Consider the following 67,227-nt stretch of genomic DNA (forward strand, 5'->3'; position numbering starts at 1 on the left):
CATAATATAGATTGAACATAGAATTATAGAATATTGTTACTGTAATGTTGTTACTGAATAATAACAATACAGATAAAATCCACTTGTTGCCATTATGCTGCTACAATGAATTGAATTATTTTTCAAACATACAGATTCAGCCTGGTAAGACAGAACTTTGAATATATCCCTCTGTATGTCAGCTTTGTGCATATTCGCCTCAGCCTCACTGCTGCAGTTCTTGTTCAACTGGGCATAAAGTTTCTCTAGATCCTGTAAAATAAAGCACATAATAGGCTAAAACTACATGCAACCACTATTATGTCACTTACTAAAAACTTACAAACGTTAGAAAGCCTCAACTTACACTCAGGGCAATTTCAAGGAAATCATTTGCAAGGGCAGGTTTTCCAACATCCACCCAACCTTTTCCAGTCTTCATTAACATCTAGATCATAAAAGACATATGCAAATTTAAAAGAAAACAGAAATATTGGCAAATCTAGAAACTAGATATATTTCATGTAATCTTTTAGAGACTTTTATAATGTGGTTGCTTTAGGCATACTCTTCATCAACAATTATTTGTTAAGGTAAGAATATACATCATGCTATCATATTTCTACATCACTTCTCTGGCTTGCAACAAACCCAAACTACTGTCAATTTCTCTTGGAGACAGAATAAAAATTTGAAATGTATTTGAAAACAATATTCTTCTAACATTCTTGAACCTTATCAGCTCTCTAGCATTTCAGGAAGCAGAAGACAAACATAAATAATATTTGGACACAAACTATATTACCAAAATTTGCCTTCGTATCATCTCCTCATTTGAATCACCTACTTCACAAAACATCATCAGGTTGCAGGCAACATGGCGTACTACAGAAATATGCAAAGACATTAACTATTTCAATTCTCAGTGAAAATATAGATAAGAAAACAAATATTTGTGACATGGAATAAATGCAAAATATCTGTAAACAGTAAGGAGGGCAACACATTTGTTAGTGATACATGCTGTGCTCAGTTCACCATTTCCATTTGTTCCAATTCATTCACTCCAGCATCAACTTCAGAAAAAAACATAACAAAACCTAATGTCAGGTATCTGCCTCTGAGTCCCTTTAGTGCTGACATTAGAAACAAAATATTTTTAAATTGCAAACACTATGATTTAATGGGGCACAAAAAGGTAGAAAACATCTATAGATTTTTCAAGAAGGACATTCATGAGAGGTCATACAAGAAGATAAACATAAAACATTTTACTCATTTTAGTTAATCAAATATTTTTGCTGTGATATATGGCTGCAAATTCAAACTGACATTTAACTCTTTGCATATCGGTGATACCAGGAGCTGTTTTTTTTGCCACAGTCCAATTCCATAAGTTAACTGCACTTTCCTCAACCTGTAGGGGAAAAAAACAAGGACAAAAATTGAAAACCCTTAAAATTCATATAAATCCTTTATATACAAATAAAATAGCCAAAATGTTAAAGCTATGCATTGATTATTTAATTTCATCATAGGACATTTGGAATTCCAGGAAAATGTAGAAAAGAGAAAGAGGAACTAGAGGGACAAAAGAACAGAGGTGGACAGAAGATGGCCTAGCAGGTGCTGGCAGACCACTGCTAATCTGAGATGGATCAACAAGTATCATTTCACAAGAGCAGTTGGACCCTCTCTCTTCACTCTTTGCTCAATTATGCTGCTGTAGTGAGAGAAAGATTTGGGCTAATGCATAGTAAGGTGTTCTACACCTTTGGAGATATGTGGAAGAGCGAATATTAAGTATTTAACTAACACATCAAATGTTTGTAATCAGATTTTTTGATGGGCTACTTCCTTAAATTTTCAACCTGTTACCTTTAATGATCCTTGTTTTTTTTTTCTCTACCTGGGCTTTCTGATTCTCTTTCCACTTTTCTTTATTTATACTTTGTATACTGCCGAACAGCTTCTCAATACTTTCTGATATAGCAAATAATGTCTCTTGGTTCATCAATTCTTGAATTAATCCTGAAAGAAATATTAGAATAAAGTAGAGGCAGCAAATTGTTTTCAAGTCAGACAACTTACATTTTCTTTCTCTTGTCCCAATAGCTAAATAAAATACCAGAGCCCAAGGATGTCAGCTGATGGGATTTAAATAAGAATTCTCCTAAGCAGAGTCTATCTTTAGGATTCGGCATCAGGGGTCATCTTGGCCTTGCTGCAAAAACTGCAGAGTGCAGTTTCCTTCTCTTCTCATCAGAAGCCGCCTGGACAGAAGTGAGTCAAGAGGAAATACAGTGCAGTGGGCAGAGACAGTCAGGAAAGGATAGAGGCCATCCTATCCAAGTCTGATCAAGCCCAACCACAATCCTGAAGCAGGCGATGCCATCTCCTCAAACAGTCAAGTGTCTGCTAGGGAAGTGGCCTTTTCTTGTATTTCCCAGCAGCATTGGGAAAGATTGTAAGAGGCTGTCCTTCTTTTGGAAGTTTAGATCTGTAAAATAATCCTACAACAATCCTTAATATGCTTAATATGGGTGGGATAACGGTGCTGACAAACACTCTGGTTCTGACCAACAAACTCAAATTGTTAAATAGAATCCAGAGCAGAATCAGAAATCTTTTTGAAACAACAGGTTTGAAAGAACCTGCACAGAGAAAAAAAAGTTAAATATTTCATTACTTTATGCAAAAGTTACCTCTTATTTCCAGACTGTCTCTTTCATCTTCCATTTCTGCTATATAGAATAACAGGCCCTTGAAAAGAATTTACAATCTTAATTGTTCTAGTAGTTTATATCTTAACGGATTATCTTTCCTACATTTTTCCTACTTTGGGCATCCTTCAGCCTTTGCTGGGTTGACAGAACTGCAATGAGGACCAGCTTTCTGTTGACCCAGTGAAGTCCATTTGTTGCCCTTTCACAGCCTCTTTCTGGCCAGCCAGCCAGCACTTTGTTTTTACATTGTTAGCCAACCAGTCTTCTTTACAAATGTTACTTAGAAAATCTGTCTTGAGCAAACCCTACGCTGCCCTCTGGAAGGCCCCTGAGCATGTATAGAATGCCTCCTCCTTCTTACTGAAGATTTAATTTCCAATGGCCAAGAGATTGTTAGGTGACCTGAGGGGAAGAAATAAACTAAGACAATGATTAAAGCCCAGGCAAGAGTGCTTCTGAGAATGTACTTCCATAGAAGAAGCTCACCAGCGAACTTTTCTTTGGGGAACAAGCTTTATATCATATTTTTTTAAAAGTGAGAATGAGTCCGATAACAATTTTATATCAGCAGGGGCCTGGGATCACCTTTTCTGAATAGCCAATTTGTTTAAAAGGTGTGGATTTTCATGAGCTGCAGATTAATCTGCACAGATAAAGTGCCTACAAATGTTCACACGTTTTAATCAAATTCTTCCTCATGTTTGGCCACTCTATCCAGTGTTTTTCAATCTTGGCAACTTTAAGAGGAGTGGACTTCAACTCCCAGAATGCCCCAGCTGGAGAGTTCTGGGAGTTGAAGTCCACTCTTGTTAAAGTTGCCCCAGGTGAGAAACACTGCCCTGTACCGCTCTTCTCCGCCAATGCTCTAGGTCGGGCGTGCTTCTGCCGCTGCACCTGCTGAAGCTGAAAGGAGCCTTTTCAATCACGGCTCCCCCCGAAAGGAAGAGCCCCGACTGAAGGGGGCGCCAGCCCGCGCGCCAGAGGCCGAGAAAAGGGCCGCCCAGTTTTCCCTCCCAAACGTCGTCGCTCCGCCTTCTGCGCAAAGCATGCCGGGAATCTCGCCCCGACCACCGAGGCCGAGCCTTTCGGGCGGTGAGGCTCGCCGCGCAGACCACAATTCCCGGCAACCCTAGCGGCCAAGCTGCTAGGAACGCGCTAGGGCGCCCAATGAGGCGGCCTCGGGAAGGGGAGGGCTCTTCTGAGCGACAGGCGTGCGAGCCAATTGCCGATCGGCGGAGTTGAGCGCCTCAGGCCGCCAGGCTCGCCGCTCAAGATGTCGGGGACGGTCGGCGCCACCCTGAAGATGCTCACCCGGGACTTGTACTGCGAGTTCAGCGACTACGTGGAGCAGTTCTACAAGGTACGGGGGCGCTCTCTGGACCCGCTCTGCTCACGGCCGCGGCCCGCGGGCGCTCTGCGCATGCCCAGAAACCCGCGCCCGGCCGGAGCGCCTTCCCGGGACCCAGAGCAGATCTTGGGCGCGTGTGAACGGGCGGGAGATGATGGGTCCCTTTGCCTGTTCTGGGGTTCACGCCTTCGGTTTGCCCGCCCCAGCTCCGGCCTTCGCTGGGCGCCTCGGGTGTCGCTCCGCCACCGGCGCTGCCTGAACAAGCGCGTCCCAGAATTCCCCAGCGGCAGGTGGGAGGGCCGGCCGATCCGGCCGCCGGGCTGATGGGCCCCGCGGGGCTGCTTTGCAGGGCCGGAAGGAGGAGCAGGGGGAAGAGCTGAAGTCCTCCTCCACGCTGTACGTGGGCAACCTCTCCTTCTACACCACGGAGGAGCAGATCCACGAGCTCTTCTCCAAGTGCGGGGACGTCAAGCGCATCATCATGGGCCTGGACAAGCACAAGAAGACGCCCTGCGGCTTCTGCTTCGTGGAGTATCCTTGCACGCGGGGGGGGGGGGGGGACAGGCTGCTCCTCTGGGGGGCCCCATTTGCCTTGCTCTGCCTCGCGGCGTCTCTTCCTGGCAAGGGAGTCTCCCAAATTTTGCTCCGTGGTGCTTTTGCCTGGAGGGGGCTGGACAAGAGAGTTTGCGGCATCTGCATTAAGGGTTTCTGTCCTGGTTGCTGTTCTCCGGGAGAAGCAGGCTGCTCTCTGTGACCTCGGAGCCTGATCCCGCGAATCTTTCCTAAAATAGTACTCCAGATACTACACAAAAGCTGAAGCCGAGCATGCCATGCGTTTCATCAGCGGAACCCGGCTGGATGACCGTGTTATCCGGACAGACTGGGATGTAGGCTTCAGGGAAGGGAGGCAATACGGCCGTGGCAACTCAGGCGGGCAGGTAAAGACGGGTAACTGGGAGGAGACTGCATCGAAGGCCCCACTTCACCGAGGGCTCCCTTCCTCTGGAGACCCCGAGTTGTGGTGCCAGATCTCAGAAGTCCAGAAGCACTGAAGTTTATTTTATGTTTTGCCAGATCCCATAACACTTGAAGGCCGAGCCATCCAAGGGCAGGAACACACATCTCTGGATCTCACTTCTACCACTGTGTAGCTTCCCTCACTCGGTCACCTCTCCCAAATTCCTGTAACTACCCTTTATGGGAGTTTTTGAATGTATCATTCCAGGACCTGGGAAAGATTGCCTTTCAATTGTTGTAAGTCCCTGGCTTGCAAGGATGAAGGCTTCATTCGTACCTGAGCCCTGCCTTGTTTTCCATGCAATGTCCGCGAGCCAAGGGAGGCTGTATCAGGGCTATAGAGCAAGCGGGAAAGGAAAATGTGCCAATTGCAGGCTGCCTCCAGGCTAAGATGCCTTCAGGCCTCTTCCTGAGTGACCGTCCAGGGCTGGCTTGTCTAGTGCCTATCCAGAGTAGCAGGTGGTGGTTATTTGGTAAAGGCTGGCCTCCATCCCAGGATGCAGACAGCCCAATTTCTCTGGTCATCTCGATTTTATCTTGGTTTTTCCCCTCTCTTTCTCTCTCCAGGTAAGAGACGAGTACAGAAGGGATTACGATGAAGGAAGAGGTGGTTTTGGCAAGATTTTCCAGCCACCGTTGGAGAAACAGTAGATGGAAGACAGGAGAGCTAAGCATGGCTCATTATCTTCTTGGACAGCTGAATAGAAGGGAGGGAGAAAAGACTTTTTTTGCAAGGTGTAGCTCAAGACCCTTTTCCACCCCTGTCACTGTTTTTTATGCTTATCCTGGCCTGAGCTGGGATATGGTCCAAGGAACAACTGGGTGCCTGTGGTGGAAAGAAATTGGAAGCTTAAACAGCCATTTCTTGTTTCTTTTCACTTTTCCTGTATGCTGTCATAGTGATTGTAATGTCCTGGGGTGTATAAGCTGTCCTTAATGTTTCAGAGGAGGAATAAGACTGCAATAAAAATGTATTTGGTCTGAAGATACTGTTTTCCTTGATATATTGTTACCTTCTCAGGCAGACCCGTATAGAGGCCCAAGTAGTGTAGAATGGGGCTAGAAAACTACACACCTAAGGATGCCCACAGCAACCCATAGAAACAAATGTCTCCAGCAGGCTTTTCCCTCTGGTTTCCTCTAGATGTGGCTGATTGCAGCTTCTCAACTGGCATAATGAGCAGCAATCCAGGGCAGTTGTCTCGGAGGACTTACAAAGATTTAGGGGGAAAGAAAAGACATCCCAGGAAGAGGGACCCTGCTGTAGTTTATATATGCAAATTTGCTGCTATCACTAAAAAGAAAAATAAACCTTTTATTATTTGTTAGTTACTACACGTCTTTTTGGCAATTCTGGGTCTCTGTAGTAAGATGCCTGCTGGTGCCCTGAGGTTTCTGCCCATTTTTTAGCTGACCTGGCAGAATTGCTCCCACAGCCAAGGAGCTGCCCCTTCCCACCTGTCCTGCTGATGTCTGCGGGCAGTTAAGACTGAATTTGCTGCCAATTTGGCATTTGCGTTTTTGAGGCTGGAGCGTTTTGGGGAAATGTTTTTGTAGATTCGAGGTCTGGCCAGCAAGAGGCGCTACAATAAGGCATAATTTGCTCTCCCAAGTGATCTCCAGCCACTGGCAATTAAAACCCCCCATATCTCAAGATGATTTTCTGGTTTGAAACGGACACGGGACTTTGACAAGACTTGTCCAAGGGAAATGGTGCCTGGGGTTTGGCGCTCTGATTTTTCGGCTTTTGGGCAATTCTGGGAACTCCTGGTTCGGTGTTAAGATCTGGTTTGAACGAAGCAGCGGCAGGACAGAGAATAACGCACCGTCGTCTTAGGAAGGTCGGTCCCAGCGAAAACTCCGGGAGGTTTGCCTAAGAGCAGCGGCCCCGGTTCTCGACATGCGGGCAGTCTGGGCTCGGCAGTCCCGCCTTCCGCTCGGCGTTTGCGCCTCGGCCGGTGCCAGATTTGGAGCCGGGGGAGGCGAGGGCGGCTCCTTTGCAGCCGGAGGGCTCCTCGCCTGAGCTCCCCGCGCAACCGCCTCGCCCCCGTCTGCCCGCCTCCCCTCGAGGCCCCGGGGGAGCCCGCCCGGAGGAGGCGGTCGCTGGCGCTCGGCCCGCCCCTTGCCCGCGCTAGATAGCCCGCGCCCCGCCGGCCGCCTCCTCCCTTCCTCCCTTCCTGCCTCCCTCGCCGGCTGCCGAGGAGCTGCGTGGCCACGGCTGGTGAGAGGGGGGGGCGGCGGGCGGCGGGCGGGAGGGGAACCGTCCAGGTCGCGGGCCCCGGGTTGGGTCCGCGCGTCCGGCGGAGGGTCAACAGGTGCAGCTCCGCCTGCCCGCGCGCCCCCCTGCCGGCTCCGAGCCGCGCTCTCCGCCTCCGCCGGCCAGGGAGTCCCCCGGGCAGGGAGGGGGCGGCCCCGAGTCTTTCTCCGGCGCGAAGGCCCGTCTGTCCCGTCCGGCAAAAGTTTCTGCCTCCCGAGTTGGCCCGCCCTGCCTGGGACCGGGGGTGGGAGGGAGGAAAAGCGCCTCCTGGACCGGGATCCCGGATCCCCCGAGGAGGTTCATTGCAGCCTCGGGAGACGGAGGGGGCACGGCAGCCTCGCCCACGGGCCGGGCCGGGCAGAGCGGGCGGGGCTCCCCCTCTGGGCCGGCTCGACTGCAGCGGTTCCGTGCGGGGAAACTCCTCGCCTGGGAAGTCAAGCTGGGTTTCCCCAGAGCTCCGGGAAAGTCCCGCTCTGCCGGGGGCTTCATCCCTTTCCTAAGTCTGAGCCTTTCCCGGCCGCTGCTCCTCGGAAGGAGTGCGGAAAGCAGGAGGAGAAGCGCCCCTCTCTGAATCCAATCCTGCCGGACGCGTTCAGACGACAGACTCGGCTGCTGGGCGCCCGCTCTGCCTTTCTCTCCTGCGTATTTTGGCGAGGCAGCTTAGGACAGGGAACTACAGCTGGAGAGGGGGCAGAAGGGCCCTTGCGGGAACGTTGCTTGTGGGGTCTCCTGCCTTTCCTGGTGGCTTCTGGTCTCCCTGGAAAAGATCCAGACAGACCCTCCTTTTCCTTGGGGCCGGTTGCCTTCGCCCTGGGTGGGCTTTCTGGGCATTGCTCTCCCTTTCGCAGCCCAGGGCCCAGGGGTGGCAGGGAATGGGGGCCAGCCACGTTCACGCAAGCGCCCACTTCAGACAGGCCGAGCCCTTCTAGCCTTCGGGCCTCGCCAAGAACCGCTCTGGAAACGCATGCATGTTTCTGCCTGGCTGAATGCAAACAGGTGTGTTCCTGCGCGGAAAGTGCGTCATTTACCAGGTGCTAATTGCTGGAGCTGGAAAGGGAGCTGCAGGCAGGATGCTCCTTTGCAGGAAAGGGGGACAAGGAGGGATCTGATCTTCCTGGCGCTCTCTTTCAACAGGTCCTTTGGGGCAGCTGACTTTAAAGTCAGCCTCATTAGTGCTGCCTGACAGGTTGGGCTTCACAGAGCTGCGCCTGGGCTTAGAAGGGTCTCAGAGCCGCTGCAGAGGCAGGAGAAGCAGTTCTCATTAAAGACCCTTCTGAAACGGGGGCTGCTTTGTTTCGTTCTGCGGGAACCCTGAGATATTCAGGCTTGGATCCTTGTCTGGCTGAAATGGAGCACCAGCCTAGTCTTGCCCTTCCCCAGGTAGGATGTTGATTTATTTGCAGTCTGAAGTTCCTGCCCCTGAATTCCGACAAGCTCCAAGCATGTACCGGACATCAGAACAGTTACATAAAACATGCCCAACCAGTAGACCACTGCTGTGGCATCCAGGGCAGGGAACTGGGGAACCAGGATCTGTCTGGTTTCATATTTCATGTTAAGTTATAATTTGCTTACCCATAACATGACAAACTACGTTTGACTGGTTTCATACACTGTACCTGCAAAGCCATCAAAGCGTGCTATTGCGGGCACCCATGAGAGCCTGGTCAGGGGATCTCACCTCTGGAGAGTCACCTGCTGGCCCCGCTTGGGGTTATCCTCCCAGTTTCTCTTTCCTTTGGGTCCTGGCTGCGCTGCCAGCAGCGGGAATGCCAGGCCTCTGCCCTCCTGGGTGGATCTCCTGACCAGTCCCTGAAGAGGGCTCTAGACAAGTGTGCCAGGCTCTGGGGTTAATGGGCAGCCCTTTACCTGATCATCGAGAGGGACCTAGTTGGGCAACTGCATGCCTGGCCATTGCGCGGGGGGGGGGAGAGGAGGCCGGCCGGCCTCTGTCCCGGCTGGCTGATGCAACCAGGGATGCGGCTTCTGCTCGCTGTCCGTCTCTCGGGACCTTTGGCCCCATCAGTTGGCGCTCAGACGGTGATGTCTCGCTTTGCAGCCTTTGCTCGCCAAGAAGCCGCAGCTAAAGCAGCTGCCGGGCGACTCTCTTCTGCCAGAACCGGGGAGGTCTAAATTGGCAGGGTGATGCCCTCGTCTGTCACAGGTGCATGGAGCGGCTCGTTTGCTTTTCCTCACAGTTCCAGCAAACCCCACGGAGTGGAAGGCATTTTTTCTCGATGAGAAGGCACGGGGAATATTTAGCAACCCCTTTGGAAAGGGCTGGCGAAAAGAAAGCCGGGAGCTTGGAAGAGAGAATTAATTGGGTTAGGGATGAAGGTTTTCCCAGAGAGGAGAGGAGGTCCTTGGCCTGCGTTGGGAGGGCCTCGGCGTGTAGGGGGCCCTTGGCTGCCACCTCCGAGCAGGGGCTGAATGGCCACCGATGGCGGGTCAGTGATGCGGTGGTACATTTCCTGCTGCAGGAAAGATTTGGACTGCTCTCTGCGGTCCGATCAGACTTGGAAAATTGTCTGAGCCGGCGAGCGAATAACTGTGAAGAGGCCCCTCTGCCGCACCAGCTCCACTCAAAACAGTCGCACTCGGGGGCTGCTTTTCCTCTTGCAAGTGCCCCCCCTCCCCTCTCCTTCAAAGGTGCGCATCATTTTCTAATAAGTTACGGCTGATGAACAGGAACGCATAAAGAGCCACCTCCCATATCCGCATTTCCCTGTTGGGACTCTTAATGGGTTGGCAGCTGGCAGAGCCCTTCCAGGCGTCTGCTGGGCTGGGCAAAGGGGTGGGGGTGTTTTCCTCTTTGCTAATTTAAGGAAGAGGGAAAAAAAAATCCTAAAAAGAAAAACCCAGGCCAGGCTTTTGCATTTGGAAATGTGTTAAACGTGAAATACATGTGGCAGGTCCTGCACAAAATGATTTCTCTGCCTGCAGAAGCCCATTTTGTCTTGATTTGTTTCTAGAAAACAAAAAAGGTGCGGAAGTGACTTGCCTGCCTCTTCCTGGCTGGGGGGGGGGGAGTTGTCTCTGAGTGCAGCCCCTCCTGCCTTGCAAGGCCTTGAAGATCAGGAGTCTAGTCAGTGGTGGGATTCAGCCAGTTTGCACCACTTTGGCAGAACCGGTAGCTAGTTTTTTTGTTTCCCAGGCCCAGAATGGACTTCCGGAAGCGGCAACCACACAGAGAACCGGTTGTTCACGTATTTGAATCCCACCACTGAGACTAGTAAACCTGAAATCTTTTCTTCCTGGACTGCCAGCCTCTCTTTCCCCTTTGTCAGACTCCAAGCCTGGCCTGCGTCTGTCTTAATTCCTCCAGCTCATTAAATCTCTTTTCCACCTGTCCCCTCATTGCTCCTGTGAGACTTTGCTGGGCGAGGATTCAGCGGGGGGGGGGGGGGGGGGGGGTTCCAACGTATGGAAAGCCCGCGACTGAAGGCTGCTGCAAGGACCAGGGAGGATCCAGGGAGAGCATGCCTGAAATGCTGGTTGCTGGGAGACAGAGAAGCAGAGGGCTTCCCAAACATGCTAGCTGGGCGCCTGCGGACCCAACATTGGCACCGACTATGGATCTGTGTCCTGACCCGGCAGGCTTCTCCAGGTGTCTGACTGCGCTCTCTGGATTTCTGAATGGGCAAAAGCTTTTCTTTAAGGGCCAGCTGGGTTTCTCTCGTCTTCTGGCTCAGCGACATCCTAGCCATTAAACCACAGGGCGGGTTTTCCGGTTGGTGATTCCGGGGCAGGACGCTTGGCTCTCCGGCCACTGAATGCGGCCAGGCGCCCTCTTTGTTGCGTGTGAGGACAGGACCTCCGGCTCTCTGAGGAGCCAGGAATGAACTGGTCCCACAACGGCCACTCTATTCCAAGACCGAGTGCCGTTCCCTGAAATAACATTTGAATTTCCTGCATGTGCAGCCTGGCCTGGATGGGCCTGGGAGGATTCAGCCGCCCGGGTCCTTCTCTTCCAGGCAGAAGGGACAAGCAGCCCAGGGCCTCTTCTCTGCCTTGAGTGCTGCTGGCACAAATTGGCCCAGAGGCTGCCTTCCTCAAGGGTGATGGGGCAGCGATGGCATGCTTTGGCCCCATCAGTCAGTGTCTGCGCCTGCTTGCTTTGGGCTCCCCCTTCCCAGCAGTAACCTTGGCTACGCTGCTGCTGCTGCTGCACAGGCACTGGGGTGGCCTCTCTGCCCAGCTGTGGCCACATAAACTTGACCTTCTGCCTCCCTGTCATCTATTAATAGGCTCGGGTGAGGCTTCCAAACTGCTTCCTGCTCGAATGGCAAACTCTGAGCTCCGTTGCTCTTTTGAGTTGGCACCACTTCATCAGGTGCTTTGCTAACTAGGCGGTCAGTGAGGTGCGGCAGGTCAGGACCCTGGAGGGAGGAGGTGGGCAGCACTGTAAGGTTCGGACACCTTTCCATTTGGGGCTTTTCCCACAATCTGGGATTGGATCGCTCAGGATAGCCGGCTGGTGGACTGCAATTAGCGTCCTGCCCCCGGTATAAGCACTGGGGCAGTCTTACTGGGCTTTGCAAGGGTCTCTGCTGCAAGGAGGGGGCCGCACGGGATGCCAAGTGGGCAGGAGCAGCACCAAGGAGGCTCCCCCTTCTTGTCTGGCTGAATGACCCCCTGGCAGCTGTGCTGTCCTCCTTAGTGGGGAACTGCGTTTTGAAAGCTGCATTCCAAGGAAGCTTTTCCTCCAGTGAGAAGGGGCTTTGTGGAAATTCTCACGTTGTGCCTGGCCACTCATTGACAGAGGGCCAACGTTACAAGCAACCCTGGCACCTGGGCACGATTTTCATTTGCACATATTTACGCCTGCATTTGCCAGCCCTTCTGCCATACGGCTAGCTGAGCCAAGGCAGTCTTTGAACTGCTCCCCTTCCGTGCCTCTCAAATTGTGGTGTATTCCTGCTTCCCCTCTTCAGGGGCCCTGTCTTGCGGAGGTCTCCCCAGGTGCCCTGGCGGCACTGTCTGCTGGGAACGAGCAGGGTGGGACAAGGAAGACCCTCCTCTGGAGATGCTTTGCTGCTCCAGCCCTCCCTTGCTAGCCAGGGAGGGAGTTGTTGGGCTGCCCGTCCTGTATTTTGGGATGGCGGTCTCTGGCACCCCTCTTGGGAGCCGTCTCCTAGCTGATGGGAGTCAGACCGGAAGCGTTGCACTGACTCTGATGACCCGCTTAACCGGTCTGGCCTTTGGAGGAGGCTTATCCGTGATGGCAGGGGATCTTCTCTGGACTCCGATAACCAGCCGGTTCTCCTGCCTTGCAGTCCCCACCAGGGAAAACAAAGTCCCGTTCTTTGAGTTGGGGTGTCTGAAGCTCTGGGCCTGGCCAGAGAGTCAGGCAGGGTCCTCTCATCTGCTCGGGGTTTTCATTTGCACACAAAGGCTCTGGAGTGCTGAGTCCCCCCGCCCCGCCTCCAGCGTCATGCGTTCCTCTCTTCTTCCATGCCAGACACCTTTTCAGCTCCCCCGCAAAAGTAGGCAATGGCAACAGGAGCAGAACCTCCATGAAAGTGGCCGGCAACCCTTCCGAGGGCACTAGACTCCCAAGGCTGGCACACTGGCAGGTTTTGACGCTTAGTTGTGCTCCATCACTCCTGACAGCAGATTGGTGGAAGGATAAATGAACCATCACAGCTGGGCTTTTGCACTGGCTGAAAAACAGCCTGGAAGTGCTGACTGGGAAAGATAAATCAAAGCTTTGTCTGCTGAATTTTTGTAAGGATTTTCTGGTGCACCAGGGTGTGTGATCCCAGAAGCTCACGCTAGACTTGACTGGACAGCTAGTGGGAATGCCTCCCCTCCCCTGCCCGTAGGGGGGGGAGGTGGAGGAGGCTTTTCTCCCTGCACTTATGGGAACCTCTGTCCGAGGCAGTTCAGGCACTTTGCCTCGTGGGAAATGTGGCAGCTGGGGCCAAAAGGTCTGGAGTTTTGCTGGCACAGAGTGGAACCTGGCACTCTGTCCAGCCTGAGAACGCTGCTTCTCCTGGGAGATCTTTCAATTATCTTCCGCTGGGCTGGAGAACAGACCGTTGCGCAGATCCACTGTGGCAGTCTTGTTTTTCCTCTTGGAAGGAACCTGTTGCAAGGTCACAGATCCTGATAGCTTCCAAACTCTGAGATGTAAGGAAAAAAATCTGAGATTTCTGAAGAGTAAATCTGAGCCATGAAATCCCTTGGAAACCCCAGAAAACCCACCCATCTCCCCAGGGATCTTGGTTAAGTTAACTGTCCCCTCTCTGGGAGTCCTAATGGGAAAGAGCAGCTGCGTGTCAGGCCTGGGAAGAAAGGGGCGACTCGGATGGGGCGAGGGCCAGTGTGGAGATGTGTGCAACAGACACAAACCGAGGGATTTTGATTTCGTTCTCCTTAAGGGGGCGAGAAAGAAGAGGAAACTCACTAGGGATAAATTCAATTAGTTTAGGGCAGGCTCTGCAATATTTGATTTTGAAACCGGTTTCTGCATCTTTGAATGGCTGCTGTTTTTCCAGACCTTGCTTATTTGGGGTTTTTTGTTTTTTTTTGCTCACTAAAGAGATCCGACTTGGGTTTTCCCTTCCGCCTGTCCAAGCGTGGCCCCGATTTCTCAGCTCCTGTGGGACGGCTGGAACTGCCTGCCCGCCCGCCCACCCCCAGCCGAGGAAGGGGATAGCCATCAATCTCCACAGACCGTCACTCTGGAGAGAGGCAAGAGGCTGCCTCTGCCGGCTCCCCATTTTGACAGAGCTATCCATCAGCTGATGGATGGGCCAGGCTGATGGCACCGCCGCATTGATCGGAAGCAGAGCAAAAGATGGAGAGCCACAGGCTCTGCCTCCCCGGCCAAATCAGGTTGGGTGCCTATTTTAATAAAGATCCATCTATGCCGCACCAGAAAAGGAGAGTTCCTGGGCATGCAGCTCCCATGCGTGACATTCAAACCAAGATGCGCTTGGACACCCAGAGAGAGCTGCCACTTTCAGGAGAGAATAAACAGCTCCTGCTCCTGCTTTTTGCCTTTGTCTAATCCTGCATGCAAAAGCCACCCTCTTCTTTCTTTGTGGCCAGCCCCTCCCCCCTCCCCCCTCTCCAGCACAGGGGTAGGAGCCGTGCCAAGCCCTGTTTTTTAACTCTGATTAATGAGTAAAGTCCAAGCCAGGTTTGCAAATCGGGCTAAGTTATAAATCGTGTTTTACAAACCGTTGTGGTTGAGTTCACGGAATTTACGAGGCCAAAATCACGCCAGATCCAGTATGTAGTGGGATGAATCGCAGCAGGCCACCGACTTGCTGGCAAGAGTGGGAAGGAAAGGCTCGCACTGGGCAGCAAAATGAGGCAAAATCTGGGGGGGGGGGAGAAGACTCATCCTGCCTGATTCCACCATGAAGCCATGTGCTGTGTCTGATGAGGGTCTTGAGGGTCTTGTCCAGCCTGGCTTGGCTCAAGTTTGTTCTGTTGTCTGTTAATTGAAGTTAGCTTAAATTGGTTAATAACTGAAGGTGCCTTCCTGATGCTTATTCCAACGAGCAGCTTGTGTAAACACAATTAATCCAAGTGGTCTTCCGGGGTCTGTTTTCCTTTGCTAAGTTTTGCAAAGGTCTGCAGTGCACAAAGGTGTAATGTGTAACCACAACTGGCTTCCTCTGCCGCTTTGACTGAGCGTTTTCCTAAGATGGCGGCCCTGTTCCTGGCTCTCTTAAGCCCCGTTTCCTTTACGGTACCCAAACAGGCGGACGGGACGGACGGGCACATGGAGCTCCACTCTGCTAAAGACATCACTTCCAGAGTAATCTTTGGGAGCCTGGTGCTCTGAGTGCGATTCCTGTAGAATCCACTTGTGGATGGTGCAAGAAGGCCTTTCAGCCAATCAGGAGATGTCCACAAACAGAGCTGACCTGAAAGGAGGAAGGGAGGCTCCGGTGGGGTAACTCTCCGGGCAGCCCGGGCACCCACAAGGCTGGCTTGGGTCTGCCGGACCCCTCCCCACTCGGGTCTGGCTGCAGGCCTCCCTCCCCACCGCTGGCTGACAAGCTCTGCTGTTTTCTCTGCTAGGTCCTTTCGGGAGACGGGACGTGGCACCACCATTTGCCAGGATGCTGAAGAGAACCTTGGCCAACTTTGGCAAGAAGCTGATCCGGCAGCGGACCGTGGACCTTGGCTCGCAGGACACTCAGCTGGCCCGCTGCCTCTCCACCGTGGACCTGATTGCTCTAGGCGTAGGCAGCACCCTTGGGGCGGGGGTCTATGTTTTGTCTGGAGAGGTGGCCAAGGATCAGGCTGGCCCTTCCATTGTGCTCTGTTTCTTCATTGCGGCCGTCTCGTCTGTTTTGGCTGGCCTGTGCTACGCAGAGTTTGGCGCCCGGGTGCCCAAGGCTGGTTCTGCCTACCTCTACAGTTATGTCACCGTTGGGGAAATTTGGGCCTTCACTACAGGGTGGAACCTCATTCTCTCCTACATGATAGGTACATAGCTTTCCGCTCGGAGCAAAGACTGCTGAATGAGGACTTGAGAATGTCTTAAGATGGAATACTCAAAGCACAATTGGGATTTGCTTGCAGCATGAAATCAGGGAAACACCAGTTAGCTCATGTTTACCATGGGCTAAGTCAGGGGGTCCCCAGGCCTGGCAACTTTAAGACTTGCAGACTTCAACTATGAGAATTCCTGATGGCTGAGGAATTCTGGGAGTTGAAGTCCACAAGTCTTAAAGTTGCCAAGTTTGGAGACTCCTGGGCTAAGCCATCGCTGAATTGTGATGGGTTCTTCTACAGGAGTTTTCCTCAGAGAGTTCCGCAAATATGCCAAGACATCAACTCTGTCAAAATTGTAGGACAGGCTTTCTTAGAAATTACCTGCAATATTTCCTGGACTGCAAAAATTAGGGGTTCTCCCAACTGCTACGACTAGGGCTTTGACGAGAGTCAAGAAAAGGACTATCATCTGTAGAAACCATATTGAATTGTTGGCATTTAGTGCAGTTGCCAACCATTCCTCATCAGCAATGATTTGGACAACTGGAGCTTTAAAGTTGTCTTTCAGCTCTGGAGGTGTGAGTTGGAGGGGACCAGAGCAAGAACAGCAAAAGCTGTTTGACAACAAAATCCTCATTTTTTTTTCCTTTGTCCATCTAGCTTCACTCAATGTGTTTGAGCTGGTGGTAGAAATAACCCATTTTCTGAATTCGCACAGCGAGTGAACCAGAAACTGGGGGGGGGGGGGTGTCCCTGGTGCTCTCTGAGCTTGGTTGTTTTCTTGCAGATGTTTCATGACCCAAACCAGGTAACATCATCAGTGCTAGCCAAAAACTGGCCCATTGGGGCAAGGTTTACATGACATGCGGACTCACTAACCAAACCAGGTCTTTTGCTGAGCTGGTTAAGCATGTTCCAAGGTGTGCTGGGCATACACTGAACGTGTGAGCATGGAGTGCTGTGTGTGCTGCTGCTGCTGGATTGGGAAGGCGGTGGGATCCCTCCCACCTTAAGGGCTGGGAGATCATTTGAGCCCCACTCCCCTCCTCTCCCCCTGAGAAGGGGCAAAAGCCCCTTCCGGTCCTGCAGGGGAGATGCAGACCGGAGACTGGCTCGAACTCATGAAGGCGCTGCTTTGCCTCCTCAGGGACAGCAAGTGTGGCTCGGGCCTGGAGCTCCACCTTTGACCACATCATTGGGGGCCACATCTCCACTTTCTTCCGGAATCACACAGCTTTGCATCTGGAGGAGGTGCTGGCCGAGTATCCCGACTTCTTCGCCCTCTTCTTGGTGCTGCTGCTCACAGGTGAGGAGGCGTCTCGAACGGCCTTGCGAACCGCCGGGCTCAGGCAGAGGCTTCCTCTCGGCCTCCGGGATTCATTGCAGGCCAGAGTTAGCCTGTTTGTTTAAGAAGGTTACACCAAACATTTCTGCTGTGAAATCTCTCAAGATGCCGTACAAATTTATTGAATCTTAAGAAAACAGAAATATATAAAATGTAAATGCCACGTTTTGCATTCAGATACAACCATGCTGATAGCAAAAAGTGCCTTGGGGACCCGATGGATTCTCATAAAAGATATGCCTGGCATGGAGGTTGTTTTTCTTTCCTTTTCTTAACCCCGGGGGCAGAGATCGGTATAAGATGGGCAGCTATAAAAACGTTTTAAACAAAGCAGGGCAAGGGGAGGTTCACAGCAGGAAGGAGAACGTTTGCTTCGTGCATTGATAATCTTCTGCAGGGCTTCTCAACTTTGGCAGGTTGAAGGTGGGTGGACTTCAACTTGCCAAGGTTGAGCAACATTGACCTCCTGCCTTGCCTGATCCCAGAGGAGCCCATTAATGATCAGCCAGTTGACAAGGGGTGTACGTGGGTCATGAGAGAAGAGTCTGCCGCTGATAGCAGGACGGGCATGCCTTTGAAATCAGCGGGAGGGGGGTGTTGCACGCCTGGCCTGCTGTTTGGTCTCCACAAGGTTGAGCAATTGGCCATGGTAGGGGCAGAGAGCTGGACTGGACTGTGTCTGGAAACTGGCAAGCTTTCCGTTGTTATGCTGGGCCTGCCGTCTTGCAGATTTTGACATCACCTGCCTCTGCAAAAATGTGGCTGGACGGATGTTTGATCTGATTCCGCAAGGCTCTTGGGTGCTTAGGAAGTAATTGCTGCTAAAACTCAGGCAAAACGAATATGCTGAAGTTGGTAATTAAAAATAGCCAGGAAGGTGCCACGTTGCAGCTTGGGTACAGCTGCAGAAAGGGCCCACATTCCCCATCGCCTGACCTCCAAATAACAACAAAACCGGCAAAATGGAATTGCATTAAGAGACGGGTGCCAGGATGGCACAGAAGTGGACTTCAGTGCTGACCAACCTGGCCCGTCTCCGGCCTCCGGAGCAGCCACGTTAGGAAAGCTTGAACCCCGGAGCCTTTCCCCTGAGGAGCAACCACACGCTCTCTCGTTTATTTTGCTTCCAGGCCTCTTGTCGTTCGGTGTGAGCGAATCTGCCCTGGTGAATAAAATCTTCACGGCCGTCAACTTGCTGGTCCTCAGCTTTGTCATTGTTGCGGGTTTTGTGAAAGGAGATGTCAAGCACTGGAACATGTCCAAGGAAGATTATCAGAACTACTCACAAAGCGCCTTGGAGTCTAAACCCAAGTACGGGCCTACTCCCCAGTCGTGGCTCCCTCTTAGCTTCTCCAAAAGGTGGGGTGGGGGGTGGGTGAAGGTTGGCACCCCCTCTCCTATCCCCCTTGCTCCAGTGTAGCATCTGCTGCCACAAACTTTCTTTTGGGGGGCGGATGGATCTGTGGTAGCGGCCGAAGGGAAAGCAGGAGCAAGTTGGGGAGAGTCCTGGGGGCAAGATGGGGGACCCCAGGCCAGCTGGAGACTGGCACCCCTCTTTGAAGGACTGCCCCTCAAAGAGACTGCTTTCCTCCGGTCCTCACCTGCCTGCCTGTCTTCTCCAACAGGGGCTCCTTTGGCAAGGGGGGGTTTGTCCCCTTTGGCTTTGAGGGAGTCCTCTCAGGGGCTGCCACCTGTTTCTATGCCTTCGTTGGATTTGACTGCATCGCCACCACAGGTAAAGTAGCGCTTTGGAGGCGGTGGAAGGGCTGGTGGGAAGGCCAGTGGGGAGGCGTGCTAACTGGGCCTGGTTCCAGGCTGGGTCCAGTAAGCTAACTGTAAGGAGAGAGAGTTGAGGATGGCCGTGCTGGGAAGGTGCAGTTTGGAAGTTGCCTTCAAGCTCTTGAAGGAGAAGCTTCAAGAGGGCAGAGCACGGGCCTTCTCACTTGTTTCAGAGGGCAATTCTAGAACTGGGGCTTGTGGAGCAAATTTGGATCATTTCTAATAACTAAAGTGGTTTGGGGAACGTGGCAAGTAGGGAAAGATGCTTAAGCAGCCATCTGTCGAAAGTGCTCTGCTGCCCGTCTCTTGTGAGGAGAGAAGGGTTTGGAGTGAGGGGTCCTACTCTCAGGTGTGCAGGAACTAAATGCATCAGCATTGAGGCTCAGATTCCCTGTTCCGCCATGCCGTCTTTAAGCAACATGCTCATCATTTGAGCGACAGGTTATGGCCAGTGGTTGCCAATGCTTTGGCTGCTCGGGAAGCCCACTTCACAAGGCAGAGTCTGGGTCTGTGGGAATGATGTTGGCAGGAGGTCCTTTAACCTTAGTCGACTTTGGGTATGGCAGGGTAGGGAGAATTTCGTTGGAATTTCACCTGTGCCATTCTGCACGTCCCCCCTCCCGTTCTTCTACAGGTGAGGAAGCACGGAACCCTCAACGTTCAATCCCCATCAGCATCATAGTCTCCCTCCTCATCTGCTTTGTGGCCTATTTTGGCGTTTCGGCTTCCTTGACCTTGATGGTCCCCTATTTCGTGGTGGATAAAGAGAGCCCTCTGCCCGATGCCTTCAAGGTAGTGGGCTGGGAGCCCGCCCGTTACGTGGTGGCCATCGGCTCCCTCTGTGCCCTCTCTACCAGGTAAGAGAAATGAAGGGAGCTTGTTCGGTGGAGCCAGAAGTCCTCATCTCTTTGTGGGCAGGATTTATAGGTGTCTCACCAGGATGACTGACAGTTGACTGGTCTATTGATTCTTGAGCTCAAAACAATGTTTTTTAAGCACGGAAACCAAATCAACCAGGGTTTTAAACAGGCCATTTTTGAAGGAAAGGGTAAGAGAATATGATGGCAGTTAGAGGTTTGAGGGGAGAAAAGTGGCAGGATTCTGTGGTTTGAAGGAGAGTAGCCTGCCCAGAAGATGAACGTATGTCAGGGCAGAAGGATTTGAGAGGCCCTCACAGAGAAATTCCTTTTCCCAAAAGTTGCTGCTTAAACCATGAAAGGCAGAAGATCCGGAAGGGCCTTTTCATGAGATATTGGCCAGTGAGCAAGCATTTTTGGAACAGAGGCAACCCCTAGATTATGCTTTATTGAGAGGCCTGAACCACCATCCTAAACAGGGTCCTGGAGCCAAGTGGAGAAACACCACAGGCCACATTCACACGCCTGTGGCCCTCAGTGGCGTCTGGTTTCTTTCTCTCCTGTGCAGTTTGCTTGGCTCCATGTTCCCCATGCCGCGAGTGATCTATGCTATGGCTGAAGACGGACTGCTCTTCCGGTTCCTCTCCCGGATTCACAGCCGGGCCAAGACTCCCTTGGTGGCCACTGTGGTCTCAGGCATCATTGCAGGTATCCGTCCATTAATGGATCTCCCCCATTCTCTTTATCTGTGATCCAGATCCAGAGATTTTTACAGCCTCTCTTCTCTTACAGCCCTGATGGCGTTTCTCTTTGAGCTGAAGGACCTGGTTAACCTGATGTCTATCGGCACGCTCCTGGCCTACTCTTTGGTGGCTATTTGTGTGCTCATCCTCAGGTGGGGCCTCTTGTCTCTAGGTGCTGATCCCTCAGGAGCTTAGATGGTGGGCAGGGAGGCAAGCTTTGTAGAGCGATGAATACTGTAGTCCACAACTGGAGAAGCTGCAGCAGAGAAGGTTGAAAACGGGACCTGGCCTTTGGGTCTTGATTGTCCCTGGACTCCTGGCTGTTTGCAGAGGGACTAATCAGGAATACCACTCTTGCTTTCCTGATAGATACCAACCTGAGCTATTGAGGTTCTCCAAAGACCTGGAAATGCTTGAGATAAATGGAAGTGAAGAAGAAAAGATGACCATTAATTCCACAGTTGAGGATAGCCAGAATGCATTCAAAGAGACGATCACCTGCAGGAGTCTTTTCTCCCCCTCTGAGGACATCCCAACCCATGTCTCGGGGCGCATCGTCTACATCAGCAGCACGGTCATCGGTAAGTATTACTGGAGAGAGGGAGAAATTGGGTGCCATTGCAGTTGAGGACACCAATGGCTGAGGCTGGGGGATCTCCAGAGGCGGCCGGAGTGAGCAACTGCCCAGGCTTGGCTCCTTTGCAGGAGACCAGAAGAAGAGCAGGAAGAGATCAGAATCAGGTCCCAGGGATTCCGGGGCTGAGAGTTTACAGATGAGTGGCTTCACAGGTGTGGCAATTGAAAAGCTCTAACCTGCATAATCCTCCCTTCCTTTTGGTCTTATTTCCTGGCAGCTGTCACGATCACTGCCCTGTGTGGTATCCTGGCCCATCAGAGGAGAGCCCTCCTGGAGGGCAGCGTTGGCTGGATCGTTGCCTGTGTCATTCTCCTGGGCATTTTGCTCGCTGGCACTGCCGTCATCTGGAGGCAGCCAGAAAGCAAGACACGCCTCACTTTCAAAGTAAGACCTGTGGCCAGCTCTTCCTCAGGGGGCCCCTGTGGGATGGGGAGGAATTGCTTTAATCGGAGCCTGGCCCTTGCCGAAGGAGCAGGAGAGCGGGACGGCTGCTCCCTCAATTGCGTTTTGCCATGGGCGTTATCGCCTGCCTTCAAGCCAAGTTAGCTGGCCGCCTTCCTCCCTTGGCCACTCCCAACTGGCCTCCTCTTCCTTTCCAGGTGCCTGGCCTGCCGTTGCTCCCCCTCTTCAGCATCCTGGTGAACATCTATCTCATGATGCAGCTCGATGCAGGAACCTGGGCCCGCTTTGCTGTCTGGATGGCTATCGGTAAGGAGCTGGCTACTCTCTTGTAAGAGCTACCTGGCGCAGAGTCTTCCCCATGTGGTGATCCCATCTGGGCAGCTTGGCTGTCGGGATCGGGGCCGCCGGGCACGCTCTCACAATGAGGAACTGTGTCCCTTTCTCAGGCTTTGCCATCTATTTTGGTTATGGGCTCCAGCATAGCGAAGAAGGGCACGGGGCCCAGCAGGCCCAGTCAGCCACCGACAAGGCCCTGCGCTCGGCCAACTGAGTTGAGCCAAGAAATCGCGATCTGAGAGAAGCTGCTTCTTCTGTCCTCCTTCCACTGCCGTGGACGCCCCTCAGTTCTTGTCTGCCTCCTGCCCCCCCCCTTCAAGAAGGAAGCCGTGGCACGTGGGACCTTCACTGGTACATTGGACTCCACCTGTGGCAGCAGCTTCTTTTTGCAGAGGAGGTGAATAAAGCAAGCTGGGACAAAATTTAGAGGGCAGCCATTTCTCCAAGGTGGGATCGGGTGGGGAGAGTGACCTTCAGACCAGAAGCTGCCACACATGGTTTATTTATTTACCCGGCTTTGCTGGCTAGATTGCCTTCCTCATATGTAGATGTATGTAAAAGTGTCAAATGTGAAGAGTCCCCAAATGTTCTCCAGGACAATAAGTCTAGTTTTAACTATTGCTTGTATGACATTTTTTTTCAAAGGTGTTACATTTTTTTAATGTGAGTACAACTCCATGTTCTTAGTTGTTGTTGTTGTTTTTTAAGTTGGACTCATCTGACCCACTGTCAGTTTACTTTCTTTGCAGGCTTATCTCAGACGCCCTTGCCATGGTTCTCCAGCAGAAGAAGTCTGGCGGCCTCTGTACATTTAGACAGTTGTGGCAGTGCAGTATTAGGCTGGAGCATAACTGCTTAAATAATCACTGGAGTTCTACTGTTCTTCTTGCCAACCATTATCAAATAGGTTCCTTGGGTTTCTCAAATGAAATCAAACGGATTATTAGTGCCAACGGTATATAAAACCGGCTTACCCAACATGCTCGCATATATGGATTCAACATCCTGTGCACATTCAGCCCATGATAGTTCATTCACGAGAGCAGGCTGTAGTGCCTTGAATGAATCAGCCCAGTAGGCGGAGCTGAAGTGAGGTGAGAGGGCCAAGGGCTGATTAAAGTCATAGTAAAATAAGTCAGTGAGCTATCATGAAACTCAGTCTGGAGATAATCACCACAACATCAGCATTATGGGCTCCCCCATGCTGAGAGGTGATGATGCAAGAGGAGTGGAGGGAGGGTGGGCATGAGCTCTTGGTCAGTAGCTGCCAACAGGACAGCACTTGGCACCGGAACCACCACCACCTTCTGGGCCAGAGATCGGGGCTAAAGATGGAGGCCAAGCAAGCGAGTAATAGCCTGCTGTGTCGGGTTGCTTAGAATGAAGCCACCAGCGGATCACAGCTGGCAAGCGCTCAAAGCAAAGTGGGGTCACTGCCAGACTCCATCTGTTGTAAAGATGGCAAAGCCAATAAACGGTCACTGGCTCCAAAACAGGGTGGAGATTTTTTCCTCATAAAAGAAGCCAAATATACTGTCCAGCTAGCAGTTTCCTGTTTTGGCCCAACCTGAAACTGGCAAGGAAATTAGTCTCTAACTTGGAAGGCACCAGGTTGGCAAAGACAGGATTGGGGTAACTTGTTTTCTCCAGCTATTAAGGGAAAAGCTGGGTGCTTTCTATCATGATGCAGATTATTTACCTTTGACTGGAAAAATAATTCTGAGAATTCAACAGAAAGCTGGATAGTGACGTTTGTTGTATGTACGCAAATACACTCCACTGACATCAGAAGACCAGGCTTTCTAACAACTGCACCAGGGCCAAGTGCTATAATGTCAAAGCCCTTGCAAACTTCACGCAGCCCTGTTCCAAGTCTTATGATTAATTTCCCCAACATTTCCAAAAGCAAATTGTGAATGTGCAGAGCCAACAGTGAATTTGTTGTATTTTGGAAATTAGCTCTAGGAAATTTGACGTTTCCTCTTTCTGAAGGAGATTTGGGACAATGTCAGTTTAGGGTTAGTAATTCAATAGCAGAATCTACATGGGCAGAAAGTCCCACTGTGTCTGGAACCCACCCTGAGATAAATGGGCCAGTTCAGCAAAGGCCCTAACCTTACATTATTCTGCAGCCTTGCTCAGAGCAAGAGGGGAGATTTCCAGTTGTTTTAACAGAACTTTGTTGTCTTGTTTGAACATCTACATGTGCACAAAAGTTCTTCAACATGAATATAATACGCAGCACCTTAATGCATTTGTTGGACCAAATAAAATGTTGTGCTATTATATGAGTGTCCTCTGTGGTTTGTAGAATGAAGATGAGAACACATGCAGCCATTTCAATTGTCTGGGTGATGTTCTAGAGCCGTGGAGAGGAAGAAAACCTGGCTAGGGAAGAGAATGAGATCCATTCATTTCCATCTAGAAGTGCCACACTGAGTTTAGACGAAGTGAAGAAAGCTCGCCCTACAGATTTCAGCACAAAAGAGGAAAAACCAGCCCTGCAAAAGATAATAAAGACACCAGGAACCCGACCGGGTGATGCAATAGGAGAGCAGACAGCCGGCCGGGTTACATAAGCTGAGCAGAGGCAAAGTGACTCTCCGCAGCCGGCAGCAGGACGGACTTCTTCAGGACTTGCACAGAGGCAGCAAGGGAGGAGGCTGGGGGCCGTGCTGTTGAGGAAGGGGCCATACTCTGCCTAGAGGGCCAGGCCAGAGGCTCCCAGTTTTGACCAACTGCCATCTGTAGGGCAGAGGGGAAGGCTTACCAAATGCCAGATTCCAATAAACTCTTACAAGCAATTTGATTTAGCCTGAGCGGCTGGCCTGCTTCCAGCCACTCGGTTCTGACAGGCCCCAGGAAGCCAAGGCGGACGGATAGCCGGCCACTGGTTTCCTACCAGAGCACCACTAAAACCAGCGAGGAAGACAAGTTTAATTGAATGTCAAAGAGACAAATGCTCCGGCTAGCTATGCCAAGGATGACAGAAGAGAAGGTAAACTTAAGAAGTCCCATTAACTATGTCAATATTTCTTTTAATAGATATTTATCATATACTCTCGAGCAGCCCTTTTCAGAATGTGGCTCTTAAAAGAAAGGAAAGAAAGAAAGAAAGAAAGAAAGAAAGAAAGAAAGAAAGAAAGAAAGAAAGAAAGAAAGAAAGAAAGAAAGAAAGAAAGAAAGAGAAAAACCAAATGAAGACACATGTAAAAGCATCCATTCAAAACTATCTAGAAATCTTTAAGTGTCTTTTTCACAGAATCCATGTCTAGATTCTTCTCATTAGTCTCTACAGTTCCAGCAAGTATTAACCACATTCAGGACAGAGAATAAATAGGGTCAGATGTTTTCTAAACTTATAATGACTGAAAAAGTGAATAATTAACCAAGAGTGTCTCACTCAATGTTTCTCGCACCACTCAGCCATCCTTTCTCAGGCCCTTGAAGTCTTCATGGCCCCCCTCCCTGGGAAGGTCATTCGGTCAGGCTCTCTGGAAGTTAATAGGCACTTTTCAAGCTCACTTACCCACAAAATTCTTCACTTAGCAGCTTTCTATTTCACCCTTTAAAACTTGTCACTTTCCTCATCCTTCTGCTATTATGCAGAGGGAAGGGAAGTTGGAAGTGGAATTTGGTACAGAATAAATGCAACTACTTAATTGTTACCTAAATTAAGATTTGGCCCTGAGAGGAAAAATGAGCCTTTTACACAACTTCATAGCCATTCAGTGGGGATCAGAGAGCAGCAATCACCACCCTTGAAGAGCCAGGCAGATGGCCAAGACGTAGTACGGATCACTGATGTCCTGACGTGGTCACGTGTACAGATTTGCAAGGAGCTCATGACTACCTGGACTGTGAAAAATGCCCTAATCTATCAGTTTTCCTTGCAGCAAAGCACACTTGTCATCTTCCACTAAAGGGCACCATTTTTCCAACCGACAAAGCATCCCAACATAAAAATGGTATTTTAATGACAGATTGGAATAGTTCTTTTTCCAGCAATCTGCCTTTATGACCACATCTGTACAGAGGAAGCTAGCAAGAAGTGTGCTGTCACACAGAAAGTGCTCATCCCATTAGTAGCAGAGAAGTCGGTTTATAATTCCAAGCAGAGACATTGCAAAATTGGCTTTCACGGCACTGTTCAGTCTTGTTAAAACTGCGCAGAGAATCATATTTTACCAGGAACATCTCAGCTCAGTATGACAGCTTTATTTTGATAAATATAGAATTATTAGAAACAATTTTGGAAATCATTAATCCAACCCCTTATCCGGTATTTCTACATCATTTTTCCATGGTCTGCCTCCTTCACATAATGCCACACAAAGGAACAGTGTTGATGTCAAGCCTGCAATGAACCTGACTGAAGCCATCTTGCTTGTTTTTGGTTGCCACAAGATTGGGGGGGGGGGAGGAATGGGAAGTTCTATGCTAGCCTAAACAATTCGCTGTCCTGTGGGAACCAAGTTCATTTCTGTTCCCTCAGCTGGGGTGTGTGTGTGTTGAGCCGAATGTCAAATCCCGCCAAATTATTCTATTGGGAAACACAGTTGATTGCATAGATTATGGGGTGGGAATTTTAACTTTATAATGCTGTTGCTTTGGGGAGGGAACTTTAGTCTTGGTTTCACTTTTGACCGTGCAGATACTTTGTAACCAATAAACAAGAGGAAAACTCAAGCCTCCAAATTCTGCTTTGATTGGTCTCATCTATCAGAACCATGACAGTTGATACCAAACTTAAATTCATACAATTTTCTGCAAGCTTCAACAGGATAAATAATTCCTACTGTTGTTTATACTCTTCTAGGTCTTATTAGAATTACTCCACTGATACTAGGATGTCTGTTCACTTTCCAGTATTGACATACCATTTTGGAGAGTGTTCAGTGCATCCAATTATACAACATTCCATAAAACACAATAGAACAAGAATGGTAAGATATATGATTCTAATGAACATTTTGAATGGGCATTAATAGGATACATTAATTCGGGTACTTATTATTGTGAAATTTAACTTCAAACCACAGTATTTAATCTCATCACAGAAAAATCTTATTCTACCCACTTAATGGCCTCACCCTTCTATTCTCATGGAAAACTACCAGTAGCAATATCTTGTTTCACACTTGCTTCTGACTGGATTGCATAATCAGGAATTTAAAATTGTGCTTAATTCACTAGGTAATTTTATTATCTGACAATAGACTTCCAATAAACAGAAATCACATAATTTTAAGGATACTTGTTTGGGAAACTAACTGAGAAGTTAATCTTTTAAAATGGTAGTTCCATTTCCCTCTCATTCACCGTCTGAAGCAAAGGCAAGGCAAGAGATTTTCCAGTTCTGTTCCCATGCAAGGTAGATCTACACAACCTGGGTTCTTGCTGGGATAGATACTATCTGCCTGTGGATCAGACCTCTGCTTTTCATGTCCTACTGGTACTACATCAAGACACTCCCTGCTCTTCTAACTTGGACGGGAGGTTCTTTGGAACCTTACTTCCCTCTGCCGGTGATTAGCCACTCCTGCATTAGGAAACAGGCGGGGCATGGACTGGCAGGGAGGATTGCTTCTGAGCTGATGAGGCAACCATTCCGTTATATATTTTTGAGATGCTGCCTTGGCTATGTTGTTGCCTCCAGCTGTTGAAACACAAGCAGAAGTAAAGGAACAGCTTAAACTCCAGCCCTAAGGCTGCATGGCTTGGCAAAACAGAGCTCAGGATCCTGCACAAGTTTGTGAGTCAGAGCTTCTGTCAAAAAGGCTACATACACTTTCACTTTCCAGAAAATGCAGCTATCTCTCCATTAGTTCCCCGGTTATCTGAATTCAATTCTTCCCCTTACACATCCTGACCTCCTAAATAACCAGAATATGGCCTCTGGCTTAGATCTAGTTTGTAAATGTACAATGCTGACAACTCCAGTAGATAAATGCACTGCAAAATTACATCAACAAGCAACCTATCCCAATTTACATGTTTCTAGAGTGGAATAACAGATTTTCCAGATGCTTATTTTGCAGAGGTCGATAACCCAGTTGGTCCTTGGTCCCCCCACAACTTTGAAAAGCTGTTCAGTGTTTTTGTTGACTTAAATATCCTTGCTAAATTTAGTTACAATAAGAATAAACTGCCATCAAATCATTATGTTCAAAAATTGTTTATTGCTAAATGCAAGATGTCAGAGTAGACGCTCGCAGGAATAGGAGAAACAGATGCTTATATTATATAAAAATAAATGCACCCTATATATTTCCCCTATTTCCTACGGCATATTTTTTTCTACCAGTGTTATTGCTACTCCTGTCAGCAGAGATGAAGATCAAGCACCATGCAGAATCAGAATCCAGGCACTGCTCTGTAATGATCAGTTACAAAACAGTATTCAGCAGATTTTATTTATTTCGCAACATTCACAGCAGACAAGATACAAGGTCAAAGCAAACAAACTTTTGCAAGTGTTCAAAATTGAAATAATGATTGTTGATCGACAACTCATGATAATAATGAGGCCATGAAACTGAAGGCCAATGATTTAGGCGCCTTAGAGCCCTCCTCTCCCTCAGGAGCCTGAGGTAGCGATCCTCCCCCGCACAGCCACCACCTTGTGAAGTGTTACTACAATGAGTACAGGTAGTCCTTGACATACAACAGTTCATTTAGTGACCGTTCAAAGTTACAACAGCACTGAAAAAAGGGACTTAGGACCATTTTTTACACCACCATTGCAGCATGTCCCGTGGTCACGTGATCCAAATTCAGATGCCTGGTAACTGACTCGTATTTATGACGGCTGAGGTGTCCTGGGTTCACGTGATCCCCTTTTGCGACCTACTCACAAACCATATCAATGGGGAAGCCGGATTCACTTAGCAACTGCAGTGGTTCACTTAACAATTGAGGCAAGAAAGGTCGTAAACCATGGCAAAACTCACTTAACAACTGCCTCACGTAACAACAGAAATCTTGGGCTCAGTTGTGGACTCCCTGTAATCTATTCACATTTATGGCAAACCCCCCCCCCCAAGGCCAAATGGAGAGCCTGACAGTTACGGACAGGCGACTGCACGGCCAGCCCAGGCCTCTCCCCCTTCCCGGCCCTTGAAGGGAGACCCTCCCTGGGCCGCAGTCATCTACCCGGCCCCTTCAACTCGCGCCCTTCTTCCGGCCACCGAGATGAAGGGCCAGCTGGGCGGGCGCGCGCCCGCGACGCCACGTTTGCATTCCGCGCCAGGCTTTTCATTGGTCCTCGCTCTACCAATCCGACGAGGACCTCATCCCATCTGCGCCGAGGAGCCCTGTAACCACGTGCAGCCAAGCGGCCAATCGGAAGCGTGCGAGGGGGCACCGCTCCCCCTCCTCTCGTTTTCCGACCTCCAGGGCGCTCCGGGCGAGGCGGCCGGTTGCGAGGTCGGGTTTGGAGCGCACCATTTTTGCCCTGCTGGGGGGGGGGTCTGTGGCCCCGTGGCGGATCTTGCCCCCCCCCGAGCGCCCATTGATCTCTTCCCAGGAGCGGAGGTGGGGGGCGAGACCCCCTTCGGAGCCCCCCCGCTGGCCCGTCTTTTCAGGGGCCGCCTGGGTCTGCGGGCAAAGCCGAGTCCGACCCTCTCGGAGACGGGCATCGGCCGAGCAGCAGCGCCCGCCTTTCACGGCCCGCCTCCGGCAGGCGCGGAAGCGCATCTGCTCAGCTGCCCGAGGCGGCTGCGTTGACGGGCCGGTCAGCGGCTTCCCTCCGGAGGGCGAGGGGGGCCAGCGGCTCAGGCCGCTCGCATCCTCCCCCCTCCGCCCAGGAATTCCGCCCAACTGGAAGAGCCCCGAGCCGGCTTCTCGTTGCCCGCTCACGAAGGGCTCCGTTGCAGCTGCAGAAGGTCCTTAACGCGGATCCCACAACAGACCCTACTACGGCCACAAAAGCTGCACCGTAGGTCCACCTAAACGTACTAGAGCCCACTTATTACTGGCAGGACACGCACACATCTTTGGCTTCACAGCGGTTTTAATGTGAACCAGTCTTGGACGTTACATCAGTCAGCTGAAGACACACAGGTGGCTGAGTTGTAAGCCCCACATTCAAATATGTACAGCAGCAACAGCCATGGATCTTCAGACATGTGCACCAAATAAAAGTATATTTAAAACCCACAGCTAATGCAGCTTTGTATGGTGGCAGCCGGCTGCTCCAAATGGGGATGTTTCTATCCTAGCAGCAGCAGCAGCTCTGGAAGCCTGCTTGCTCCTCAAGCTCTTTCTGGCCATTTCATCTTATCTGCTGTTTCCCAGCCCTGCTCTGCCCTCCACTGGACTTTATGCAGAGCTGGAATGGGAGACCAGAGGCCCTTCAAATATTGTTTAACCAACATGGGCAAGCTTGAGGAATGCTGAGAAAATAATTTATACAGCCTCTCCCTTTTCACTCCCTATCTCAAATTAAATGCCCACCCTAAACTGTGGAAGGTGCAAAAGAAATAAGTTTAATTAAAGCCTTTGGGATATGGACTGATATTCTACCCCCTCCTGGGGGGGGCAACCCATAGAGAATGCTGGGCATTACAGAGGCCTATTCAACTGAGGAGGCTCCTTAGGGGACAACAAAATACCCACAGTCTTTTATAAAATCTGTTTCATTACACATTAAACAGCAGAGAAGTTTGCACCACAACCTTGCAAGTTGTGAGCTCAGAGAAAGATTCTGCACAAGAAGCAGGCCAAGCACTGCATAGTATAACTTCCAGCTCAAAGGCAAAAATGACTTTAGATCACGCAGGGTCCAAACTCAGAAACAACCTCCCCCTCTCCAAAAAAAGCAGATGCAGCCGCTTTCCTGGGATCCACTGGCTGCCCTCTGCAGCTGCAGCACAAACCAGGGAAAAGATTCATTTGGCTAAAGGATTCCTGACGGGCTGAAGAAGCCCTACAAAGATCCTTGGTGCTTTCAAATATGAAAAGCTTGCACAGCCTTTTGCTGTAAGTCAGGCTACTGTAACCTGTAATTTTGCATGGTATAATCCACAGTGGCCTGCACAAGAGATTGCTGAAAAATTACGGGGAGCCTCATATCTGCTGGGGTGCAGATTTTGCCTACTCTTTTGGGGATCCTCTCTTCCACCAGAAATAGTTGGTAAAAGCTCTTCTGTGCTTCACCTGGGTCCCTGCATGATGGCTGAGTAGAATTCCAAAGGGCCTGATCGCTGACAAGAGGTTTTTGGTCCATAACACTATCTTCAAAGAAGGGAGATGGGACTAGAAAGCAGAAACTGGCTTTAATCATTCAGGCCCGAGAGACACTAATATTGACAAAAAGAACAGCTCTGAGCAACAGAGACTCTGTGTGCCAAGTTCTCCCCAGGGACATATGTCCAGGCAGGAAAACTCCCTACCTCCATACCCCAAAGCAGAAGGCTCAAATCCCGAGTGTATATTCTTACACAAGTTCCTGGCAAGCTTTACACATCCACCGATAAGTACAGCTATTCATAAATCCTCACCTTTCATGCAGAAACCAAAAACCAACAGAATTTGTCATGGCTGGGGTGGAATGGGATGGCATGATGGGCAACACTGGAGAAGTAGGGGAGTTCAGAAAGAGAAAAAAAGCTGGTTCAGAAGAAAGTGTAAAAATAAATGTCATTTTTGCAGAGGAGAGAGAGGAAAAAAATGGAAGATGCCAGGCTCCCCTACTGGCGGACCTTCCCTGGGACGTAGTTCCTATCAATAGTTTCGTCTTGCAGGAACATATGTAAGCAGCGCTCGTTCTGTGCCAGCGGGTGTCCAGCGATTCTGCCAGGAAAAATGAGGAAAGGCAGGAGGGTTACATGGTCCAGTAGCTACCTACTGGCTGACATTACACAAGAAAGAAAGATCACAATGGGTACACAATGCAATCATGGTCTTGCAGGGCTTTAATTGCTGTAGGCACCATTCTTTTTCCTTTGGCCCTGAAGGAACCAGCAGAATAAGAGTTTGCTAAGGGATCTAGGCACTCGCTCTGTTCTGTTCCCTGGGCTCCATTGGGAAAACAAATGGAGAAGGTGTCAGTTTATATGAGAGGTAGATAACAGCTGCTGGGGTGGCAGAGGAAGCAGGCTAAGCAACAGCATATGGTTCTTATTCCAATGGAGGATATATATTCTCTGATGGACAAATACTTTTCAAATAAAACCGGGCACTCTGCCCATAGCAGGAGACTAATGTCCACCTCCTGCCTTCAAAGCAGCATATAGGATATTCTTCCCTCCTGTTTCCCATAACTGGATAAGACAAGATGCAAAAAAGAGACAAAAAAGAGGTGAATCTATCAGTTGAGGATGGACTTGAACCCAGGTCTTGCCTGAACTTAGTCCAACTATTTAACCCTAAACATGTTCTGCTCATTTAATGGAAATACAGGTAGTCCTCAACTTACCACCAATCCCCCAAACACATACTTATGACCCAATTTCAAAGGTCGGATACCACAACCACCACCACCACCCGGTCATGCAATTACAGTTGGGGAGCTTGCCAATGGATTCACCTTTACAGCACAATGTTTAATGCTGACTGTTTCTGGTGTTTAGTTCTGGCTTCTGGCGAAAAACACCCATTGAATAAAATGGATTCATTTACTGACTGCTACATTCACTTAATAACCACCATAAAAAAGGTCATAAAATCAAGTACAATTACTGCTTGATGACTAACAACCATAATTGCAGGCTCCATTATAGTTATCAATTGAGAACTAGTTGTAGAATTTAACTGAGGTTTCAAACAGTGTTTACTAAAGCAAATGAGATTCATCTTATGTTGGGGTCTCCAAACTTGACAACTTTAAGACTTGTGGACTTCCCAGCTGAATTGGGAATTCTGGGAGTTGAAGTCCACAAGTCTTAAAGTTGCCAAGTTTGGAGACCCCTCATCTAAAGCGCTAAACCCTTAATTCAGTGAGCTTCCCTGCCTCTGGCATGACCCAGCCATTCTTTCCCAGAGCTCAGCTTCCGCAAACAGCCCAGCGTGACCTCAGGCCTTACTTGTTGATGAACTGTTCTAAGCCTTGTCTTCTTTCTTCTATGAAGGACTCCTCAAAGATGCCTTCGTCGCCCCGGAAAGGAAGCTGGCGCTTCAAGGCCTTGCCTGGCAACGGAGGTACTACAATCTGCAAGCCGACAGTGTCATTTTAGCAGGGAGAAGACCTGCACCCTTGTGAGACGCGCTGTTTTTCATGGGCATCTCCAGATGCTCAGCCCGCAATGTGTCTCCCCAGAGCCACCTTTGACTCCAGACAAGGCCATCTGCCCGGCCGCTGGCACTCACCTTGCTGTCCCGCTCCAGCTCATTCTTCAGCCATTCAAAGTCACTATATCGCCGCCTCACACAGGACTCTTTCAATTTGAAGATGGGCAGGTTTGTCTGGGCAGAAAGAGGAGCCTGTTGAAGGCGGCAGCCCCTCCTCACCTTCCCCCAGCAACGCTTTGGGAAGGCAGAGCCCCGTTTATGGGCCCCTGCAGGAGAAGGTCCTCTCCTGGCTGCAGGCAGGCAGGCAGGGGCTCCCACCAGGCCCCCAAAGCTTCCAGACCTTCTCCCACCATCGGGATCCCGGCGGGGGCTCTTCTGCAGGGCGCTGCTCTCCAAGAGGCGGGCATCCAGCCCCTGAGCAGCTGAAGGTTACCTGGACCCAGGGGTGGGGAACTTTGGCTCTTTTATGGCTCGTGGACTTCAACTCCCAGAATTCCTGATCCAGCATGGCTGGCTCAGGAATTCTGGGAGTTGAAGTCCACGAGTCATAAAAGAGCCAAGGTTCCCCACCACTGACCTGGACCCTCAACGAGCTGCGGGAGGGGCTCGGCCCCTCCTGAGCAAGAGCGGACCCTCCCCTGAAGGGCAGCGGGCCAAGCAGGTTCCCTGGCCCGGAGGGGCCGCCCCGGAGCCCCCCGCGCCCGCAGCCCCACCCGGGGGGCAGGCGGGGAAGCCCCGCCCCCGTGAAGCCCCGCCCCACGCACTCTCATGCGGAGCTCGTAGCTCGTGTAGCGGGCCCGCCCGACGCCCACGGTCTGCGGGTTGAAGATGTCGATCTCCAGGAAGTTGCTGGGCGGCCCGTAGGCGTCCGTCAGGTCCTGCGGCTTCGAGTTCAGGCGCCGCGTGTCGGCCACCGTCGCCTCGGACATGATGGAGAGACGCGGAGGGAAGCTCCGTCAAAGCCGCTTCAGCGGAACCCGCCCCGCCGCCGCCGCCACTATTCCGGCCGCCGCCTCCACCTCCTCAGCGCTGCGGCGCCGCAATACATAGCGCCGCCCCGGAACCTGCGCGGAAAGGCGCGGCATCCCTTCCGCCCTGCATAACCGCAACTGAGATTCAGGTTCCGGGGTTCGCGACGCGCCAACCCCGCAACGCGCACAAGCTAAGCCTATCCTTGTCGGGGAGGGAGCATTGATGCGTTATCCATGGCGCGGGCTTCCGGAACTCCGGTCCCCGGAACCTGCATTTAGCATTACGTCCGGGCTGCACCCAGCAGAAGGGAGGCAATATCCACGATCCGGGGCTGTCTTCCAGCGGGCCTTGACTGCTGCACCGCAAGGAAATGCCTCTTGCCTCATAGAGGGAAATATTCATGATTTGGGCGCATGCGCGAGATTGCCTCGCCCTGTCCTGTGGAGCCGAAGGGTCGCTGACGCTCTGCGAGATGCGGGCTGGGGCGGCGGGGGCCAAACGTGCAAATGCTGAGAAATCAGAATGCCTTAAAATGCAGTGGGATTTCCTGTTCATCGGATTGCAAACTTACAAAAGGCCCTGGAGGTTCGGGTGGGGATGGTTGTTCCCCCACCCATTTTAATTCTGCTCTTTCTTCTCATGATATTTCGATGCATTTTGTAACCGCCTCCTTCAAAATAGAAAAGCAGAGCCCAAGCAGACCCTGGCATAGTAGTAATAACCGCCGCCGCCGCCGCAGCAGCATCCAAATACTTGAAAGCAAAATGCAGGTAAAAATGCTGCAACCAGAACGGGAAGAAGGAAAAAAACACCAGCCAGTTCCTACAGCAGGTGTCAGCAAAGCGCAAGAACCAGCAAGGTGAAGGTGAACTGGATTGAAGCAGCCTTTCACCCTCCAGAATTTCCAACCAGGATAAAGGGGTTTTGCAGCAGGTGGGCACCCAGGGATGACCTTATATATAGCTTCCACCCCCCCCCCAAAAAAAAACTGGGAACACAGAAGTAGAATTTCCCACAATCTGCTTGCTTTTAACTTTAGGCAGTGCATCTTTGGGCAGGGCATAGCAGTGGACTGAAGGCCAGGAACAGGGATCCTGTGGCCCTTTTCTCTTGACCTTGGAGAGTGACACCTGACATACCTTCTCGTCTCTGGGATTGTTCAGTTTGTAGTTGCATTCAACAATCTTTTTACTGCCCAGACAAATCTGCCCATCTTCGAATTAAAAGAGTCCTGCGTGAGGCGGCAATAAAGTGACTTTGAAGGTGCCCAAAAGCAACTGTGAAAGTGTGGACCCAGAAATGCCTTTTCCCTTCTGTTACTGCTTATGATCAGGGATGCCCATGCAGGTAGATTGAGAGCTCCAGCATCCATTGAAAACAGGTGGAGCTTGAATTGCTCCCTGATGGCCACCTCTAGACATTTCTGACAGTACCTGCTGCTGTTCCCTACTAGCCGCATCCGCCAGCTTTAACTTTGGGTTATTTTTCTTGCATAAACCCAGTTTGCCCAGGTATCTCACGATTCACTCTGTCCAGGCAATATTTTAATAATCAGGTTAAGCGTATTCAGACGTTAGTTAGTCCAGCCTGATAAGAGTCATGGCTTGGTACCGTGCCCTGTCAAAAGGAAAATGCATGAAATATTTAAAAGGGAGCAAACGTTTCACCGCTGCCTACTAGAAAGTCCTGTGATTAAAGGATTTTCCTCAACTGGAAGGGCTAAGGGTTCATGACGCACTGACTAAGCTGTGTACTAAGCACGTGGGATGGATTTACGCACGACGGAAGGTGCCAAAAGTGGCCCAGTGGGCTTGCACCAGTCGGCTGCCCTCGCCGCCTCAGCCAGCCGAGGAGGCTCATGAGCTTAGCTGCTGTAGCTTTGCCTAAAGACGGTGAAACGCTCGGCCAATGTTTGCGGTGTGAACCCATCAAGAGACCCCGTCCCATTTGGAGCGGGTTTACACCAGGGGGCGGGCAGCACAAGAGGTCACAGCCAAGCTGCGGGAAGGAGGAGGGCGTGGGGGGGCGTCATTTCGGCACAGCACGACGGACTTGTTTTGGCGGCAGCGGATTGGCCGCCTGCTTATGTAAGGGCCCCAAGAAGAAGGCGCATGCGGGCATCCGCCCATCCCTCCCTCCCTCCCGCCGCGAGGCCTTCCGGGAGTTGTAGTTCGGGAGGTGCCTCGCCCCAGCGCCCGTCTGCTTGCTTTGCCTGACGGGAAAGAGAGTCCCTGGCCGCGCGCAGAGGGTCTGTGACGGCGCACGCGCGGAGGGGCGCCTGCCTGCCTCGCCTGTGGTAAACAGAGTGCCGCCGAGGCGGCGGGCTGCTCTCGTGGCTCTGCGCTCGGCTGGGGAGCGGCGAGGCCGCGGCGGCAGGCGCAAAAGCGAGCAGCAAGCCCGGCCGGGGGGGAGGGGGCGCGGCGTCGGCCCCGGAGCTCCGCGGGCGCTTCCCCGCCGGGCGCCCCGACCTGAGGCGCTGATGTGGCGGCGCTGAGGGCGGCGGGAGAGGCGGCGGCGGCGGCGCCATCATGGCGGAACCGGCCGGGAGCCCCCAGGCGGCCGAGTCCTCCTCCTCCTCCTCGTCGCTGGCCGCTCTGGACCCGGAGTTCCCCCCGCAGAGCCGCCCGCGCTCCTGCACTTGGCCGCTGCCCCGGCCCGAGCTGGTGGCCGTGGTCGAGCCGGAGCCCGGGGAGGCGGCGGCGGCCAGCCCCGAGGAGCCGGCGGGCGGCGGCGAGGCCCCCGGGGCGGCGGGGGGCGGCGGCGGCGGCGGCGGCGGGGGCGCGCGCAAGGGCGGCGGGGGCGGCGCGGGGTCCGGCGGGGCGCGGCGCAACGCCTGGGGCAGCCAGTCCTACGCCGACCTGATCAGCCAGGCCATCCAGAGCGCGCCCGACAAGCGGCTGACCCTGGCGCAGATCTACGAGTGGATGGTCCGCTCCGTGCCCTACTTCCGCGACAAGGGCGACAGCAACAGCTCCGCCGGCTGGAAGGTGAGCCCCCTCCCCCCCCCTCTGCAGCCCCGGCGGCGAATCCCCCCCCTCCTCCTCCTCCTCCTCCCGCCGCTGCGGCCGCTGTTCGAGGATCCCGCCGTCCGGATCCAGGAGGGCTGCCCTGCTCGGTCTCGGGGCCCCGACAGCGGCCTCCCTTTTCCTGGCAGTATTTCCAGTCCGTTTTCCACGGCTGTGTGTTGTTTTTTTTTTAACTGGAATAATGCTTGGTGAATTAGGCCTTCGCTTTCAGTCCTTAACCACATTATAAACTTGGCAGAAGACTCTCCTGAAACCTGAAAGTTAGCCTCTTTTATCTTTTTTTCTTTTAAAAAACCATTGAGTTCTATATGATAAAAATACTGCAATGCCAACGTATCACATTTTCTTCTTGAATCATAGCAATAGGAATGGAAGGCAGTAAACTGCACATTTTTTCCAACTCTTTTGGCAGGGTGAAACAAAAAAACCCACAGGAATTCTGGTAAATTCTAAAAACTGGCAGGGATGGTCTGATGTTTTAAGGGGTTTTGCAGGTGCATTGTGGAAATTCTGGCATTGTTTCCTCAGAAAACGGCTTTTAGTGCCAGCTTGCAAACGTGTTGTTTAGAAAACAGCTCTGGAAGGCAGGGTTAGATAGAACACAGGCGGTTCAACACTGACTATCCCCACGTCCTGCCACATATTTGGAAACGGGCTGCACATCTTTGGGCTGATGTGCAGTAGTCCCTCATTTGTTAACTGTCCAAGTTACTTGAACGGGATTTAGTTTCTAGAGCTTCAGGATAAAGTGCTGTTCTAAAAATAGAACATTTCTGGGCATGTGCAGAATGCCAGCTTCAGGAAGCCTTCTGCTTCCTGGAACCTGCTTTTAGATGAGGTGGAGTTGCTCGTTTATAAAGATTGGCTCGTGTGGTGGTTTTGCCATCTTGCAGGGTTACTGATGCAAAGAGTTTGAACTCTGCCAGGTAGGGCAACTGCCTCCTTTTCAATTAGGGAGGGAAAAATCACAAAGGCAGGGAGAGGACATCAAACAAGCCCAGCTACAGATTGCCCCACTCGGTGGCTGTTAAGTTGCTGAGCGCCTAGGCAGCTGCTTGGCCTTGAGCCCGTTTATAGCTGACACGCTGGAACTCTTTAATCTTAACCCTTGTAGAAGTTTCAGCCCCAGTTGAAAGGACGGTGGCTTCAATGCCATGTGCACTGGCAATATTGACTCCTGCGGGGTGTCCCTGGGCAGGGAGATCTGGGATTGGCTCTCACCACACTGCCCTGATTATTGCCATGGCCCAGATCCCCTGCAGTGCTACTGCAAGGGCAGAGCACTCTGGGGAGGTTTACCTGATCAGCCGGTAAGAGAACGGCTTCAGTGGCTGGAAATTAGAAAGAGAGGACAAGGAAGCTGCTTCCTGTAGGCCTTGGGAAAAGTCCAGAAATCTCTGCAGGCTTCTTCTACCTCCTCTGTCTCCTTTTGAAAAAGTAAAAATTATGATTGGAGGTGGGGGGTTAGGGGTTTTCTTGATTTGGGAAGAGATTTACAGCTTTGTTCCATTTTGTCTACTGAATGTCCAATCATGTTAGACAAACTGGATATAATAAATCACTTGATTTGGCTTGATTTGTTGTGAAGTTGTCTTAAATCCTGGCTTACTTCACGTGTTCAGGATGGATCCTGAACAGTCATCAAAGGGTGGACTTTGGGAAGCTGTGCAGCAGATGACTCCCCCCCCCCCCCATGTTGTGCTCTTTCCTCTTGAGCTTGACCCTGCAGTTCACTTTGTTTCAGCACTTCCAAGAAAAGCCACTCCCTGCCCCCTTTGTAAATGTTCTCCGCTGTTTCTTGGAAAGGCAGGAGTGAGGAGGGCTAGGACTTTCGGCCAGTCTGCTGCAGAGGACCGAGTGTCACAACTTTCCCAGTCCCAGGCTTCAGCTCTTTGTCACCCTGCTGTGCTGATGCTTAATATAAATATCTCCTTCATAGCCTGCATTCCTAGCCCTCACAGCCCTCCTTTCAGAAAAGGACCTCTGAGCCGAGAGTGAGCTGCTCTGAGGAAATGCGGTATGGCTGGCAGTCTGTTTTTAAAAAGGCTCTTTTCAACATGACTCGTATTTGTTTGAAAAATTGGCACTTGACTCCTTCAGTGGCTACTTGTCTCTGTTCTGAGTGCCAGAATAGCACCAGGTGTACGAATTATCCACTTTTTTTATATATGGTAGAAATTTGTTTGGGCTGGAAATGCTTGTCTTTGGAAAGCATGGGGTCATCCGCAAAGGTCTGCCATCTTTCCTGTCAGTGAGAAGCTTTTTGGCCCTGCTTAGGAAAAAGCCTTTGTTTAGGGGAGGGTCTGTGTTGGTTTTAAACGTATGTTTACGACTGATGCTCACGGGGTATCCCAATCACGTAGCAAGCGATCTCTGCTGTTTTGGAATGCAGAGATTTATGAGTGACACCCTTTCAGTCTGAGCAGGATTTAAACTCCCAGTGGCTCAGTCTTTTTTTTCGCAGCATGAAGATGCTGAATCATGAAAGTTCACTAACTGGAGTTCTAAGGGCAATTATTGAACAGACCTTTTTTATTACAGTGTTTGGCTACGTTTTATTGTGTACAGCATTATGCAATTTAAAAAGGGATCTTTTCTGACGTACAGATGGAAGAAGCCCTGGCTGTGATTTGGAACTTGGGACATGAAACCCTGTGCTGGGCTTCTCCCCTGCTGATTGCAAGGAGAAGAAGATGGATGTCTTGATCCCGGCACTTGCTGTCATAGTTCCGTTTAAGACGAGGATGTGCCAAACCTGCTCTAATGCTCCTTTTCAATCTCTTCAGAGGAAGACTGTACATTGCTGATGGCTCTGAATGCTTGGAAATGGCTTGATGGGTGTTTCTCCTGTCCCTCTGATACAGAATTTAAGAATGAGTTAAAAGGAGAATGTTCAAATGATGTAGCCCAGTGTAGTTACATTTCCTTATTCGTGGTTTATAAGTAACTTTTTTACATTTTCCCCTTAAAGCATCCTTAAAGCTCACGATGGCAAAAGGGTGCATTTCTGTGCTTCCCCCCCCCCCTTAAGAGCCTGTTTGGTTCTGGGCTGAGCAGGGATGAGGGAGGGTACACTGGATCCTTCCTTTTTCAGTGAACTCTATTACATGCAGAGAAGGCGTGGTGCCTTGGGAAAGCACCAGTAGGAAGGTCTGACATTGTTTTTAGAAAACTATAAGTTTCTACAGTCCTTAGATGTAAGTATGCTAATTACAATGGCTGGATCCATATAGTTCTCTAAGCTTCAAATGAACAAGCTACGCTGCATTATGGCTCGGGTTGATGTGTGAATGAAGCCAGCGATGATATATCAGTGCACGTCTTCTCAGGATGGCCAGGTTTCTGAGGGCTGCTGGGTTAGCTGCTGGGTTATCGGTTACTGGGTCGAGGAGGAGAAGGAGGTTTCTTGGGGGGGGAGGGGGGAATAGGACAAAGATGAGGAAGCAAATAAAGTTTCAACTTGGTGATATTTCAGGGCAGTTAATGCTAGAGCAAAATGCAGAGAGGATATTATCAACTAATGTTTCCTGGCTGAAAGAGTAGATTAAAAAAACAGGGTGTGCTTAACTGAATCAGAATAGGACAAACACGCCCCACCCCAAAGCCAGTTGGGTTCAGAGTCCCAGCAGGCCCTTTCCCACTCCCTCCTCCTGCAGCTCACTGCCTGCTCCTGGCAACCCAGGTGGAATCACCTCTGGAAGACTTCGATGCTGGTTCCTGAAGAAAGGTCCCCCCTGGAAGGAGCCTGTGCAGAGGCAGATTGGAGCTGTATCTCCCCCCAGTGGCATTGCCAGGATCCTGAAGCTGGCAAGAATCTAACACTCACTGACCACTAAAAAAAAAGCTGCTCCGTTGGGCGTCTGTCAACTTTATGTAATCTGTTGGCTAAGGGTGATCTCCAGCTTTGCTGATATTGCTACCCAATTTATTTCTTGCTTCCACATAAGAAACAAGATTCTTTTGCTTAATATGTATTGGAAACATCCAGGTTTCTGCTGGATTTTATACTTTCTTCACAAATGGGCCTTTTAACCCTTATGATGTGTTTTTCCCCAGTCATCCTGAATGTGACTTGAAATCTCTACCATACCTTATAGAGCAGTGGTGGCGAACCTATGGCACGCGTGCCAGAGGCGGCACTCAGAGCCCTCTCTGTGGGCACGCGTGCCGTGCCCCGGAGATAGCGAGGGACTGGCCCCCACCATCTTGGCCCCATTCACCCAGTCTGCTATGACCACCGTGGCCACGCCCACTCGGCACCCGGTGATAAATAAGTGGGTTTGGGGTTGCAGTTTGGGCACTGGGTCTCTAAAAGGTTCGCCCTCACTGTTATAGAGCTAAGTCCCGCTGAGTGTGCTAAGTCTCCTTTATGCTATCTTTGATGAAACACACTTTCTCCCTCTGTCAACCCTATAAGGCAGGCCAGCTGAAGAAATAGGTGCCACATAGCTCTAAAATTATTTTTATTACAATGACTGTAATAACAGAAACTTATGTGTCTGAATGTGCTTCTCCTCCTCCTCCCTCTAATTTCCTGTGAATTAGGGATTTTCTCCCCAGTTCCCATTAACATAAAAGGACAGAGGAAGTTAACAAGGATCTCCTTACAACATCCTGCTGGCTTTGAACAACCACAATTGTGGGGAAGCCAGGAGGGAGTTGCAAGTCCCAGGCAGCTCTCTTGCAGGTTGGCAAGCAGGTAAGGGACTGCTGTGGGGGAAGAGGATATGTGACGGTTTGGCATAGCCCACGTGTGGCCGGGGGCATTTAAGGGCACGTGAGGGGCTGGTGCAGTGCCAGGGTAGAGAGGCTTTGAGTGGCTGTTGCCAGGAATGGGAGAATTAGCTGGGCAAGTTGCAACCTTTTCTGCATGTTTCCCAATTGATTTTGCTTGTTGGAATCAGCTGGGAAGCAGCTAAAGCGCAATCACGTGACCTTGGGATGCTGCCACTGTCATAAGTTTGAACCAGTTGCCAAGTGCCCAGATTGTGTCCACGTGACTGTGAAGGTGCTGGGCCAGCCAGAACCTCAAGGGCCAGTTGTAAGTGCCACTTGTTCAGTGCTGTCGTAACTTTGGTCACTCAACAAGTGGTTGTTAACCAAGGACTACCTGTACATAAATATTCTCAAATCTCACCTGCAGGGATCAAGCGAGACAATCTAGTGAGGTGAGTAAATGGCGATTTCCATATAGAATTATGCGAGGAACATGGTTAGGGAAAAGTTGTTTTCTGTTTTGTTGAAGAACCCGGGGCGATCAGTGTGGCTGTGATGCCGTGAGTTGTCGTCTACCTCTGGCAAGCAGGTTGCCCTCAGAACATTAGATCCTTCTTCCTGGTTCCTGCAGTCAGCACGATATTCCTTGAACTTTTCCAGCTCCGTTACGGAGGGCAAATTCCTTCCTTGGCAGACGCTTCTGTAGGAGCTGGCAATTTGATACAGGAGATGCTTTTCCTTCCTCCCAGGAATGTCTGTCTGAGTGTTCGGCTCATCAAACCATCATTTCCTGTCTGATCTGGTGAGGACAGTTTGCCCCAACCAGCTGCCAAACGGTTGTAGGCTTGGAAGCTCCGGAATGAGCTGTTACCTCTCAGCCCTTTCAAGATCCATTTTAGTGTTTGCTTGTGGTGAAGAGAGAGCTAATTGGCGCTGCTTTTCCACTACTTGATATCCTAGACTGATGGTTCCCAAAGTAGTAGCCTTCTTCCAAGATGGTATCAAGTCATCTGGACCAAGAAACCCGCATCAGAAAATGGGGGAGTGGAGGAGATGGATCGATGCTGGGAAGGCAACAGAAGTCAGGGCAAAGGGTCTTCTGAAAGGTCCGGCTTTTAAAAAACTGATCTCTTTCCCCCGGTGAAATTACAGCGTAGAGAAATTGCTGTTTAGAAAGGGGATATCAATCAGGTAACATGCTTTGAGCTTGTAATCCTCAACTTGTTTTAAAACAGGGTTTAGTTTATTCCCCGGGCTCCAAGTTTTTGTTTTCCTTTTTTTCAGAGAAGGAGTTAAGGTTTGTTGGAAGTATTGATTAAACATTTTGCCATGAATGTGTGATCAGATTTAGTGATTTGAACCTGGACATTTTTAGAACCTTCTGGCTGGGTTCACCCATCCACTAAGCTTGTTTTTGTAAACTTTTGCTTTTGTTTTAGAGTCACAATTGATTGCGTTCATAAACGTGCTAAGCAAACTGCAAACCAGAGGACAGCTCAGCACAGCGTGTGAACCTGGTTCCTCTCACCTCTGTCCTAAACTATTTTGCTTTGCTGTAACTTCTGGCTGTTCTTTGGGGAGTGATTCTGACTCATTCCACTCTCCTCCCTCCCCCCCCCAGAACTGTGTGGCTCAGCATTACAGCGTTTGTTTGCTTGCAGGAGACAATCTTGGCACCTCCAGAAGGTGACCCACTGAGATTTTGGATCAAGGCAGATGGCTTTGGTGCAAGGGGGCCTCCTTCATCCTGGAGAGGGCTGCCGTGAGGGGACAGCCGACCTCCTCCGTTCGTGCTGTTCCTGCATTTCAGGTTGACTTTGGGGTTGTTGGCCTCAGAAGAGAAGCCGAGGCTCGCAGTCCCAGAGCAGCAGCTCTGACCTGGGGCCAAAGAGCTCTCTTGACGCAAAGCTGAGCACACTGCGGTTCTGGCAGGCCAGCCTCTTCCCCAGAAGTGAAACCTGACTAGTATTCTTAGGAAGTTACACGCTGTTCCCCACCTCTTGCTCTCAAGTCGCTCTGTAACCGGGCCAGAATCTGCCGGTTATGCAACTAGGCGGCCTCCACCATTCCTTTTGGGGAGAAGGGGGGACTGTGGCTGCTGTGGGATGGAGCTCTGAAGCCACGCACAGCCTGCAAACCGCTGCGCAGGGCGTAAGGATCCTGTTCTACATCAAGAACAGTGAGGGATGAAGGAGTGTGCTTGCTTTCTGTTTGCCCGATCACAAGGAGTGCAGTGAAGAAGTCTGGGAGCCAAAGAATTCTCGGCTGGAATTTGAAAACAGCTTTGTGGCTTGGGATCCGTGAACTTCTGGCTGTGCAGTTGTAGCCAGTTGGCAAGCAGCTAGTAACACTGGTTAGGGGGCAGAGCCAAGGCAAGGCCGCTCAGGTTTCAAAGTAGGCGTAGCCCAGTGCCATAAGTCAGATCTGTGCCTGCTCTGTGCCGCTTGGGTGGGTAACAGTGATCCTGTCATTTCTGTGAATAGCTGGTGGGGTTCGGATGCGGGCCGCCCAGTTTGTTATTTGCTCTCCTGTTCTCTTCACGCCTGGCCTGGAGGCGGATGAATGCCCTTCAGAAGGAGTAACACTGGCTCTGTTCATATGCAGTGCTGAACGATAAAGCGGCTTGTTTGTTTTGGGTTTGATGCGTTGTACACATTCAGCATGCTGTTGCTTCTTTAACCACTGCTTGGTGCCATGTTTGAACCCAGTCACTGAAAACCCAGCCGGGAAATGAAGTAGCAGGATTCTTGCCATTCTTGGGCCTGTCTACTAGAATGGCAAGTGTCCCGATCCCTGCGCTATGCAGGAAGGGAAGAAAAGGGCCAAGGAGGCCTCTGGGAAAGGAAAGAGGGTGGAAGGAGACAAACGGACAGGCCACAAGGAAACTGGGTGGGTGGCTTGTGGCCTCTTTGCCTCGTGGCTCAGACACTCTATCCCATGTTGTTTTTTCCCCTTGTGTTGTAATATGATAAATCTTGATAGATTGTACTATTTGGTGATAGTACAGCGGGGATGCCGATTTCCCCACCGTAATGTTTATATTGTATGAATGAAATGATCAACATTTTATTATTTAAAGAAAAGTATTGGAAAAAAGAGAAAAGGATGTCAGTGTTTCAAGTGCAAGATTATGTCTGTGTAACAGAAAAATAGGGGGAAGAAATGACGGTGACCTTGGGATGTTTGGCAAGGCTTTGTATAAAGTCTGGTTCCTGGTCTCCGAATGTGCTTAGCAACCCCCTCTCCAGTGGTCTTAACTACGTTGTATCACCTGGTCGGTATTTTGAGTCTAATAAGATCTGACAAACCTGAAATCCACAGGCTGCTACCGTAGGGAGGTGGGAGCAGTCTGATAGGTCAAAGGGCAGCCTCCCAGTGCCCCAAAGGCTGCGGGTGGTGGGGCTGGTTGTAGCTGCACACCCAGGAAGGTCTTCCTATGGCCCAGGAACCCTGGGTGGCTCGTGGGTGGGGTTTATGGGATTGGTCTCACCCTCTGTCCTTCCCACTTTATTTCCAGAACTCCATCCGGCACAATCTCTCCCTGCATAACAAGTTCATCAAAGTGCACAATGAAGCGACCGGGAAGAGCTCTTGGTGGATGCTCAATCCCGAAGGCGGCAAAAGTGGGAAAGCCCCGCGGAGAAGAGCGGCCTCCATGGACAACAGCAGCAAGCTGGCCAAACTCCGTGGGAAAACGCACAGGAAGAAGCCGGCCATGACGGCTGCTCCAGAACCGACGTCCGACAGCCCCGTCTCCCAGTTTCCCAAATGGCCGGGCAGCCCTTCCTCCAGGAGCAACGAGGACTCGGAGGTGTGGACCAGTATCCGGCCTCGGACCAGTTCGAATGCCAGCAGCGTGGGGCTTTCCTCGGTCCTGGCCGAGCAGGAGGACCTTGCTGACGAGGAGCTCCTCCCCACCCTCGTCTACTCCAGCGCGTCCAGCAACGTGCCTCCCACAGTGACGGAGGAGCTGGAGCTCCTCGATGGCCTGAACCTGATGTCGGCTAGTTCCTCATCCTTGCTGGCCACTCAGCAGCCGGTGTCCAGCGGGGCGGCCCAGAGGAACCCCACCTTCCCCTTGCGAGCCCCCAGCTCTGCTGCTCAGGCCTCCGGCTCGTTTGGCAGCTCCCTTTTCAGCCCCATGGATCACCTGCTGCCCAGCTCCACCGGCCACTTCTCACAGTCGCTGGAGGAGCTCCTCACATCCAACTCGCCACCAGCCAGCGATGTGATGATGACCCAGGTGGACCCAATTCTCCCGCAGAGCGGAAGCAGGATGAACAGCCAGAGTTTCCTGCTTCTGGGGGACCAGCCCTCCAAGCCCAAGATGAGCCTGGGAAGTCTGCTCAGAAAACCTTTGGAGCAGCAGCTGGAGTCCATTGGTGCCACCGGGCTGCCCTCTGCCTTTACCATGGCGGCCTCTTCTCAGAACCCCATTGGCCTTTCTGCTTTGAAGACGTCGGGCTCGGCACAGTCTGCCCAGATGGGCCAGATGGGCACCCAGCCCTCTCTGTCTGCTACTTTCCCGGCCTTCGATGGGAATCAGGATAAGCTACCCAATGATTTGGATGTGGATATGTACATGGAGGACCTTCAGTGTGATGTGGATTACATCATCAGCACCGACCTCATGGATGGAGAAGGACTGGATTTCAACTTTGAGCCCATTCCGTCTACTCCGAGTTACCCGAGCACGTCACAGGCTTCCAATCACAGTTGGGTCCCCAGCTAACTTCCTATGGGCAAAGGTATGTACACGCTGGCTCCGGATTCCTGAAGGCTGCTCACCCCACCCCACAGCCCTCCATGAATCCCTGGCCCTCCCTTTCCCAATATTTCTTGGTTCAGGAAACATATGGATCAGGCCCCTCCGTTCAGACAGAAGTTCCCTCAAGTGCTGTCAGCCACCAGCACATTCTCTGTGAAGGGATGAAAGGTGCTTCAATGCTTGCAAGGCTCAATGCACTTTCTGTCCTTTGGGCCAAACTAAATGCTGTTTGGTTTTGTTCAAATGAAAATAACTGCCATACAGGAAGACGAGGATGGATGGATGGAGGTGAAAAAAGTCTGTTTGCCTTGGGAGAAAATGTGCTAGAAACAACAGTCTGGGATGAAGGAGACAAGTGGAAATGGAATCACCCAAGTTGAAAAAGCTAAATGCTTTGGGTCTGTCTTTGCTTGCTTGGGTTCATACGTCAGCCATTTGCTCTTGTTCTTCTTCCTCACATACTAAAATGTGTCATCTTTATTTAAAAACAAAGGGATGATTGGTAGCAACCAGGTGGCCATTTATAGGTGAGTAGCTGTAATCATAGGGTATAAAAGTCAAGCCAAGGGCTGCCTTCTGCAGATGATCCTGGGCAGTTTTTTGTGTCTTGCCAGGTGATGGCTTACTGGCCCTAAAGCTTCTTTATTGTAAGCAGCCATTTTTTTAGGGGCTCTTGACATTGGTCCCTATCGGAGTCTTTGGAATGCAGTTCCCCTATGTGGGGGTGACAAGAACTGACGGGGGGCAGAGTAACCACCCCTTTCCTGTTCACCTTTTCTGTCGTTTGTTGCCCTCTGTGCATAAAGAAAACTAAGCATTTTTCTCTCCCCCCCCCCCCTTTCCCAGTGCCCTTCTGCTGCAGGAGCTTTACACACCCAGAAGAGTCTGGAATGCCAGGAGCTCTGGTGCCCGCCTTGGCCTTGCATGTGGGCTGGGCGCGAGAGGCCGGCTGCCACGGGAAGAGAGCGATCTGTCCAGTGCCATGTCTTTTCGTGAATCCAGCATACGCCTTTCTCCCAGCAGGAGCCTTGGAGAGCGCTTCGCCACGGCCAGACCTTTCCTGCCCCGAAGAAGTCTTTTCAGGCAGATGTGCTTCAGGCGCAGCCACGATAGGTCTGAACTCACCAGCCGATTTCTGCCTCATCTGTCATTTGACTCGGTACACTACGCCTTGGTGGATGCGAAGAGGATCAGCCAGCCTCGGGGCTGCTTGAGTGGAGAGTCCTGCCCTTTGTGCACTCGTCCTGCGTGAGAGTAGCAGGTGGGGAGGGGGCAAGCTGTCCTAGGGAGCGAGGAGATCACCTGGCTTGATCGTGACCGTCCTGGCCGGCCGAGAGGCCCTTCTGGAAATGCAGGCCTGGCCCCGCCTGGCCCCGGTCACGACCGAAAGCACTTCCCTGACAGTGTGGCTGCCCTCAGGCAGGCAGGCAAGCAGGTGCTAAAAGCTGTTGCTGAGAAACCAAAACGCCTTCTCTGGGTTTGTCCCTGTGCTGCAGTAGAGAAATAGGAAACCCGGATCTGGCCTTAACCAGAGCCCTGATCAGTGTCGTTTTTTTCCTTCTTTTTCTAACCTGGAAGGGCATTTTATACAGATGAACTATTTTGGTGGCGTTTTTCTATCTTTTCCTCTTTCATTTGGACGAGGCTTTTTGTGAGAGCCTTGGGCCCTTTTTACACGTCTCTGTGTTGAGTGCCTTTTCTCCCCTCACTTGGCATGTCAGCAGCTGTGCTATTCCAAGTTTTATCCAGAACAGGAGGGCGGCTTCGGGGGGGGGGGGCTTTATAGCTGGGTGGGGAGGAGGGAAAGGGGCACCGAGCTAGCCTTGTTCTTTGGAATTGGGGTAGGTGAGGGGGCTGTAGATAAATGCCTGTAAAGTTAGCAGCAGATTAACTAGAAGCTTTTGTTAAACAGAAAATGGGGAGGGTGGAGAAAATCCTGTCTATATTTTAACAGAAAATCCTATGAAATGATTGGCTAAAAGTAAAGGACATTTTCTTAAAGCTTTATAAGTTTTGATACCAGAGAGAACACTAAAGTACACAGTGCCAGGAATTGATCTGAAGAATGAATGGATGATGGGGAATGAGGGGGGGGAAGGTTTTTTTTTTTTTAGAAAAGACGAGTCTCCTCCTCCGAAGAAGGGGGAGTCCAAGCTCCCCGGAAACACTCAGGCTGATCAGCCTGTGTTCCTAGTAGGAGCTTTGGGTGCTCTAAGCCTTGAGGTGGCCAGGCCGCAGCGACCCCTTTGGGTACTTGGAGCCCTTGACCTCTTGGCGCAGAAGGCCTCTGCAGGAGAGCCACTGTCTGCTGACCGACAGTTCCGGGGTGCCTGGGTCTGCTTAGGGTTGACTTTGTTATGTAGTCTGGCTGGCAATGCTCAGAGTGTAGCTCTGGCTGCAGGGATGGCACCCAGCATGTTCTCGGGTGATCTGTCCCCCCCCCCGCCCCGAAAAGACCAGGGGAATGAGGGTTGCAGAAATACAAGAGGGTCAGAAACCATTTTTCCAGCATGACTCCTCTTTGACGGGGGGAGCTGGGGTGGACCCTGGGCATGCTTGGAGATTTCCCAGCAGGCCTGGAAGGGAAAAGGTGGAGTTCCGATCTAACCTGGAAGATCCTTTAGCAAGGCAGTTTTCAGACTTCCTTCCATTCTCTTCCTGCAGCTGCCCAAAGCCATTTGTGGTGAATGCGAGGAAAGGCCAAAGTTGTCTGCCTGGAAATGTGTGCAGTAGATTTTGCTTGTGTCGAACCACAGAGGGGCATATTCATACCCGAGCCAGCCCTCGGAGTTCTTTCGGGAGGACCTTCACTCGCCCTGGCTTGGAATGGTCACTGTCAGAGAGGTTGGTCCAGTTGCCACTGCCAGAAAGCTGTTATGCCAGTTTGCTTTCTCCAAGCCAGGACTGGTTAATTATGGGAACATGCTGCCCCCTCCCCTCATTTGCACGGAGCACTGTAGACAGAAGGGATCTTGATTGGGATCAGAGAGAAGCAAGGATTGCTGTGGTCCAGAGGCCTTGCATTGGGCTGCAGGGAGAGAGAGAGAGAGAGAGAGCTATGGAGGTTCTCAGTCATCCAGGCCATGATTGCCCCAAAGGTGCTTTTTTCCAAAAGGCCGCTGGACTTCCTTGGTTTTCTCCTTGAACACATTTCACTTCTCATCCGAGAAGTTTCTCCAGAACTGAAGAAGCTTCTTGGATGAGAAGCGAAATGTTTTCAAGGAGAAAACCAAGGAAGTCCAGCGGCCTTTTGGAAAAAAACACATTTGGGATCAGAAATAGAGATGTAAGTCACAATCCAAATATCAGGATTTGCAGGCATCTGATTTCCCCCCTACAGCTGCGCTACTAGGGGTCCGTGGGTCATCCTGGGCCAGGAAGGTACCGGAACCTCTGGGTGCCCCCTGTAAAGGAGGAACCTTCCCCTCCCTCCCTCATCCTGCGCTTTTCAAGGAGAGCCTGTTTCTGCTTGGAAGGAAAGATGAAGGCAGCAATGTGTCTTCTGTGGCATGAGTAATGGGATCCGCTGGGATCCAGGATGAGGTACATGAGGATCTTGGGGGCTCGACCAGCTGTTTCCACCAGGATGTTGGTAGGGATCCAAGGCTTTCTCCGTCCAGTTATACTTCAACTCTTCCTCTGCTCTTGGCGTTGTGATGGGGTTGTTGGGCAATGGAGTCCCAAAGCACTGGGCGCTGGAGGGCCTCATCCGGGCCTGGCCTGAGGAGAAGCCTTCCGGAGGGTGGGGGTGCCTGCTGTGGGATTGGAGCTCTCCGGCCTGTCCCTGGGGGGCCTTGAGAGGGAACTGCTGGGCCTGCGGGCTTGACTTCCCCCCAATAAAGGTTCCGCCCCTCCTGTCCAGGTATTCTGCGCTCTCCCCCTTGACCCAGCCCTCCCCCCCACCCGAGTTTTTGTGGATTTGCTGAGGGGCAAAATGTGACAAATAAACCTTTATAATCCTCTGTCTCGGAACATGTCTTAGACTTCCCCTTGAAGGTTTGCAAGAGACGTTTGGCAGAGGGAGGAAAGGGGGGGGGCTTTGGAGGGAGGGTTGTGCTGGAGGTCATAAACTCTGTGTGTGTTTAAGCCTAAATGCTGGCTAATGGGAAATGAATCTTGGCGGGAACTGAGCATGCAAGTCGGCAATGCCAGGTTTCTGCTGGAACATCGGGCAGGTGGGCGGCAGATAGCAGTCTATACAGCCAGGCCAGAGCCTTCACAAACCTCGTGCAGGTCAGCAGCCACCCAGTATCCCTGCAAGACGAAGCAGCCTTGGGGTCACAGGGGGATCATTTTCAGGGTGTCGTTCGTAATGGCCAACCTGGTGTTTGCAGGGGGCGTGAGAGACCTCTGCCTTGTGTAGTGACTGGCTGCAGCCTTGCGGGTGCCCGTCCTATGCTTGGCCTGTCTGACTTACCTTAATAGATCGACCGATACCATTTGAATGCCGTGCTGCTAAATATTTCTTAAACAAGGAGCATTCTTTCTCAGAATAAGGAGGTCACCTGTCGTGAGGGACCTCACCCAACTATAGTTTCCCCAAGCATTTCTGCAAAGCGTTTCCCCTGCCTCAGTTGCCTACTCAGCATCCTTTTGACCTCAGTCCATTTCTAAATCAGTGTAAATTCGCTTCCTGTTAACGTCATCACCGCTTGAGCAAAAGAGCTTACATTGTTTTTTTAAAAAGTGAATTATTAACACATACACAGAAACTAGCATTTTGTTTCTAAAAGAACCTGGGGCAGCCTGTGACTCTTGCCTGCTGGGTGTTGTTTTATATGCTCTGCTGTTGAACGCTGTTCCTGGGAAAATCTTGGGGCTGAACCTGAATCCAACACACTTCCACACAGGAACAGGCACAGCCATTGGTGCCGAGACCCCTGGCTCACGTGCGCAGTGTTACACTGTTGAGGCCCCACCCTGGAGCCTTTGAACCCAGCTAGAACTGCCAGAATACGGGCTGTGGCAGGAAGCTGCTAGAGGTGGGACACCGAGGCAGCTGTGCATTGAGAGGGTGCGCCCCCACTTTTATTTGCCCTCCCTGGGAGTGGACTGAGTGTTTACAGCAGCATGGTTTCCCAGCCCGTACAGACAGCTTTATTGGTAGGGGGCACTTCAAAGATCCCTCCCAGTCCCACATCCAGAAGAAAATTGTCGGTAGCTCCCTAATTCTGTCCTGAGGCTCTACAGTAATTCTGGGATCTGGGTCTTGCTGAGGAAGGTCCCGGGTTCCAGTCTTGCAAGAAGAAATGCAGCATCCAGGCTGCCATGAACTTCTGCACTAGCTGCTCTTTTTAGGCTGTGGCAACACAGGCCCCTGAAACAGATCCCAGCAGCTGCTGCCAGCAAGCACCAAGGACGGGCTGTTCCCAGAAAAACATTTGAAAGAGGAGAGCCCTGCCAAAACTAGCAAGAGGGAGGGCAACATCCGGGGCTTCTGGGCGCTCTGCTTCACTCGGACAAGAGGCTGTGGATCTTCGTCAGGAGCACATCTGAGTTGGAACCTGCAGGCGGGAGGAGACGGCTGTGGGGGCTGCTGCGCCTGTTTCCGGTGCACAGCAGAGGGGTGAAGGCACATTTGGGATAAGCCATGTTCCTTCAAAGAACAGCAAATCTCGCTTGAAGCTGCTTACGGAGACAATGGAGGGTGCCTAGTAATAGGCAGCCCTCCGCAAAGTTCTGATTTCCCCAAGATGCTGGTGAGACCCTTTCCCCTTGTTTATACCCTCTTTATTGGTTGCCTGTGCAGCTGTTGTGTGCCAAAGTCACATTTTGTTTCCCGGTTATCCCAAAATACCAGCTTTACCTTTTGAGTCCTTTTTCCGAGACCATCTTCTGTAAAGAAAGAAAGAAAAAATCATGTCAGAATTATGTCAAGTGAGCCTCTCTGTTCCCTAGCTCTCTTGGCACCTGGGTGGGCAGCTGGAGAGCAACCAGGGTCTTTTTGATGCTGTGGCACAGTTGGACCCAGGTCACCTGGTGCTCCATCCAAATGCACAACGACACCTCTCTCAAAATGACCATGAAAAGCCCCATCTGAGAAGGACAAGTCATACAGAACTCAGGACCAGGTTTTCTCAACCTTGGCAACTTTTAAGATGTCTGGTCTTCAACTTTGAGAGCTGAACTATGAACCTAGAACTTTAACTCTGGGAATTCTGAGAGTTGAAGTCCACACATCTTAAACCGTCAAGGGTGAGACAGTGCAATCTGTTCTAGAGCAAGATTTTGGTAGGTGCTTTGGTAAAGGAGATCTGCTCTACCTTCTAGTAGAAAGACTGGGTCTCCAACTGTAGACCTAACACAAAGTAGACCTATCACCCGGGTGCATTTGCAAACCTCCATAATGGTGATGGTAGCAACCACATCCCTCACTTGAGAAGGCCCAACTGTACAGAGCTTGCAAGCTGGAAGAAGCTCCGTGATCTGACTGAGATCCCTCATCTCTGTTCACTCGGTACTCACTTTAGCAGCAAGAAAGCCGAGAGAACCAGCAGGAAGGAGACGCAGTCTGTCACAATCCAGATCATGCGATAGGTGGCCCGAGGCTGGGAGAAACAGGCAGCAGATCAGGCCGGGCGGCTGCCTGGCTGACCACTTTGTCCCAGGGAGTTGGAGTGGGCTGCAGCAGGTAGAGTAGTAGCCCCTCACTCACCCCCCCCGTGGTCTTACCAGCAGCCAGGTGGGGCGCTGCATCTTCTGTAGCACCTGGCAGGCATTGGTGGTAACCGAAGAAGTCCCGGCACACCACAGGAGGGAGAAAAGCCACGGAGCGTTTATCACATACAGGTTGACTGAGATATTGTTCCGGCGGTACTCGCTGCAGAAGGGGGTTTGGCAATAAAGCGGAGGTCAGTGCCAGCCCATAATAGCACAATTTGCATGAAAGGGCTTGAGGAAGGCTGCAGCTACATCCCAGCCTCTAGGAGTGTGAAGCCTCACTATGCAACAACGACCTGAGGATGACACACCTTGTTGGTTGCTTTCTGGCTTTGCTAACTGGTTATTGAAGGAGGGGTGGAGAGAAGTTATGCTGCGCCTCACTGCTCCACTTGAGCCCTCCCCATCCCGTTCATCTTTTGAGACCTTTGCCTTCCACACCCCATACATTTCCCAGCCTCTATCTGCCTTATAAAAGCTGAGCTGGGGTTGAAAGATATGTTTGTATAAAACCTCCCCCCTTCCTCAGATGTGACCTGACCTGACCGAGATAGAGCCCCTTCCCCGCTCTGACCTGATTTCTGCGCTGCTCAGTTTTTGGTAAGCCAGGTTGACTCGCGGAAACCTTACGGTCTTGTTGACCAAACATTCGAGGCCGTAGATGTGCTGGAACCCGGGCGCTTGCTGTTTCACCTGCTTCCGGAACTGATTAGGCAGCCACAGAATCTGGGTTGGGGAAGAGAGAGGACGTAGCAGGGCCTACTCACTGTTTGTCACCACTGCTGGAGCTGGAACTGGAGATACTCCTAAGGCAGGAGGACGCGGCTCCGATTATTTGGATCTGGAGCAGATCTGACTTCAGTCATGTTCCTTTCCAGGGTCACTGACTCTCCAGGACCAGGTAGCCTCAGGCTGTCCTGAAGCCCCATCTTCAAGGGGACCTGCAACTTCCCTTTCTCTAGCCTCATATGATCTCTGCACGTTTGGGTGCTGCTCAGAAGAGGGGTTTGTCTCACTCGGCACAGGGAAGACTCACCAGCTCTTGGCCGATGCCCGATTGGAGAACTGTCTCCACTGTGATGTTGACCAGGCGCTCATAGTGGGGGTCCTCCAGTGGCATCAGATCAAATATGACAGACACCTGGTGCCTCTTGGCCTCTGCCAGCAGCTCCTTCAGAGACACAACGTGCTGCCTCCTGGCCTGGGCCATCTCTTCTTCCGAAAGGCTCCAGGCTGTGAGGAAGGGATGCTTCTGGTAGAGGAAAGGGAGGTGGATCAGCCCAGCCGTTGTACAGCAACCCAGGTTAAATCATGCACTGGGCTTGGAGGGGCCACTTTTCGTCTGCTGGACTCTCCATGCAGATCCAGCTTCTCGGCATGCACGGAAAGTTCTTCTCAAGAGTCAGGACCTCTGCCACAATGCCCTCCTTGGGCTGCTACTTGCTTTTGTGCAGGTGCAGAAAACTCTCCTTTTCCATCTGCTTCTGATCCAGACATTCCCTGTCAACCATTATCCACAGAATCCAAGGTGGTTCACCCCCCCCCCCCAATATCAACCAACTCCAGATGAGCAAGCCAGATGTTCAACCCAACCAATCCTAATCAAACCATGTTTTGCTCAAGCGGCACCATCCTGCTCTCACCTGCAAAAACCAGCTGCCAGCATCAAGTTGCTGCAGCTGTGTCCAGCTGAAGGTGTTGGCTTTGGCGTGGGCTTGGGTGGGGAAGACCTCCTGGACATTTGTGGTCCGTAAGAGTGTCTCATCATGCATGAGGAAAGGGATCCCATCGGCACTGGGAGTGAAAAAAGGAGAAAATACCTGGATCCTGGACCTGTCCTGAGGGGGGGGGATGAGGGACCCTCTAGATTGGTGCCTCCTGAAGCCAGGAATTCCCTTCCTGCATAAATCTTCCAACAGAGCCACCACTGTTCAGCCCATCTCTTACCTCACTCGGACATCCGTTTCTAAGACACTCAGGCCACAGTTGACGGCCTTCTGGAAGGACATCATGGTGTTCTCCGGTGCCAGCTGGAGAGGGCGGAAGGAAGGTGAAGCGGGAGGGTTTGGGATCCCCCCTTGAGACGTCTAGCCAGAGCCTGGGGAACCTACCGCCCAGCTCTCCAGGAGGGGGTTCCACATCATCTTGCAGGTGGAACAATTTTGGCAGGCCGAAGGGTTCTTAGGAGAAAGAGGCGGAGCTGGGACATCTTCCTAATGTCTTACAGAATAACCGAGTTGGAAGGGACCTTGGAGGTCTTCTAGTCCAACCCCCTGCACAAGCAGGATATCCTATGCCATTTAATCCAGGACGAAAAGGCAGAAAAATCCCAGCAAGGTGAGGCTGTAAAAGTCAGCATGGAAAAGCTGCTGCTGTTTTAAGGACACGCCTGTCTTGGTGGAAAGAGACCTGCTGGGTTCAGGAGGAAGCCCTCAAAAGAGCTGCGCCAACCTGGTGCACTCCAGGTATGTTGGGCTTCCACTCCCCAGAGTCCTCCCCAGTGCAGACACTGGGAATACAGTCAGTGAGCTCTGACACATCTGGAACGGGAGGGGAAGACAGCTGAAGGTAGTTCCTGTTTCCCTAAAACTCCAGAAACTCATCCAGAAAGGGGATCCTAGCACCACCTTCCAGCTGGCGCTCCATTCTTGTTCAGGCTCTGCATGTACAATTCTCAGTGGCCCTGATCAGGAGAAGCACCCAGATATTCCAGCCTCTTGAAATGCTTCTGCAGGCTCTCCTTCCTAGGAGCCTGGCCAGCCTCACTCCAGGACTGAGATGGAATGGAGAGGGAGGGACTTACCATGGGAGCCCCACGGTGCCCAAACAGGGCTGGTTTGGGAGGAAGCTGGCTCTGCTCCAGGAAGCAGGGTGAGTCGATGCCCAGGGGGGCCAGGTATAAAGCCAGCGTTGCGCCCAGATACAAGAGCAGGAGAAGCACCCGGAGAGCTGCAGCAACACAAATGGAAGAGGGCCCCAAGCAGTCAGTGGGGGCTCTTGGTCCCCTTGAAGACGGTGACTGGATCCCCAGACCAGCTGTCTGCCATCTGTGAGAGCTGACTGCTCTTCATCTTGCTGTTAATCCTAGGGATCTGCTCCCCCTGCCCGATCCCTAGCATGGTAGGGTTGGCAGCAGCCCTTGGGCTGAAGGCCTGCCTGGTATCCAAATCGGGGCAGCCCCAACAGAAGACTGCCCAGTTCTGACTGAATGCCTGCAGCCAAGGGCAGCCCACCATCTCCCCCTGGGGTTCGCCCCAGGTGTTCCGCTCTTGCACTCAGGAAGGTTTTCCTAGCATCCGGCTGGAATATGCCAGTCCATAATGTGGGACTGCTGCTCTGTTTCCCTCTTTCAATGCTGCCCGGAGAGTCTAAGGAAACGGCACCACCATACACTTGGGGACCCTACATCCGAGACCCCCAAATTCCAGGCATCACTTTAACAGCTTGGGAGGAAGCTGCACCTGTGTGTCAGAGTTAGGGTGCCCAAGTTCACCGTGGAACCACGCCCAAGGGCTGCCCCCCAACCAGGCTTTCATAAGGAACAATCCCACCATCCCCCACCCTCAGTACCTGCATGGGAGATGTGGTAGAAGCAGGCTGCTACTGGCCAGGCAAGCATCGTCAAGCCCGCCACTGCTCCGATGTGCAGGAAGGGGCCGGTTGCCTGGCAGGACACAATACAAGGTGGTTGGCCTTTCCAAGGGCCCTGGGCACCAAGAGAAGGCTGGCCCAGGCGGGCCACAGTTTGGGAATCCTCCCAGGACTAGGGAGAAGGGCAGCTGGGTCAGGAGGGGGCTCGAAGGAAAAGCCACACTATCCCTTGGATTGGCAAACGGAGTCCTTCTGAGATTGTCTCTCCTGCTGCTCTCCACCAACCAGAACCTGCCCCTTCCCTCTTCCTGGACTTTTTGTCCCCAGACAAGGATTTGGGTCCTGTGGCATGCCTGTCTTGGAGAGTCTTCCCTGCTAAAGGGCACATAGTTGTCTCTGATTCCGGATCTCCTTACTTTCCGCCGCGCCCTCAAGACATGGCTTTTCCAGCAAGCGGNCCTGACCTAGGGAGGATTTTAGGTAGGGATTTTAGGTAGGGACGTTTTTAAAAAGTAATTTTAATGGGAATACAGCAATCAATATTTGGCTTTTAATTAGGTTTTAGTGGGGTTATTTTGTGTATTTTTGTATGATTTTTTGTATCCTGTATATTGTATTTGTGTTTTTAATATGCTGTGAACCGCCCTGAGTCCTACGGGAGAAGGGCGGTATACAAATTAAATTAACCTTAACCTTAACCTTAACCTCTCGCTGGGCGCTCCCAGCCTGCCCATTTCATGGAGCCAAAGGGCTGACCATTAGCCTAAAGGGACGCTCATCCAGACCCGGGACATGCCCACCCTGTGGCTGCCCAGCCTCCATTCTCCGGGCGGGCCTGGAAGCAACTGGGCATCTCTCCCTGTATGAGACGCGAAGTCATCTGCTGCAGCTCAGCCAGCAGGTGGGGCAAGAACAGAATAACAGAGTTGGAAGGGAGCTTGGAGGTCTTCTAGTCCAACCCCCTGCTCAAGCAGGAGACCCTCTACCATTCCAGACAAGTGGTTGTCCAGTCTGTTCTGAAAAACCTTCAGTGATGTCAGACAAATGATTGTCAAATCTCTTTTTGAAAACCTTCAGTTTTGGAGCACCCACAATTTCTGGAGACAAGTCGTTCCACTGGTTGATTGTTCTCACTGTCAGGAAGTTTCTCCTTAGTTCCAGGTTGCTTCTCTCCTTGGTTAGTTTCCATCTGTTGCTTCCTGTCCTGCCTTCAGGTGCTTTGGAGAAATAGGTTGACCTCCATCCCGTCCTCTTTGTGGCAACCTCTGAGATATTGGAAGACTGCTATCCTGTTTCCTCTAGTCCTTCTTTCCATTAAACTAGACACACCCAATTCCAGCAACCGTTCTTAGTATGATTTAGCCTCCAGTCCCCTAACCGAGGGGGAACAGAGGGTAGAACAGATACCTCTGCATGGGCCTTGGCTTAAAGCAGGAGGCAAAGGGCAGCCCTGAGCAACTCTTAGGGCTCCTACCTGTAGAGCAATGTGGGCACTCTCCCACTGCTCCGACCACTGAATTTCCAGCCCCACAAAAGCAGTCACTACTATCAGCGCAGTCAGGATCAGAAGGCCCTGGAAGAAACAGAGAAGACATCTCCAAGGCCCCGGAAGTCACCCAAAGAACCTCTGTCCAGGAAGAAAACCAGGTCCTATGTGGGCAGGGCCTGCTGGTGTGGCTGGCAAGGGACAATCAAGGGGAGGGCATCCCAGAGGGAGACCATGAACCGAGCCCAGCAGGAACCCTCATGGCTTCTGCCCAAGGACAGGAAAGGAGGCAAGCAAAATACCGTAGTCTTACCTTGTGGAGCCAATGCAGCTTCAGGGGCTGATGGCAGAGCTGAAGGCAGAGGGCCAAAATCTGAGATGCAAACAAAGGAAGATATGAATACCCTCCCCCCACATACAGTAGCTGCTTGGGGCAAGAAAACCTCACTTGGAAAGACCCTGAACAGAGATGGAGTTTATGCAACCCTCACCCTTCTGGATGTGGCTGGAACCCCAGTTCCCTCAGTCCCAGGTAGTCCAGTCAAGGTGGGCGAAGACCACACACCAAGAACAGGAAACATGCAGACCCGACTTATAAAATGAGCACCCCTGTCCTTGTCTGCCTATTTCACTCTCCTGCCCTCCATTCTGAGCCTGAGATGCCCAAATGCTAAACAGGGACCCTCCTTCTCAGCACCCCTCCCCTCTTCTGGCTTCTGGGAGGCTTGCCCACCTGCTCTGCCACCTGACTTTGTCCAAGTTGAACTGGAGAAACAGGGCTGCCCATTCGTCAGAGTGAACCGGGGCTCCATTGTGCCAGTATAATATCGCCCTCTCAATGTTGCAGAGAGAATTCTGTTGGATGCTGCTGCAACACTCCTGCCCCCTCCCCACGAATTGCAGTCCAAATTGTGGGACAGAATTTAGCTTATAGCACAGAGATATCCCGAAGATCCTCCCACACCATCAGCAAGGGGGGGGGGCGATACAGAAACCCCCCAGAACCAGGGAGCCTCACTCCCTAACCATTGCAAAGTTGGGCCAGGAGGGGAGGGGGACTAGTGTGCTAGGAAGGATGGAAAGGGGGGGGGCTTACCAGCAGCAGAGAGGAGTAGGTGACCAGAGTGGCGGTCACAGAGAGCATCACCACTGACCAGTCCAGCCACCATTCTGTCTTCTGGAAGACAAACCTGTGCAGAAGGGGGGGGGCAGAGAAAGCTTACCGAAAGGTCAGAAAGGGGCACAATGTGGGGGGGGGCAGAGGGCGCCTTCTACTCACTCGTTGAGGTTGTGGAAATCGTTGAGTGTGACGAGGGCCACGTAGAGCCAGGCCAGAGCAAGAAGGCCAACGCAGAAGAGCAGGAAGAACCAGGCGCAGTCACACTGCGGATGGAGCGGAGGAGGGGCTCAACTGGCGCTGCCATCCCAGGACCCCCCCAAGGGCACTTCCCCCCATGGCTACAGGGGGGGCAGAGGAGGGGCCGCCCCAGGAGGGAGGTGTCCTCAGCCCTTCAGGCAGCCCACCCTGCTTTCCATGAGGATCGGGTGGGGTAACCAAGGCCCAGCTTATTTGGGGGAGTGGATCTGGGGGGAGGGAGACTCTGAAGCACCGGAGTGGGTCTGCAGCCCATCCCCAGAGACCCTTGGGGCATCTCCTCGCAGTTGCAGGGACATGGGGTGGGCCTTCTGCCGTTCCCCCCAGGGACCCTGTAGAGTGGGGGGGGGGCTTTCAGACACCCCCCCATGGGTGCACACACCTTGCTGGTCTTCAGGCCCTTCTTGTGAGTCCAGTGGCAGCTGAAGAGTCCCAGCAGGCAGGCGCTGCAGAAGCGTTGGCGGCAGCAGCAGCCCCCGCTCTTCCCCATAGTCGGTCACTTCCTGGGGAGGGGCAGCCCCACCCTGCAAGGAAAAGCAGGCAGGTCCTTGCTCTTCCCCACCTGCCCCCAACTGCGGGGACTGTCTGGCGAGGAGCGGGAGGCGAGTTCAGCCAGATCCCCTGACTCATCCTGCAGATTCCCAGAGGAGGCTGATCCCAACCTGTGAAACCTGGCCAGGTGAGCCCTGCCCAGCCACCCCACCCCAAGGCGGCAGGTTGGGGCAAGCCCGCAATGCACAGAGGCAGTTTAGAAAGCCATTTAACCCGCCATCTTCTCCCAGGCGGGGAAAAGGGAAAGTGGAAGGGATCATCTCCTGCTGGAAGAGCCGCTGGGGTGCAGCCTTTGGCGAGGGAGCCGGGCGTCTTCTGTGCCCGCAAAGGAAGGCTGGGCATCACCCTCACCTGCCCCCAGAGGGGAGAAGGGGTGCAGGGAGGGGCCTTCCTGCTGTGCCCCAAACATGGTTGCTTGAGCATAATCCCCTAGATCTCATATCACAAACCAAATTATGAATGTTGGATTTTTGCTCGGCTGAATGCTCGAGGCAAGTTAGCAACATGTTTTTTTCCTTAATCCAACAATTAAAAGCTAACTACTAACCCCGAAAGCCCTCCACAGGCAGGCTGGGGCTGCTAAAGCAACACCCGATCTCATTCTGCTTTACTGCAGTGGGCAAACTGTGATTTTTAAACCGTCAGGGACACCCTAGTTGCAAAGGACTGAGACGTGGCCTACGTATGCAGCACCCACTAAGGCAAGGGTCCCCAAACCTGGCACTTTAAGCCTTGTGGGCATAGTTGGCTGGGGAATTCTGGGAGTTGAAGTCCACAAACCCCCACAAACCTGACAGCTGTTGCATGTGCCAAGAAGAGGGCCAGAAAGGGGGGGGGGCACAGCAACAGCCTTCTTCCCACAGAAGGACCCCTTCAAGGACTGCCCCACAAAAGCATTTGCAGGGGCCTCCCGCCCTGCCCGGGCCTTTAGACCTGGGGAAGGGTTGTCATGGCGACCACCAAGGCATCAGGCCTTGGTGCACAAGGACAGCGAAAGGGGGGCTGGGGGGGGGAGAATTTGGCTCTGCAACTCGAAAGCAGCAGCAGCCTCCGTGCCAAACAATAGTCTGGCAATGCCGGGATTTCTTTTAATTGGGGGGTGGTGGGGAGACCGCCCTGCCTCCCCCCTGCAGGTTTTATAGAGACTTGGCCCGAGCCCAGCCGCCTTTGCTGCAAGAACCCCCGCGCAGTTTGGCTGGGGGGGGGGCGGCGGCGGGGAGGGGGCTGCAGCCTAGCTGAACAAAGCTTCCTCTCCCCTGAAGACGAGCAAGTCGCGCTACTTTCCTGGCTTTTTAAAAAACTTCTTCCGAACTTCCCAACTTTACCTTCCTGCGGAGAGGAACCACCTGGGGTCCGGCCAGAGTCGCCTCTGCTCTTTCCTCCCTCGTCCAGGTCCGGGACGGGCGCCCTTCGCGGCGTAACTGCGACTTTGGGAACGTGAGCAAACTCCCGATTTTCTCCGGGAGAGGCCGAGGGAGGAGCCGCGTCGCTCCCCTCGGAAGAGAGAAACCGGGGAGCGAAACTTTTCAGCTGGATCCCAACAGCCGCTGATTCGCACCGGCGAGCCGAGCGGGAAAGGAGCGCGACGCAGCTCCCCAAACGCTCCGAAATGAAGTCGCTTCCCCTGAGATGCCCCCTCCCTGCTCTTGCCCCCAGCCCCGCAAGCCCTCCGCCCCTGCAGATCCCCCGGGGGAGGGAAGCAACGCCTTCGCGCCCTCCCTTCGGCGCTCCTACAGCTCAGAGGATGCCTTCCAGGTCATTCATCTCGGCCAAGATTCCAGTCCTCTTGGAGGGCGGGCGGGAGCGGGGACTCGGCTCCCTTTCTGCGCTGCGCTTTTGCTGGCTGCTGTTGGCTCCCTCCTCCTCCTCCTCCTCCTCCTCCTCCGTTCTCACCTGCGGGGCTCCTGGCTTGGCGTCCCGCGTGGGTGCCGCCTCCGCGGGCTGTGTGTGTTTTCTCGCGTTTCCCCCAGTTGGACCTTAGCATTTTGGCATTTAGCACTTGCAGGCTGGGTTATGCTCACAATAAAGCTATTGATCCACCTGCTCCCTGCCATGTGGGAAATGATAAGAGGCCTCGTGGCTCTTGGCAGCCCTTCAGACCACGTGTGGGGATGGCTGGGCAGCTCCTGCTCCACTCAGGGGTCCCCCCCCCCCGTGGAGTATGTGCCCCAACGGGTGTTCCTTCTCTCTCTTCTGGAGCGAGAAAAGTAAAGGAGGTACAGAAAAGAAGTGATTGCATCCATTTGGGCTCCCTGTGAGCAAGGGCCCCGTCTCCCCTTTTCTCTTGACCCAGTCGCTCGCTCGTCTCCCTTCCCTCCCTTTCGGTCTCTGGGTGGCCAGGCCACCTCAGTGGGTTTCCTCTGGAGTAGTTGCTCCCTCTGGGGTCAAGCCGCGTTTCTTTAGCAGCCCTTGGCCACCCAGGCAGAAGACTCCCCAGCAGGCGCCTCTAGCTTGGCCTCTCCTCAGCCGGCATTGGGAGGCTTCAGGCCAAGGGGTGGGGCGGAGAAACTGGCTGGGCTACCCGAACGGTTCCTACTCCATCTTTCCATTTGGAAACGTTCAAAGGGGTTCCCCCTTGCATCTTGCACCATGGAAGCCTGTGGCCACGGCAGGGGGTGGGGCGGGGGAGGCAGTGGGGCGGAGTTTCCCCATCCACCTAGCTGACTGAGCACAGGTGCAGACCAGCCCCTGTGGATCGCAGCTGATTGTAGCTGATTGTGTGTCCCCACCCCTTAAACAAGCCATGGTTACCAACGGAGTGTTGAAGCCCTGCCTGAGCATGCGCCCAACCCCCAACCTGGCTGCCCTACCCTGCCTGGATCCCGTTCTTGGCATTTAGCCTGGCGGGAGCTTCCCAAATCTTGTCTCCCAGCTGAAGTGGTGTATCTCCACAGCCCTCCCCCCTCCGTGAGAGGGAGGCCCCTTCCCGCCTTTTAAAGGGCTGCCCATTCACTCCCCGGTATGAGGAGTGGGCCATGCCGCCATGAGTACTTATTTAATAAAATTCATAAAATTTATTGGCCACCTATCTTACCACAGGTAACTCTGGGAGGCTTACAGTTACATATACAGTTAAAACATAAAAAGTTAAAATCAGACATTAACACCCAAAACACATGGGGGAGGGTGGGGGGCAAGTGGGATCTGTTGTTATTCAATCAACCAGCCCTATTGCACTGTTCCACCACTGGGGCCCCAAAGCGACTGCCAGAGCCAGGCCTTTAGCCCTTGTGAAAAGATAGGAGGGTTGGAGCCAATCTCACGATGGAGTCCTCGCTCACAGCAGCTGAAGACACTTGCGTGCATGTCGGCGCATTCCTGAAAGGGGGGGCTGCGGGCTGAATGTGGGCTGAGCAACATGCTTTAACTTTGAACCCTCTGCCACAAATGAAGGCAACTAAATATGTATTCCACAAAACTTACAGGGGGGGTGGTTTCTGTCAGGTGGGGGCATTCCTCAAAGATGCACTTAAAAGGATATTGATCATATTCAGTTAGTGAACCTGCATGTGCTGATTTTGACCCCCCAGAAGTATTCTTCCCCCTAAACAATACACTTTAACTGAAGTTCTCCCGATGATGTTACCTAGCCTGGTAACGAAATGTTCGGAAGCTAAACAGCAAGTTTTGAGAATAATCCACCCTCAACACCATCCATTTTGTGGGGTATCATTCCCATCTCTGCAGCTTTTCCTTGAGGTGTTGAGGAGACATGAGGTGTGAGGTGGAAAATGGTTTAGTCTTTATCCCACAAGATGATTAAACGTTTTCTTGGACTCAGGTATATTCAATACCTTCACCTGTTCTGTTTTTTTTCCAAGTAAGGAATGACCGTTGTGCTTCCATAGGCCAGTAGGTGGCACTGAAGAACCTCTAATCTCTAACAAGGAAGCTTCTCCCAGAACCCCAAATTCTCCTGCTTTGAAGCTTCCTTGAGAGAAAAGGGGGGCCCTGTCACCCCCGACTGGGTCTCTGTGGACGGGGTCCCTGCTGCGCTGGCTGTGCCTCTTCTCGGTTGGATGTCCGTCCCCCAAGGGGCAGTTGGGGAGGTGGAAGGAGGTGGAAGGATGCAGTCAGCTGGGAGGGGTGCTTCCATCGCACCCGGAGGGCTCCCTCTTGATTCCCAGCTCGAGAAGACTTTGCGTGGCCTGACTGTCTTAGGCAGCCACCGACCAGTCGCCCTCTTTCTTGTACTTGGGAAGCTTGTGGAGAAAGCGAGCGCCTGGAGGAACTGGAGGATTGGGCCCCCGCCGGAGTGGAAACTCTTCGGTCACCCCTGAGGATGATGCAATCTTCCTGGTCCTCCTTGAGGAGGGTCTGGGTGGGAGGGAAGGGCCCAACTGAATCCCTCTGAGACAGAGCAACTTTGGGTTGGTGGGACTAGCAGTTCCATAGAAATTCCTTCTTTGTTTCTGAAAGGGGTCGTCTTCCCCTCTTCAGAGGTGGTCTCCATTTGCTCCCATGTTCACAGCTCCTGCTTGAAGGGCAGGGAGCAGCTTCCAGGAGAGCTGCTGGCGAGGCTGCCTTCAGTGCTGGACTGGATCCAGGCTGAGCGCCCTCCGCCATGTGACTCACAACTGCAAGTATTGGCAGAGTCAGGCATGTGTCCAAGGGAGGGTCCTGCTTCTGCTTTTCCCCTGCAATTTCTCCAGGGCAATTTCTCAAGGCGCCTCATCTTCCTTTTCTGGGAAATTCACCTACAGTTTCCCCAGGGACAATAGGGGCCTCTGCTGGGAAGGAAGTGCAGGTCAACAAGGGGGGGGGGCTTCGTTGCCTGGCTGAGGCCCCCCGTCTTCATTTTTCTGATCACCCCACAGACACCCCTGAGAGCAACAGGAGTGGACACCTTGCAACATCAAGCAGCTGCAGCAGTTGGAGAGAAAACTTGTGTGTAATCTATGACTCCACGAAGTGCTGGGGCTGAGCAGTCGGTGGGGGGGGCAGAGAGACCACTCTGAGCCCTTGAGGAGGGCTTGTTCCTCTGGGTTCAGGATGGCTCTGAGGACCTCCAGGGAGGGCATCCCAGCTGCAGGTCTTTCTCTGTGGCTCAGGAAGGGAAGCTCTTCTGCCAGATTCTAAAGTCTCCAGATCGTTATGCGTTATTGTCAGTTTTACAGTGAATTATGGCAGCCGTAGAACTGCTCCCTTGTAGGTTGGCCCACAACTGTAATAAAGGTTTTATCTATTTATCGGTGCAGGACTTGGAGGGCAATATCGACCCACTGGGTGCCATCCGTGCTATCATAAAACCCTGATCCTGGCGGGGATGTTTCTGGAGCAGCTGGAGAGAGGCGGAAGCCGTTAAGACAAGGGCTGCTTTTCATGCCTTTGAAGGCCGGAGACTACAGAAGTTGAGCCCCACGTGGCTCTCAAGGCTTCGGGGAAGCACTTGCTTCCTCGACAGGCTCACCAAGCCTCATAAACAGCAAAGAAGAATAGGGGAGCCAACCAGGCAGAGGTGGGGAGAAGGGCAGAATATGCAGAGAATAGACTTTGGAGCAATTCTAAGTCCCTTCTAAGGCTCCCTCCAGATGGACAGAGAGGACTTGGCTTTCTTGGGTTTTAGAAGCCCAGGTTGTTCCAGGGCCCGGAAGCCCAAGAAACATTCTTCAAAGCAGAATTGGACCTCAGTGCTGGCAATCATAGGAGCAGGTCAAGCACAAGAGCCAAGGAGAGCCTCCCGTTCCTTCCTGGGCTTGGCTGAGCCTCTTCCTGCCTTCCTGAAATGAGCAATGGAGACACTTCAATGGAGACACTGCGGGGCCCTTTGAGGGAACTACGGCGGCCTCTCCTGGAGCATCCTTAACCTGCCATAAACGCCTCTGGTGTCTCCCTTACATTTACCTGAGCGGGCGTGATTTGGTCCTGTCGCGCATCTCCCCTCCCTGTGCATCTCCTCTCCATTCCACTGGTCGAGGCCATCTCAAGGCTGGTTGGGGCTGTTCCAAATCTGGGCTTGGCTGAGGCTTCTTTCTGCCACCAGCATGGGTGGAGGAGGAGGAGGAGGAGAAGGAGGAGGAGGAGGAGGAGGAGGAGGAGGAGACAAAAAGGTCCCAAGATTATTTAGCCGCATTTCATGTCTAAAAGCAGCAGCAGCAGCAGCAGCAGCAGAGGGAGACTTGATGATAATGGCCAGTCTTGTAGCCAAGTGTTATTCCCCTTCCAAGGTCTGCAGATTGCTGGGCATTTCTGAACTTTAAAGAGACACGTTAAAAGGAGCGNGGGGGGGGGGGGGGGAGTTATTCCAGAGGGCAGGAGCCACGGTGCAGAAGGTCCTCCACCTGGACCCCACCGGCTGGAATAATCGGGCTGAGGGCATCCTCTGCGTGCCTCCTCTGCAGGCATGGGTGGGACGGGCCCAGCCCCGTGGGGACTGAGATGGTCCCCCAAGTAACTTCTCCCTTTAAGGCCAGCCTGGCGTGCTAGCTGGGAGAATCGATTAAGGCAAGGAGGTGAGTTTATGAAGCGCACGCCACCCTCCCCGAGATGGAAACGCAGCTCAAAGAGAGGAGGCTCCTGTTCTGCCCCACCATGTGGTACATCGGAAATTTCCTTCCCAGCCTGAAAAGCACCCAGCTCTCACGATGGAGTCCTCGCTCACAGCAGCTGAAGACACTTGCGTGCATGTCGGTGCATTCCTGAAAGGGGGGGGGCTGCGGGCTGAATGTGGCTGAGCAACATGCTTTAACTTTGAACCCTCTGCCACAAATGAAGGCAACTAAATATGTATTCCACAAAACTTACAGGGTGGGTGGTTTCTGTCAGGTGGGGGCATTCCTCAAAGATGCACTTAAAAGGATATTGATCATATTCAGTCAGTGAACCTGCATGTGCTGATTTTGACCCCCCAGAAGTATTCTTCCCCCTAAACAATACACTTTAACTGAAGTTCTACCGATGATGTTACCTAGCCTGGTAACGAAATGTTCGGAAGCTAAACAGCAAGTTTTGAGAATAATCCAC

At 52.0% G+C, this 67,227-nt stretch overlaps 6 protein-coding genes across 6 annotated transcripts in view; 3 read left to right on the forward strand and 3 right to left on the reverse strand.

Moving 5' to 3' along the window:
* TEX11 (testis expressed 11) overlaps nucleotides 1-2,718 on the reverse strand; it is a 16,704-nt gene extending 13,986 nt beyond the window's left edge. The window contains exons 1-6 of the mRNA XM_029282941.1: nucleotides 2,685-2,718; nucleotides 1,889-2,094; nucleotides 1,312-1,396; nucleotides 785-864; nucleotides 347-427; nucleotides 133-252 (exon numbers count right to left, since the gene is read on the reverse strand). Of these exons, the coding sequence (XP_029138774.1) occupies nucleotides 133-252; nucleotides 347-427; nucleotides 785-864; nucleotides 1,312-1,396; nucleotides 1,889-2,094; nucleotides 2,685-2,718 (606 nt within the window). The remainder of the gene's footprint in view (nucleotides 1-132; nucleotides 253-346; nucleotides 428-784; nucleotides 865-1,311; nucleotides 1,397-1,888; nucleotides 2,095-2,684) is intronic.
* A 1,198-nt stretch (nucleotides 2,719-3,916) lies between these two features.
* Nucleotides 3,917-6,020, forward strand: NCBP2 (nuclear cap binding protein subunit 2). The gene is made up of 4 exons (XM_015832499.1): nucleotides 3,917-4,065; nucleotides 4,403-4,584; nucleotides 4,853-4,991; nucleotides 5,638-6,020. The coding sequence occupies exons 1-4, from the start codon at nucleotides 3,979-3,981 to the stop codon at nucleotides 5,719-5,721; spliced, it is 492 nt and encodes a 163-aa protein (XP_015687985.1). The 5' UTR covers nucleotides 3,917-3,978; the 3' UTR covers nucleotides 5,722-6,020.
* Nucleotides 6,021-7,272: 1,252 nt separating this feature from the next.
* Nucleotides 7,273-22,194, forward strand: SLC7A3 (solute carrier family 7 member 3). Its single transcript, XM_015832448.1, has 12 exons — nucleotides 7,273-7,291; nucleotides 15,368-15,778; nucleotides 16,935-17,093; nucleotides 18,263-18,443; nucleotides 18,758-18,867; nucleotides 19,546-19,768; nucleotides 20,337-20,476; nucleotides 20,561-20,663; nucleotides 20,881-21,092; nucleotides 21,366-21,532; nucleotides 21,748-21,856; nucleotides 21,997-22,194. Exons 2-12 carry the CDS (start codon nucleotides 15,409-15,411, stop codon nucleotides 22,098-22,100), a joined length of 1,878 nt encoding a protein of 625 aa, XP_015687934.1. The 5' UTR covers nucleotides 7,273-7,291; nucleotides 15,368-15,408; the 3' UTR covers nucleotides 22,101-22,194.
* A 7,688-nt stretch (nucleotides 22,195-29,882) lies between these two features.
* Nucleotides 29,883-34,110, reverse strand: SNX12 (sorting nexin 12). The gene is made up of 4 exons (XM_015832450.1): nucleotides 33,883-34,110; nucleotides 33,197-33,292; nucleotides 32,914-33,038; nucleotides 29,883-31,681 (listed from the first exon to the last, which is right to left on the reverse strand). Exons 1-4 carry the CDS (start codon nucleotides 34,045-34,047, stop codon nucleotides 31,579-31,581), a joined length of 489 nt encoding a protein of 162 aa, XP_015687936.1. The 5' UTR covers nucleotides 34,048-34,110; the 3' UTR covers nucleotides 29,883-31,578.
* A 2,508-nt stretch (nucleotides 34,111-36,618) lies between these two features.
* On the forward strand, nucleotides 36,619-46,569 carry FOXO4 (forkhead box O4). Its single transcript, XM_029282942.1, has 2 exons — nucleotides 36,619-37,077; nucleotides 45,350-46,569. Exons 1-2 carry the CDS (start codon nucleotides 36,619-36,621, stop codon nucleotides 46,562-46,564), a joined length of 1,674 nt encoding a protein of 557 aa, XP_029138775.1. The 3' UTR covers nucleotides 46,565-46,569.
* A 5,034-nt stretch (nucleotides 46,570-51,603) lies between these two features.
* GDPD2 (glycerophosphodiester phosphodiesterase domain containing 2) lies at nucleotides 51,604-60,226 on the reverse strand. Its single transcript, XM_015832417.2, has 15 exons — nucleotides 60,095-60,226; nucleotides 59,617-59,720; nucleotides 59,434-59,527; nucleotides 58,651-58,710; nucleotides 58,326-58,424; nucleotides 56,831-56,924; nucleotides 56,064-56,209; nucleotides 55,208-55,290; nucleotides 54,904-55,054; nucleotides 54,297-54,512; nucleotides 53,835-53,986; nucleotides 53,273-53,420; nucleotides 53,066-53,148; nucleotides 52,407-52,435; nucleotides 51,604-52,104 (listed from the first exon to the last, which is right to left on the reverse strand). The coding sequence occupies exons 1-15, from the start codon at nucleotides 60,200-60,202 to the stop codon at nucleotides 52,052-52,054; spliced, it is 1,620 nt and encodes a 539-aa protein (XP_015687903.1). The 5' UTR covers nucleotides 60,203-60,226; the 3' UTR covers nucleotides 51,604-52,051.
* Nucleotides 60,227-67,227: the final 7,001 nt, after the last annotated feature.

Source organism: Protobothrops mucrosquamatus, unplaced genomic scaffold, assembly GCF_001527695.2.
Source record: "Protobothrops mucrosquamatus isolate PMUCROS unplaced genomic scaffold, P.Mucros_1.0 scaffold4, whole genome shotgun sequence".
Lineage (NCBI taxonomy): Eukaryota > Metazoa > Chordata > Lepidosauria > Squamata > Viperidae > Protobothrops > Protobothrops mucrosquamatus.

Coding starts and splice junctions, on each gene's coding strand:
- GDPD2 (XM_015832417.2), bottom strand. CDS start 60,202: ATGGGGAAGAGCGGGGGCTGCTGCTGCCGCCAACGCTTCTGCAGCGCC. Junction 58,711..59,433: donor CCTACTCCTCTCTGCTGCTG/GTAAGCCCCCCC, acceptor TTTGCATCTCAG/ATTTTGGCCCTCTGCCTTCA. Junction 53,421..53,834: donor CTGAGCAGCGCAGAAATCAG/GTCAGAGCGGGG, acceptor CCCCTTCTGCAG/CGAGTACCGCCGGAACAATA.
- SNX12 (XM_015832450.1), bottom strand. CDS start 34,047: ATGTCCGAGGCGACGGTGGCCGACACGCGGCGCCTGAACTCGAAGCCG. Junction 33,039..33,196: donor AGCTGGAGCGGGACAGCAAG/GTGAGTGCCAGC, acceptor GTCGGCTTGCAG/ATTGTAGTACCTCCGTTGCC. Junction 31,682..32,913: donor TTAGAACAGTTCATCAACAA/GTAAGGCCTGAG, acceptor TTTTCCTGGCAG/AATCGCTGGACACCCGCTGG.
- FOXO4 (XM_029282942.1), top strand. CDS start 36,619: ATGGCGGAACCGGCCGGGAGCCCCCAGGCGGCCGAGTCCTCCTCCTCC. Junction 37,078..45,349: donor ACAGCTCCGCCGGCTGGAAG/GTGAGCCCCCTC, acceptor CTTTATTTCCAG/AACTCCATCCGGCACAATCT.
- NCBP2 (XM_015832499.1), top strand. CDS start 3,979: ATGTCGGGGACGGTCGGCGCCACCCTGAAGATGCTCACCCGGGACTTG. Junction 4,066..4,402: donor ACGTGGAGCAGTTCTACAAG/GTACGGGGGCGC, acceptor GCTGCTTTGCAG/GGCCGGAAGGAGGAGCAGGG. Junction 4,992..5,637: donor GTGGCAACTCAGGCGGGCAG/GTAAAGACGGGT, acceptor TTCTCTCTCCAG/GTAAGAGACGAGTACAGAAG.
- SLC7A3 (XM_015832448.1), top strand. CDS start 15,409: ATGCTGAAGAGAACCTTGGCCAACTTTGGCAAGAAGCTGATCCGGCAG. Junction 15,779..16,934: donor CATTCTCTCCTACATGATAG/GTACATAGCTTT, acceptor TTGCCTCCTCAG/GGACAGCAAGTGTGGCTCGG. Junction 21,857..21,996: donor TGCTGTCTGGATGGCTATCG/GTAAGGAGCTGG, acceptor TCCCTTTCTCAG/GCTTTGCCATCTATTTTGGT.